Raw genomic sequence first — 72,089 nt, forward strand, 5'->3', positions numbered from 1 at the left:
GGATATCCCGGATGTTCGCGCGGCTCGAAATTGCGAAGTTGTCTCCGCTCACGTCGAGTTCGTGTGTTCATGTTGCGCGTCTCCACCATTACTTGGAAAGACAATGACGAACCCCGAGCAACAAGAGGCAGTACTGCTCGGCCTGTTGGCAAGCACCTTTCTGGCGATGCATGACGCGCGGAAGCATTCGCCGAAGCTCGCGACCGATCTTGTGCCACAAGTCGTCCTTCAGCACGTTGTCTTTGTGCTTCAAGTGGCGCTTATCGTAGAGGACTGGGTGGTAGCGCACCAGTTCGATGAGCATTTCGGATGTGCATGTCGCGGCGGACTTTGATGACTGCGACGACTGCGACATGACGTGAGACTCGGCCGCCATCTTTGGAAGTTCTGTTTCGCGCTCCCCGATTGGTCAGCGCCGCGCGGCGGCGAGGCAATCCGGCGGCAGCTGCCGCAAAAATCGGTACGGGAGCGATCGGCGCGGAAGGGGCTATTCCGGCGGATCTCGCCGCCGCCGAACTGGGTTCCGCCGAACTGGGCGCTGAACGGGGCATAACGGCGACTTCGTAGATGACGTAGACACTCGTCGGGGCGCGTGAGCGCCCAACTGCAGGCACAAAGAAAGTTGGCTCCAATCCAATCCAACTGACGATACTATGAATTGATATTTATTTAGGGCACTTTTCAAAACTGGCCACTCGCTCATAGCTTTAGCGTCTCTGTCCATACCTAACAAAGATACGACGTGGGCTGTAACATTTTCGTGGACTATTCGAAATTTAAGAAAGTAAGTATACCAATATCTCAAGAAATTAATATACCCGCAAAATCTCTCAATAGATGGCGTAATCACAACTCGTGGCGTCATCATCCACAGCGCAAGACGAGACTGAGGTTCCTGAGCTTGCAAATATTAAATCTAAGACAAAACCCCGCGACTGACATCGAACAAAATTTGCAATATTACAATTTGAAAATATTAATATGGTTATAAGCTACCCGATCGCAGAAACCTTTTCCAGATGCATCTGTGCGAAAACGCCACACCACATGACGTGAATTTAAATCACCCGCATATGCAACGTTCTTTTCACAGCAATCCACGTTGACTTCATTCGTACAGACATCTTGTATCCTTGCACGGAAGTAGGTATTTACTACAGACAGTGGTGCCGGGCTTTGAAGTGCTTTGTTGTTGTAATACTATTACTTCGCCTTCCTAGATATATTCTCATATGAAATTTTTGCTCTATGACTTATTTTAGACGAAATGAACGAAGCCAACTTTCCACCTTGGGAAGGCCTATGCAATCGAAAACAACGATAGTTCTTTATTTGAAAATTTTGACATGCTATCAACCAAGTTTCTTGCAATAGTATAGTATCCGTAGTATGTTGGGGTATTAGATACAAAAGTATTGACAGGCAGTTCGACTGGAGTACTCTAGGCACCTTGTATTGCCGAGAGCCTAGGAGCAGCGACTGCTTGGTCCAGAATACTTTATTTCAAATGTGGGTCCTAGTAAATGATTTTTTTGCACACATTTTAGTTTTGGAGTTAGGAGGATAACTAGGCAATTTGTTATTCGGAGATCCGCGGGCGTATTCTCGGATGGTCGCTTTCGGCGATCTCGCTTTTAGGGCTCGCTCATTGGCTAGTTGAGCACTACGTCACGCGAAGGCGATAATATCGCCGAGTGTAATCACCCGAGAATACGTATCTTGATGCGTTTATGAGGCCGGCGGTTCATGTACGCCTCCTGATTGCCTAGTGAATCTTGTTCAGCATGAACTTCTTGATCAAATGGTTGTGATGTTGAAGCTCGCGCTAAATCTGCACTAGCAGATGGGAGAGATTTTGGCAGTTGTAATTTAGAATACTTTGCAAGAGCGAAAGTCTTATTTTGGACACTACACATTGTTATAACCTGAGACATCTGAACGAACTGCGTATAAAGCACATGCGGCAAATAGTATATTGAATTCGTTAGAAGCTTTCTGATTGCTTTAAAAACAACTTTCTCTATCAGGGTTGTGGTGGTCTGGGACAGAGGCGAGTCCATGCTGAGGCATTGGCGGTTTGTCACTGCAGCATATCCCTGCGTTATGCTCTGAATTTCGGCAAGTGCTTCACGACGAGAGCAACGTCTCCTTTCAACTATTTCGACCATTGGAAGTACCTTTGGTTTGGCCGGGCAGTTAGAATCGTCAGTAGTGTGGTTTACATGACACAAATAACATCAATCATTTTATTCAATAATGAAAACATTCTGCATGTTCAAGCAGGGTGAGTGAAAAGATAAACAAAACAAATTTAAACATGGTTAAGTTTAAAAGTATCAAGGTGTTAGGAAAGGCAATAAAGAATCATTCCAATCGGTTACAGTACGAGGAAAAAATGAAAACTTGAGTGAATTTGTTCGTGCAAGCACAGTGTCAGCGAATTAGGATGATGGTGGCGAATACGCCTTCAGGTTGAAGACAGTAGATAGGGTGATGGGTTAATTTCTAGGTCCCGATTCGAATGAAAGAAAATAAATTTATTCATATTGCTAAAGCGATTAAGAGAAAAAGCTGAGCACGAAACCAACAAGCCCAACTAGAAATGATCTTGCACCAGCCGCTAAATATTTGAAGTGTAACCTAAAAAGATGCTAAAGGCAATTGCTTTGCATATCATTCCCAACATTATGAAAGATGCTCCAAATAAATTTTGGAAATATCTGAATACAAAGAAAAATGACGAGCCCACACACTTCTCTGAGGACAGCAATGCCTTTGTTAACCCCTTTAACGAGTAGAGAGAGAGAGAGAGAGAGAGAAAACATTTATTTGGACCATCAAGGTGGTTGCTCTTGAGGTCGAGTGGGTGGCGTCCTCATTCCAGGGCTCCACTGGCCATGGCTGCTCGACGCACTTGCTTGACGAGAGCTCTTTGTCCCGCCAAGGTTTCTGCTGTCAGCTGTACCTACCACCGCTCAAATGACGTGCTAGGCGTCTTTAAGTGTTGAGGTTTGCCCCCGCAACCCCAAGAGATGTGAAAGATTTCCAATCAGTTCTTACCATAGATTATGGAAACCTACCATCCATGGTACCTGCTGACCGCACACAAATAAAACTACTAGCAGTTACTGAGCAGGGAGTGCTTAAACTTTTTTAGAGCATTCATACACACGGGTCCTCGCAACTTGCCAGACAACTTTCTTAAGAAGTATGCGGAGTGGGTCGGTAAATACTTATGCATAATATTTAACAAATCACTAAAATCTTGCATTGTTGCAATACCGATACATAAATCAAGAAGCAATACCGTGGTCTCAAATTACTGACCAATATCACTAACTGGCTTCACATGTAAATTCCTAGAGCACGTAATAATAAAACATATAACTATACATCTGGAAGAACAGCATATCTTGTCTCCTGCACAGCATGGTTTCCGTTAGGGTCACTTATCAATTACTCAAGTGATAATCACAAACAAGTTGATCTTATTTTTTAGAATTTGCTAAAGTATTCGACCGCGTTTCACGTAAAAAAACTAATAAAGGAGTTAGAGATAACAGTTGGATATGAAGTTGAGGCACGTCACACTGTAAGCACCACTGCCGCTGTGCTGTCTCGGTACTCAAGGCATCAGCAGAAGTCCGATATTGAAGTCCAATACATCATAGCGTCCATCTAAGCTTTGCTCTAAAAACACTGCTATGACTTTTCCTCAACGCTACCACAGATGCTACAGTCTCATTATACTATAACAGATCTACGCCGACGGCAAAGTGGTTCAGCCCTGTGCTCGAGGAAAACCATTGTTCGCTAATTTTGAAGAACTATGTAGCCACATGCCGTTTGTAAAATCAGTTAATGTGCCGCGGTTTATTACGGTGCCATGCATGTCCTATTCCTAAGTTGTATCGGCTCCCAATGCGGTGTATGACATGAGGCATCGCAAGCATCCTGCACAGCATTCTTACCAGACATGCATAGCATGATACTATTGCGCGATAATCGCCCGGCGGTGTCGGCGCGACCGAAATGTCTGACCAGAAATCACCGACGGCGCAAATAGTCACAACGTGCTCGCATTGGCGTCAGATTTTACAGCACGGCTCCTACAAAAAAAGTGAATAGTGTCTTTGAAAAGGAAGTTTGGTAACTTTCTGTTTTGGTGAGAATCGGACATGGGGCTCCGGGGTGCGAGCCGAGAACGCTTCCCCAAGCCAGGGCGGCTCCACAGTTCTCCTTTTCTAACGGCGTGCATAGAGCGTGCGTCATTGCACACGTGACAGCAAGTCACTCCCGAGTAGGAGACGCCGCGTCATGAGTGTATAAAATGAGTATAAAATAAAAAAAAATAGTCAATGCCGTTCCACTGTGTGAAAGTGGATGAGAAGCGAAGCTGTGTATGTGGGGCCCCTTAATGGCGAACTGTCCGTTGCCGTGCTATAGGAAAGGACTCATATAGTTATACTTGTGTTCAGCCCAACATTTTCGACATCTAGTAGTTGACGGACAACCATTACAGCTATATGTCCGAAACGCCAACACTTCAAGCAATGTAGTGCTTGCGGGGCCACGAGTTCGACCCTATTCGGCGGTCGTCTCTGACGTCGTTTTTCTTTCCTTACCTGAAGTGGGGCACAGCGGCGGGATTGTCGTAGAATCGTTCGCGTGAACTAAGACGAGTAAGAACTGAAAGTTGAGAACAAAGAAAGAGCAAAAATTCAACAGTAATAAATCATGCATTATTGAACGTGGAGTAAAATAACAAATAAGGAAACAAATATATCTGGGAACTAAGAATAAAGAACACACCCTTTTTTAAGGTTTACTTTGATTTAGGTGCAGATAAAATTGGCATTTTCGTACGTAGAGCGAAGCACGAACTTCAAAAGCGAGACTTAGCTGTGGGCTTGCACTTCTCTGACGGCGTTCTAGCTCAATGCGGGCGACTAACGCGGACATAGGCGGGTGCTATAAAATTTCTTGTACCCTGATAAGCTTTAACACACCATGCAGGGCCTGTAATGACAACGCACAGGCGCCACTACGCTGCCCCTAACGAGCGGCGCCAGTAAAATGACCTCACTTGCAGGTATGATCGCTGATATAGTTTTCCATTTTTTTATTTAAGAAGATGAAAATATTTGAGACAAAAGGCATGCGCTACGAATGTTGAAGCAGCAGAAGCTTGATGTGGGCGAGTTGGTTTAACATAGTTGAAGAAAAGAAAAAAAAAACGCTATGAAGACGCAGACTAAAAGAAAAACATGTACGACGGACTGGCGTACATGTTCTTCTTATAGTCCGCGTCTTTGTAGCGCTCTTTTTTTTCTTTTGGTACTGTGATTTTCCTTATTTTCCCTACTTTCCTTCGCTACTTTTATTTTGCTCATGTTATTTTCCATGGCATTTGCTTATAAGCTGCGATTCGCATCGTTCTGGGGGAATAATTTAGCTAAAAATGTAACACCTGGCATGAGCAACTTCAGTGATTGAATAGTGAAGCAATATACAGCCTGCATATACGGCGCGGATGAGCATATAGCATGCATATACTTTACTATACGTGGATCCCACCGGCGACGACGACGGCGAAAGAAAAATTGAATAAGAAAAGGTTTCAGTGAGACAGAAAATTCTCAAGAACAATGCAGAAAATTGTATGCGCTCGTACAAAAAGTCTCCTAAAGACAAGATGGTAGGTAAGGTCAAATCGTGGTTAAGTCAGCGAGCATGTGCTGCTGAAAGCTTTCTAAAACACTAAGGAGGTTTAGCGACAGTACAACAACTGATCACTAGCATCGGCTTCACCGCAGATTGAGCCAGCAGCAAAGACAATGAAGTGCTACGTGCCCAGACCCCGAACCCTGAAACTGTTCGAATGACCAATGAGGAAAGGTGAAGGTCTGTGTTGTTTCGTGGCCTCCGAGATCGCGGTCTCAGTGGCAACGGTAGTTGGCTCCGCGTCACTGCTGGCGGCCCACACTCCCGACACCCACCGGCACTGTCCCACTTTTCAAAGAACAGATTTAAACCATTTGCTTCTCTTATGGGTCCATCAAAGGAGTCCCACACGTAAATTGAAAACCGTTCTCACCAATTCACGTTGCCGTACGTATTGTACCATTAAATTTTTATTTAGGCAGGTCTGGGTCTGGGGCGCTGTCCCGGCAATGCCATATCTGCAAAGAACCTGGAACAATTTGTCATTTCTTATTAACCCGCCGCCTTTTTACAATGCAGAGTGCAGAGAAAAATGTGCTTCGAAATTCCATTCCGAAAATTAGGCATTGCTGTAAACACCAAAATATACTCGCCTTTGGGGCATCTACCAAATTGTACACATTACAATCTTTATATTGCATACAATATGTTCTATATTAAGTTTTAGCCCCATGAATATATGCATGGCCTTCTGCGAGTTCCTTTGCAACACAAGCAGAACAGCTGGTTAACTTACTGGTTTATTATTAATATTGGACAAAATTCTATTTTCAACCTTAGTAAAATTTATTACATTCATTTATTCTTTCATAAAGCACAAGATTCCCTTGAAGGATAGGAAACGTCTCTAGCATTGGTTTGTCTACTTGGATTTCTTGTGCAATGTCAACTTTACCTTAACAGGTGGACGTTCATCCGCATTTGATAAATTGCACGCGCTAGATCCGACGTTATACCCAAGCTCGTGTCCGTGGTGCGTAGGTAGGCCCACACTCTAACACATTTCGCGGGGGTGTGAGAAAAAAACCCAGAAATCCAGATAACTACCTAGCTAAACCATTTAACCACACTACGGAGCAATGGTAGGTACAACTCGGGCCAGAGGTGCAAATGACACTTCTGAACCGAGTCCGGCGGGCGGCCAAGGCCAGTGGAACTCAGGACCTGGGGCCACACCCGCAGGATCTGAAAGACCATCTTACTACCTCAGTAAACGTTCTCACCATCATCATCATCATAATCAACATGATCAGCATCATCATCTGCGGTTTCCTCTCCCTCCAGAAGCGTAACCACCAGCTTCTTCGCCCATTCCCCGCAGTGGGTACACGCCATAGCATACGAAGCACGCGAGCGAGCGAGCGAGCGAGCAAGGCAATGCGCTGGAGACCACCGGTTCTTTGGCTCGCCGTGGTGTGCTGGCCGGCCGCGGTCGTGTGGACGCTGGAGACACGCCTCGTGCCACACCCGATTCGCGGCAGTCACGCGAGGGCGTCGCGGTTCCAGCCCGATCCGGTGCTGCGACCCGAGTGCGACGGGACGCAGTTCGAGTTCGCCGACACCTGCGACTACGACGGCAGTCGATGGAGCAGCAACGACGACGCCTTCCGAATTGTGCCTGCCGAGAGGTCGGTTAATTTCAGGTCGTAGTTCACTTGCACTGACAGCGGCAGGCTGCACGTTGGCACGTAAGGAGCGTTTGCAAGCCATCAGTGGGTATACCACCAGTGTAATGCGCGCTGAAATGCCATCGAAGTTCGACGTCCGAAAGACGTATTTGCAGGCCATACGGTTACAGGGCCTTTCGCCATGGAACCCACCTAGCTTTCTCGCAACAGTCGAGGAAACCCGCGTAAGCAACGCTGCCACAAAACCTCCACCGAGGTTCCCTCGGTCGGATCAACTTTGTTCTCGAATACCTTCATTATTACCCTACAATACACCAGACAGCTTGGCTTACAAGAGCGAATTTGCTTATTTGTAGATCTACGTCTAAATTACGTTTAAAACTTGAAGAAAGTTGACAGTGTGGTGAACGCTTGAAGTGAACAACAGTGATCGAGCGAATGTCGCTGAGTGTGCGAATTGCGTAGATAAAAAAAGAAAAACTTGTTTTATCTAGGGACCTTAAATCCACAAATGTGCAGAGACACTTTTTTTGTGTATATTTTTCATGTTTCACGTGCTTTCTCCACAACGTCGGGAAAAAGGCAAACGAAAGATAATAGCCATACATTTTCTCACTACATTACCCAGAGGAAAATCTGGCGCCACCGTCTATGGGAATTTTCTAACGAGCGCTTTGCCATCATGGAAATGACGCTATGTGGGTGTGCGCGGATTGTGTTCGCTGGTGTTGTACGAGGCAACGTCTAAACGTGGATATGCCGACAAAGTTTCTCAGCATATTACCTAGAGGGAAATCTGGCGCTGCTGCGCTGTGGTATGCATGGGAATGTCAGCATATTGTGACTTCAGATTGGCATCGTTCTCGGAGAGCCAGGAACGGTGCTAGCCAGGCGCGTCTTGAAAGTGGCCTGGTCCTCTGAGGACGATGCCAATCCAAAGCCAACAATTACTGGCATTCCCATGCATACAACAGCGCCAGCAGCGTCACATTTCCCTCTAGGTAATACAGTGAGAAACTATGATAATGCCACAGACTGGGTGTTCCAGAGTACCCCTGTTAGTTCTACGCTGTATATTACGCTCTAAAACTGCAGTATCTAGTGTCGCCTCCAACGACCATTTAAGCGCGCTAACTAATCACTCTCTAAATAAATGGTCGGTTTTACTCCACATGAGCAATATGTGTTTGTCAAATACACAACTGCAATTGCGTGATAAAATGTCCTTGTGGGTTACGCACAAGGACAGGTTAGCAATATATGTAGTATAGATAAAGTGTTGCTACAAACAATTGCTTAGTTTAATTTAGAACCTTCTAGAATAATTATAATGATAGAAATTAACGCTCACATGGTTCACATTCGAATATTAGAGACATTGTAGCGTAGGACTCCGCATCACAGTGTTATATAACAACGTGGAGTTTTCAACGGCCATAGCACGGAACTCGTGACATCCGTGACATCTCGGAATTTGGTATTGTTGAGCCGTGCTGACAGCTTGGATGCAGAAGGTCAAACTGCGTCGTGAGTGCTGAAGAAGCAGAGTGAGACGAATTACACGGCCCATACCGGCACAGATGGAAAAGTACGATCTGAGAGCATTTCAACGTCGTGAAAGGCGCAAAAGTCACGGAACCTTCAGGAAGGAAAAAATAAAGTGGCTGCGGTTGGACGTGGCTTTAACCTAGATATAGTAGTGAAGGCTCTGTTAAGCATGGTTAGACGCGGTTTTGCTTCTTTGAATGTTTTATTGCGCACCAAAGGCTTCATTAGCGCCTGCTGCCAAGAGTAGTTGACGCGCTCGCACCGGCCCGAACTTCCGACATGGCGAGACTGAGCGACCAAGCGCCGGCGAAGCAGCTGTTATAACCTGGCCTACTCACGTGGTACATAGCAGCGAGGCTCGAGCGAGCGCAGCTGCGACGCCTCTCCGCAGTGTGTCACGTGACGTGACGTCACTCCCTCACATTTGCGTGCCGGCGGCTGAAGGACAAGCGCACTCCGAGATTGACCCTGGGAGTTGTACCTATAGAGTAGAGCCTTCTCTCTAAAAGAGAGGCGAAGATTGGCAGTACGTGATGTGGGCGTTGTCCAGAGCGGACTAGTCTCCAACTGCGTTCAGGAGACGGCGACGAATGGCTTACAAGAGCTGTCCCGGATATGTCCCGGACCCACCGGGGGCACATCGACCTGATGTCCTCCTGGCGCCGGTGGACCGTGGCATTCTGCGCGGTTCTCGCTGCCATTCTTTGTCCACGAAGGCTGGCCAAGGGTCTGACACGTACGCACGCACCTCTCATCGTCATCTGCTACTGAGGCGATCTACTCGTCTAGTGCTACTCGAGTATTCTAAGCAGAATACGCCTGAGAAGGCAGTACTAACGTATGAAGAGTCAATAATTTCGATACGAGTAGGACTGTGTATATCCTTTAGGAGCTTGTATTATTTTAGTCTTTGTAACAGTTGTGCAGTGTTTGTTTTGTAAGGTTGTCTTTGTTACTGAATTATAAATATCTATTGTGTACAGGTGACCCTGTCTTCTTCCCGTCGGCCGGAATTCGTACCAGTTAGCTACGTGTGATTGTTGTAAGAAAGAACAATTTTCTGGTGAGCTACGTTTACATCAAGCCGGCGTCACTGCAGGTTCGAGTACGCGCCTATCAGAGCCCGCATCGACAGGTTCGAGGCCATCATGTTGGCGCAGCCTCAGTACGTCGATATATCGCTCTACGATGCGTACTACACCTGGGGCGACGTCCTCGCTGTTCCTGGACCATCTGCGTACGACGAAGTTCCGGGCAAAGACTTTAACGTAAGCACGCCACTCCAGTCTCTTTGGTGTTAGAAATCAACCTAAGCTATGGCATACTTAAAGCGTAAATTGTGGGATTCCACGCCCTGAAACTGCACAATGGGTAATGAGTGCCTCATAGTGGAGGGATCCGCATTAACATTGAACACATAGAATTCTTTACCATACAAGAAAAGAACGTTGCTCGAGTGTTTCTGCATCCCGACCCTATTGAATGGTCGCCATGTCTCACTTGATGCAGCTGAAGCAGTGGAATCGAGTTGCATCTCGGTAGAACCCCTGTCTAGCTGTAAGCACCGATTGTCAAATATTCCGGTCAAACGCGTTGAGTCCTTCCTCAAAAAAGGTTCCTACCGTACATGTGTCCCCCTCAGATAATAGGGGCGGGTTTGCTGTTCTATCCCGTGGTCTCTTTCGTTCTAAAGACAATTACGCGGTGTCGGCTGTTATCGATTGCCGCGTCAATGCGTGAATGCCGAAAAGCAAGAAGCCAGCATGAGGTGTGTGCGAGAAACTTAATATAGACAGTATCCTGGCAAACATAAGGAAAATAAGATAAGAATTACCTTGAAGTACATTTAGTGCAAAAGCGCATAAACCAGAAACTCTCATAAGGGAAAAGGGGCCAGAAATAGGCACGTGGTAGATGCTCTTGGTATTACTCTTGCACGAAAAGCTAAAAAAAAAAATCAAGGAGTTACATGATCCTTTCTTATTTGAGAAATCTTGCGAAGTTTTGGATGCCGTAGACCTCAATCCGGCAAGAGTCTTTGCGCCATTTCTGCAGGTGTAAAAGACCTTTATTACTCTTTGACCCTTGATCCATTATATATCATATCTCCTAGATCCACCAAGCCGTGTGTTAATTTCATTGTAATCATTCACAGGCATCATTTTAAGTCTTGTGAGAGGCATCAGAGAACGTTTACGAAGGTTTAAGCTAGCAAAACACAAAGTCACTGAATAAATGCTTATTGGTTAAGATAGCCCACGGCCTACTGGTGAATGAAGAAAGGGGATTAAGTTGTGAGGTGAGATTAGTATATTCGACGTTAAGTACCCGACTTGGAACTGACAAAACGAAGTTCAGTTTGGAGACTCCATTTCAACCCTGAGATGCGGTCGAGGTGAGGTCACTCGCAACTGCTGAAATTTGAGGCGAAGACTACTGAAAGCACTTCAACCTCGTGCTACAAGGTAGAGTCCTGTCATCAAATCGGTACGGAGGTCGAGGTGACGTCGTGTCTTGTCAGGTCGTTTGCGCACTTTTGCTCACCGCAGCCCTTCTATCCCGTTGTATCAGAGATGGCAGGAGAGGAGGAGGGCATTCACTGGAGAAATCGGAGTGTGAAGAAAGGGCGGTAGTGGGAAAGGGGCGTTTTGCCATCGCTTGTGCCACCACTCGGTGCTCCAGAAGCTTCGCCGTTGCCTCGCCGTTCGCTTCGCCAGCCCTTTATCGCTCGTGGATGTTAGAAAAACACTTCATGCAAGGGTTTGAAATTTCCTTTAGGAGCTGTAGCATGATCCCCCTTCCATCCCCAAATACGTGCGCGCACAAGAAGATTGAAAAAAAAAAAGAAAGACGACGCATGTTCTGTGCCAGGAGAAAGAACGGCTCCGGCAGACAGCGAAACGCGGCCCTGGACGCAAACATTGGCGTTCGGTGATTCGTTTACATCGACAATAACCTTGATGGTTTGTGCACATTTTCTGAGGGTTTCGTCTTCACGAGATACTGCTCACTTATCCGGGCACAGGCCGACATTTTTATATCGTTGACGTACTCTTGCACATCAGTATGGTTCACCGATAAATGTGACCCAGAAAAATCAATACAGAGGGTCTGCCTCATATTTCTATGTAATCCTACCTGTGAAGCTAGCGAAACTCCACCTCTATAGTAGTTACGGACAAGTCAAGAAGGCAACAGCTCGTCAAAGGCAATGTGTATAGACATTCGCCAGCGATCTCCTTGTCCGATTTTTTTCTTCTCGTCCAAGCACATTTGCATTGCTTAGGTGCCGTTGTGTGTCGGGAACCCCGGGTGATGATGGCACTCCTGAGATCCCAATGACGCAACCCTATATGACAGGATTTGTTACTTCTTTCGTGGGGTGCTTTCCTCTCTTTGCGAGAGAACGCTGATTATATTTTAGGAAATACGCGGCCGCGAACTGTAGACACGGCCACCTACGACATGACGAGTGCCAGTTCCATAATTGACGTTATCACTTTTCGTGCGCAGCGAAGTCACGTGGTCTTAATCAAAGCCACCAACTAGCTTAAAACCAACTGGCTCAAACAAAAATAACGCCTGTTACTTAGCTGAGCGATATGCGTGACGTAAGACAGCCCCTTAATCCCTTTTTCACTATTCCCTGAACAATGTAAGCGCATTCCGATGCAAGCATTATTAATCCCTCTAATATATGGGCTGTTGGTGAAAGACCGTGGGGGGCCCTTATTGTTGCTGGGCCTCGCAGAGCGTGCATCCTCGTGCCCGTGTTGCGACCTGGGGGGGACCTATTTTCCCTGGCCGCGAAGGCACGCACAGAAGGCGCAGCACACTTCTGGGGGCAGTGCTGCAAAGCTCCGAAGCCAGTTCCTCCCTAGATTGGATTAATGAAGGCCCTATATTTCGCTAGCTCTTTTTAGGATGCAGTTATTCAATGTTGCCAATATACTTTCTGTAGAAATAGAATTTGCTTGTTATGCAGATAGGCTGCGAAAGCTTGGTCAGTTTATTGCCAAAATCGGTTTTTAGAAATTGAACTATTGAAGTCACTGCGCTCAAACCTAAATGACGTTGCAGAGCAAGTTTTTTTTAGCAGTGCAACAGTTTTTATTTCCATCACACATTTTCACTAGATATTAAAAAAAGTTTTTCCTAAAGAAGACATAATATCCCTAGATCTAGGGAAATTCTTTCTACATTTGGTTGGTTGGTTGGTTAAATGTGGTTTAGTGGCTCAAAAGCGGCTAAGGATATGCTGCGCCTTTTTCTATACTTACTATTTATTTATTTATTTATTTATTTATTTATTTATTTATTTATTTATTTATTTATTTATTTCTATTACCCTCAAGGCCAGGGGGCGTTGCAGAGGGGAGTGGTGTGAGCAGTTTCAATAGGTTACAAGAATGCAGTATGTTACAAAAAAAAAGAAATAATGATTGCTAATATTATACAATGTTAGGTACAAGTGAAATGACCATAAAGTCAGGTTAGGAAATTTTGACAGTTATAATGCTTCGTGAGTACAAAATGGCGGCTACATATACAATATTAGCTAGTGCTAGTTTAAAGGCATTGTTATCAGTCATAGTAACGATGTCTGGAGGAAGGTGGTCCCATTCCCGAGATTTTCGCGGAAAAGATGACCGAAAAAGCCTTTAGGTGCTGCACGATACAAACCCTACTTTGAGAGAATGATCGATACGATAAGAAACATAATCATACATTGGTGGTGTAATTAAATCATTTCGTAGTACAAGGTGATAGTATAATTTATGAAACAGAGCTAGACGGGATATTTTTCGGCGAGAAGCTAATGGCGGTAAGTTCAGGTTGGCAGCACACTTCCACGGGGCAGGCATCTCCTGCGTTCTTGAGCTGTCACTGGCGGCATCCAGTATCGAGGTGCCGAGAATTAGCTACATCGCATCTGTTGTTGTCGCACAAGGTGATAGGTATGGCGTGGTCTCTTCGAAGCGAGGAGAGGTGTTGCTTGCAATGCTTGAGCTTTTATGTTTGTGCGGAATGTGTGTCAAAATTAAAGTTCTGAAATGACTTTCTTGTCTCTAATAACATGGTGCACTCGTTCGCGTAGATCTTATTAACCCTTGGTCAAGCACATATATTGCTCGTAGAAGTTTCTTATTGTCCTAATTGCTAAATCCCGAAAAAAAAATGGGAGGGTGCTCTTAAGATCGGAGCCTAATATGGAGACTAATATTTAGTTGCCGAGGAATACCCACCTCAGCCGATCGATGGCGCTTAATTACTCTTACGGGGTGCCTAAATTTACATCAACCTTCATTTTTTTCACTATCGATATTTCCACTCAAAGTAGACTTACGTCCTTGTAGCCGGCTTGCGTTCAAGTAGAGGAGATGGCTATGTATCGGTTAACGTATGAGTAGTTCTAATTGAATAAGCCTGCGCGATATAGAAAAGACGCAGGCACATCGAGGCGTCTACTTTCAAGCGCATGCTGGTGCAGGTGCGAGTATCAAAGCTCATCAACGACACGGAAAGGAACTACCGCAGCCCGACACTGAACCACACGTACGCGTTTTCGGGCGACTACTACCTCACAGCGGCCCTGCAGCATCGGGCAAACCGCACCATCGAACGAGTCAGCGTTACCAAGGTCACCGTTCTCGACGAGGCGCACCTGTGCAGGCCGCGGCTTCAAGTGAGCGATTAGGGCCTCTATGACGCAAGGCTGTTCCGATCTGCTCGTATTCCATTTTTGCCTTTGCCTCTCCACATTTGGTCAAGAAGTTGCGTGCGTGCCAAGCCCACTGCGGCTTGTCCGTCACGTGACGTCACGAAAACTGCCAAGACCGCTACTTCTTCGTATTTGTCACCCCTACTTCTTGGGAGAACCGACAGCAGCAGAACCGAACTCCCGCCAGTCCGCTCGCTAGCAGAATTGAACTTTTCGGAAGAGGAAGCTTTAGCTCGGATGCTCCCATATAAATACATGTAAAAGGAGAATTCGTTTTTCTCGGCAACCACTGCACCGAATTTGGCGAGGTTTGTTGCACTTAAAAGAAAAACTTAAAATCTATTGACTTTTTGTTTTGAAATTTTTTGGGTTGTCAGTATTTTATTAAAAATTGGCAAAAATGGAAAATTTTAAGGAAACGGTACTATCAAGTTTACGATTCTCTAACTCAGCAAGCAAAAATGATATCACAGTTCTGTGAATTGCATCTTATAGCACATCTAAACCGGACAAAATTGATGTATTATGCATGAATCTAAAGAAATTGGGTAATATGGAAATACAGATTTTGGGTAACCCTCGTATACAACGTAATAAATTCACGTAACATATAAATTGACAAATCGACTTTGCCCGCTTTGAATGATCTAATAGATGCCGTTTACAGAACCGCAATATCTGGTCTTGATGCAGATCTATTAATTTATAAATTTGTGCGTCTAACTTTTCCGGACTTTCGAATTTTTGAAGATCTTTTGCAGAATATTCAGGCCCTAAATCGAAATTCCGCATCCAACAGCCACTAGAAATGAACGTTATGTCTCAAATGCAACAAATTTCGTGAAAATCGATCCAGGGGTTGTCTCAGAAAATCGTTTTTGCGTTTTACATGTATTTGAATAGGCCGCGTTGGAGTTGGGCCCGAGCTAGAGCTTCCTCTTAATTAAGGCTGCTATCTTAACGCTGCTATCTCGAGGCTGTCATGGGATATTTCACGATCACTTTCTATTGCTGCGCATAAAGTTATTCGGGTGGCATTATGGTATTAAATAGGGTAATACGACCTCAGCCTATCTCAGTACGCATCGCCACGAGGGAACTGGAGAAAGCCAGCACAGTTTCGTGTACATAACTGTTCGGGAATGGAAGGAAACAACCAGTGACTTGAGATTTTCGTATTATATTGACAATCTCCATACTTATGCAAATGTTTCTGCAAGCAACATAACGTATGTACAGTTTCGTTGAACTGGTGTTTTGCCTCGCTAGATGGTAGTCGCCCAGCTATCGTGCGAACAACTTTACGGCCTCGCCTTCGCGACATATGTGAACAGACCTTGCCTTATGCCGGAGGTAACGTGATCAGGCACGCAATGAAGGAGGCGAGCGCGCGTCTGCTTCTCTAGGCCGGCCGTGGCTGCGCATGGCTGTCCACGCAGCGGAGCGCATAGGTTGCCCGCCCACCGCGTCCTGTAGATCATCTGCGGCAGGAGGAATGGCTGCGGGCGAGCCGAGATGGCGGGTGGCTTTATGCGTACTGCGTTCCCGCGCGTCTAATATTCGAGGCTGCATAGTCGCATGCTTCAGAAACACCGCGAATCGAGCGGCAACTCGAAGCCAGCACTTCTCTCTGCAGCCGCTCCCCATCACCCCAGCGACGCGGCAACCACTGCTCGCGCAGTCAACGATTTAGATTTCATTAAGTTTGATTGCACGCGCATGACACAATGCTTGGTAATTTAATTAGTTAGCGAATGCTTACTGCACTTTAGACGACCGATAAAATAAGGAACCTTATTTTGGTGTAGTTAGTTCAAGTTACTTTAGCATAGACTACGCAACAGCTTGTGCTCCTACTGCTCCCTACTGAAGGTGGTGGAGAGTGAGCTACACGTACACAGAGGTGCTGAGGAAATCAAATAGAAAAAAAACAGCGGTAAACACAACAAAAAGACCCATGACAGACTCAAACCATCAACTAGAACCTAATACTGATGTCGTGCTGGACATATTATCGCACTTATAAAAGACTAAGCCGATAAGAACAAATTCCTGACGTTGTAGATACAACAGGATACCCAAACACATGAAGAAACCACTAAAATTATTTCATGAGGCCCTTTGGTCGCAATATCGGATTTTTACAAAGGCGTTCGAGCTAAACACCAATGTTTTCCATTGTACTGGCGCAATACTATATCATAAACAGAAAAGTGGGCATCTGAAAAGAAGACTCAACTGGAGAGTCTATTATTATTAGTACACAATCCCCGAGGCAGAGATCGACCACTCAGCGATTACAAAAAACGACGTAGGCAGCTTTAATGACCCTTCGGTATTTCAAACGAATCTGTGAACTGAGCACATGATTCTTTCCACCGATAACCAAGCTATGACTTTCAATGTTGCTCACAGGCCAAGTTAGAAATACCAGAGGCAGACTCGCGGCCAGAACTGCTATTTAGGAACCAGGGCAGTGACAGGCATGTCGCCCGTCTGTTGTGACACGTCATGGAAGACATACTTTCGAAACAAGTGTGACAGTTTCGACGAGTTAGTACATCTCGACTTTAGATATGTGCCACACACAAAAAAAAAGGGGGGGGGGAGAGCGGTTGATACACACGCATATTTACGTCTGCCTCTTATAGAATGCAGCTCTTGGGCGCCCGTTCCTGAGCCGAGCGTCGGTGTAACCGAGCGAACGAGCACAGCAAAAGTTGAAAAATAGAACGCGGAGCGTACCGGGGCATGAAAGACGCGTGGAGGAAAGCGGAGGAGGAGGGCGCAGCGAAACAGTGCGGAGAGAGGGAAGTGGAGGAGGAGGTTATGGAGAAAGGGTGCAAAAAAAAAACGTAGTGCGTCGAAGAGGGCTACAATATGGCGCGAGAATAGCGCGGCTCGTCTGGGAGGTCTGTCGGCGGCGGCTGCAGTGAATCGCACCCACGCGTCATCTCCGCGCTGCCTCTCACGATCTCTAGATTAGCGAGGCTGTCGCACCACACTTCGCTCCGTTTGCAACGTGCCGCACGGGACAGATTTTTCGCGCCAGTGACTAATACATCGCCAAATGAAAACACTTATAGAGCTGCGCTCAACTTTCGCATTAGGGAGTATCGTAATCGTCGCTGAATTTTTTTCCCTCGTTTTCCACGTGCGATACGTATATGAAGTCAAGGTGCACCGTCTGAAAGATGGATGCAGCAAAATGTTTCAAAGCTGTATCTCAATTTTCCGGAATCCGGTGATTGTGGCGGATTCTGGACGACTTAGATGGAAGATAAAGGAGAAATTTCATTGGACGGCGAAGCAAGACATTTCAGAATACGCGAAAATACGTTGCCAATGCGAAATCTGGACGGGGAAGCTCACACCATGTGGCAGCGCAATGGTCATCGCTGAACAGCCAGAAAGAGCCTGGAGGCCGTACAAGTTGATTTCGCGGAGCTCAGAAAAATTGGGCAAGGGGTGTTACTACGCCACTTTCCAACTGACCAATGACGCGCGCGCACGTATGGCGACATGCAGGCCACATTGAAAAAGAAGATTCCAACAGTGCCGTCACAACGCTTAACCGATAAAACATTCAAAGGATGTCAAACAAATTGTTGCCGACAATAGTTTTTAGAGGCGGTCGTTTGAAGCGTTGGACCAATGAGAGTAGTGTAGAGCTTTGTTTTGCGGCGCCATACCACGAGTTGTCAAGCGGTTCACTGCATGTGCTCAACCAAGAATTCATAGAAGGCTGAATATGGAGCCTCTAAGCCCGCTGTTGAAAACGGCCATCGCTCATGCACAGCTGGCTTGGAGTGCACACCCTAATTTGCTTACTATGGCACATCACAATGGCTTGCCGCCGATCACCCGTAAGGAATTACCGTAGAAAATTACAAGTGTGTTGCAAAATGTGTTAGGAGTGTGTTTTATGACCGAAAGAAGCCCAACAAATAAAAGCTTAAGGTATGCAAGACCTCCACGAAGAGAAATCACGACCACGGCCATTCAGTGAAACTTTCGCCGAATATAAACGTGCCGTATTATGTGCTTCTTTAGAGAAGTAGCGAATGATCAAATGCTTGCTCCTGTTAAAGAACTCTACAGGGTAGTGCATAAATGCCCACTAGCGAGGTATATTGAAGACTCACTGATGTAATGGACACTGATGTAAGATGTTGCTAATGTTACTTCTGGGAACAACGTGGTGCTGTATTAAGCCAGGTGGGTATACGAGAGAGGAAAAAGCCCGTTGACGTACGCGTAAGAAAACTAAGAAAGGCTAACGTCAAACATTATTTGATAGTTAATAAAATTAGGCTCACGTGCGCGCGCGGTGGCAGGTGGACGGCCTGGGCCCATGCGGACGTCCGCTCCCGGTGACCGCACAAAGGTCCGCGCTCGTCTGGGTGCGCTCGCGAGTGTACGGGCACTGCAGCCGACCCCTGGTGGCGCGCACCGACGTGCAGTTCGTGGTGCTCTACGGGGGCGGACCGGGTCAAGCGCCGGTGGTCCAATGCAGCGGCAGCACGGGTCCACCCGAGTCGTGCGCGCAGGGGAATTCGCCGTCCGATTGCACCTACAATGTCGCCGTCAACAAGACGTAAGCTCGATTAAGTTAACTGTGTGAACGATCAGTCTCGAAGGATCAACCCAGCGCTGCCAAGGCGATTCGACCTCTATAGTTTGAAGTCGATGGAAGGCAACTTCTTCCCGGGCGAGCTATTGGGATGAAAATGAGGTGCATAGACGAGAGAACCATGGCCAGGTGGCGCTACTGCGCCTCCCGACAGCGCTCCCAATGTGGAAACGTGATGCAGCGCGGTCGTGCCTTGGCGCGGTCGCCGCTTTGTTTGCATCGTTCCGTCCACGCGTTTCTTCGCTGCTCGTTCTCACGGCGCTCCGTTTTCGACGGCGGCAGATCGCCTGCTTGCGCAACAGCAATGCAAAGATTGCAATGCGGTTTCAAGAAGGTTGCCGACGCCGACAGCTTTTTTTCGTGGCGGCAACCTCACGAAAGGGGAGCGTCTGCTTCCGCACGTGTACGGCGTTGAACAAATCGGGGACGGTGATGTGAGAGTGAAAGCCAAGTGCGTGTCACAGGTGTCCGACAAGATCGTATATGACGTCGAGTTAGAGGTATGCAGCAAGTTCAGAAGTTTAGCCACTTTTAGTTCTATGTGATGCAGGCACAAAGCGGCCATGCATACTTGCAGAGATGTGCAGGGACGGTGACGATTGCCGTTAGTTTCCTCGGCAGCTGAGCGCGCGCATACGGCCCGTTGACGTACGCGTAAGAAAACTAAGAAAGGCTAACGTCAAACATTATTTGACAGTCAATAAAATTGGGCCCACGTCCTCGCGCGGTGGCAGGTGGACGGCCTGGGCCCATGCGGACGTCCGCTCCCGGTGACCGCACAGAAGTTTAGCCCCTTTTATTTCTATGTGATGCAGGCACAAAGCGGCCATGCATACTTGCAGAGATGTGCAGGGACGGTGACGATTGCCGTTAGTTTCCTCGGCAGCTGAGCGCGCGCATACGGCTGCTCTCATTTTGTGCTTCCACCTTTTGCTGCTAAATTTCTTGCCTGGAGCATTAGTAAATTACACGTTTGTGCTCGTTCTGATTCGCGCGGAGCTGTCAGCGAACAACGGCAAGCGTTATCGATGTCCTCGCTTCGCGAAGCCTGCTTGTTTTTGCGTTGAACCAGTGTCACTGCGAGGTTTCCTTTGACATATCATGTGTTGAGAGTTCAATGCTTAAAATGCGATCCGTTGCCTGCATATTCCGACGCTGCTCTCTGATTAAAAGATCATCATCGCCTACCCACTTGCCCAATAAATAATTACAAAAATATTTTCTTTGCAGCTGTGTTACATCAGCTAAACCTTTTAAGCTTATCTGCTGGAGCACAGTTCCGGCACCCCAATATTCGTGAGCGCGTGTTTATATATAACCTATTTAGAGAGTGGGATTAAATGCCCCTATGGCTACGCCTATGCTTGTCTGCTCTACGCACAACAAATCGAAAATTGTGTGCTTACGGGCAACGGCGCATATCTTGCGATTTCATCTTTATTGCACAGGTTATCAGCTCTGCTTGGTCACGAGAGAAAACAGTGCAGTAAAGAGTGCTTTCAGGATTCACATGTCTCAGGAATACTTGTTACCTCCGGGGGTTCTTTAACGTGCACAAAAATCAATGCACACGGTAACAAGGGTGTTCTTGCACTTCGCCCCTATCGAAATGCGGCCGCCGTGGCCGGGAACTGAGCTCGCGTCGTCGAGCTCAGCGGCGCAACACGCATGCATTTACCGCTAACAAGCGGCGGATGTCAACACAATTCAACAACGCGGCACGACTAAACAAACGGTTGCGCGCTAAAAACACGCATATCACTATTCCATTTTCATCGAGCGGCCGCGATATTGCACGCGAATACGAAAGTATGGTACTTGACTCGGCACACTGCAGTTATCCATGCTTGTCGTCTGTTCTTCTCGTACCACTTCCCCGGAAATCTGTAGAATTTCACGGGTGGCCTTCGACCGCTCGTGTTTTCGAGGCTGTTGTGGCAATCAACAACACAGCAGTATTGCGTGCCACCTTTCCTGGCTGATGAGGTCGCACTCGCCATCGCAAAAACAACGCGCCCGAGCCAGCACGAGCGCTCCCGCCGAACAGAACACGGGCGCGCGCTCGCGCAGCGACGACCTTCGAAACTTCCATCGGTCCGCTAGGGGAGCATTCGGCGCTGGTGCCGCGCGGGAAAACTTTAGGCTGCCTCGTCTATAGTCACTGCTCACGGCACTCTATCGCGTCACCCCTCGCGCGAAGGAAGGGAGGAGCGTCGGAGGGTTTAAATTTTTTGACTGCACTCTGTTCGGGATCAGCCAACGCCTTCTGGATAGCAGGCCTGTGCACTCTGCTTTGTGACGTCATGCTTGTTGGACCGCAACTTTCATTGCCATGTCCCGGGCATGACAAAAGCGGTGACGAAAGCGGTGACAGGAAAATCATCGCGGCTGACTTGGGAGCGTGCCAACAAATTTTATGGCAGTCGGGCAAGGTAGCAAGAGCTCATGTATCGAAGTGCACAGGCCTCGTGCTATCTAGGAGGCGTTGGATTAGCCCCCTTTATTAAACTAATATATTGGGAATCGGGCTCACGAAACAGGGTAGAAAAACACACACTTGATGCGGAAAAGTGCGGTTAACTCGGTAAGAAAGACACTGTGTATAGAAAAAGATCACTGCCCAAGGAATCCGTACAGTTGGTTAACCAGTGCAGCTGAAACATGCGGCCCCGGTATTTGTCACTGGGTTAACCCCGACGGCTTATAAAACGACGGCTTGGTAGGCTGCCGGATCCTCGGTACGCAGTTGCTGCTTGCGCTTGGCTGCACGAGCTTGTTCTTGTGCCTGGGCTGCAGCATCGGCACGACGTAGACGAACGCATTCCCGGTTGTGCTCGCAGCGTTGCTGATCGAAAGCTGCCTGCTCCTTAGGAGTACGTATGGCGGATGGCATACCTATTTCGGAGGCCGAGAGAAACTGCGGCGCGCGCGCTCTGCTGTGGCAGAGCAACGATGTCACTACTGGCGCAGCCAATCGCGCGCCTCGCTTTCTCTTTTTCTTGCGCATGCGCATGGGTATGTGACGGAGGAGTTTTCGGCGTACAGGCGACATACGGACGGGCTAATCGCCTAGCCATATACAGCTTCGTCTTAAAAACGTAGCTTACGCTTTCCTGCACATCACCATAATCTGGTTCAGTCCATTGAGACTGCAGCCTGTTTTAGAGGCGCCCGGTGGTGGTTCAAGTCTTCCGACGGGTTCTGCATACGGCGCTTATTGGACAGGGGTCACCGGTGTAGCGCGGAATTCCACAACATCGCTACTTCGATTAGAGAGACGTCAGCCGCTGTATACCGGGCCGCGCGCGTACGTAGCCTGCGTGGTTTTTTTTTCGCCAATTATTGTTGGAGTAAAAAATACAGAGCCCCCGGGAATGGGACGCAACGGGAAACTGACAGGTTGAAAACTTCATACATGCAATTACTCCATAGTCCTATGCCCTGTCGCTAAGAATATAATCACTAAGGTGACGCGGACTCCGATCTGAATGAACGAGCCAAAATTACACCGATGTCGCACGAACTGCAAGCGGTGCAAAACTAAAGTATGCGTATTTTGCTTAGCCTTAAATTGACACGTTTCACTCTGCGAGTACTGTACGTCGACATTAGCGGGGGACACGCGCTGGAATCAGAAAGTGCGCCGCGAAAACAGGAGAGCAAGAACATTTTAGGGCCTCGGAGCGAATGGGTCTCGGACCTATTTCTTTTTTTTTTTCGGGATACTGGTCGCCGCCAATTGGGGAGATCAATGAGGAGCCGTTGATTCAGTCGATTCAATCGCGCTGATCACAGCCGCAGTGATAGCAGCTGAAGGGTGAGTATATCACGTGCTTGCCAAAGACAGCCGGCCATGCAAGTGCTGGCGTGGTTTGCAGCCAGCGTTTTTTTTTTTTCACTGGGTCTTCGGCTAATACAGCCGCGCCTTCAAAGAGAGCTGCGCGCCATTTGGGGAAGCCTGGAGGCGTTTGGGGATAGGTATAGGGAAACGCTTCGCATTTTGTCACATTTTGCGCGTCACACAAATCTGGAGCAACCTAGCGAGCGCGAGCAGGCTCGAACTGTTCAGTGCTGTTGTGCTTATCTTGCCTCCTTCACGCACTGCATGCACACACCTCTGGATACCGCTAGAGGGCCGTGGTGGGTGGACGTGTGTCACGTCGGCTCTGTCTTCCTGCAGCGATTTCTAGCGGCAAGTGTTGTCGGATCGACCAGAGCTGGTTAAAATCGTCAATCGGAAGTTACAATCGGAAGTCAACCGGCCGCGTCAGCCGTGCGACAGCCGACAGGCGGTATGAATATCACCGTGCAAGGCCGCAGCGCCGAAAAGGGCGAGCTCGACGCCACGGATTGGATCACAGTACTCAATAAATAGGACTTCGAGGAGAAATGGACACGGGAAGCCAAGCTCGCCTCAGAAGAGGTGAAAGTGACAGACACCTTACCACCATCACCGAAGCGATACGGCAAACAGCAAGCGGAGATATCGATCGCCTCGAACCAAGTCAAGTCTCCCGAGAATGGCTGGAGAACAATGTTCCGTCCCAAGGGAACCATGGTAGTCAAACAGTACGATGGACCGACCCTGACCGAAGCCATACATGCAACTGCGAAGACTGAATGTAGCAAGGCGTGCCAGCTCGTCAAGAAACACAAGCAAGGAATTTTTGTCTTTTTCCCCTCCAGCAGTGAGGCAAGAGACAAGCTCCTACGCCTGACACACCAGGACACTGAAGGGAAAGCACACGGGACAACCGTTCACCTGGAAGTACCCAACGACTTCTCGCGAGGACTCATCCCCGGAATCGGACTCAACACCTCACTACAAAAGATCAAGCAGGGGATAGCAGAGCATGAGGAGAATACGAAGTACTCAAGATTAGACGACTAGGACAGAGCAAGGGCATCAAGCTCGCATTCACTACCAAGGAGATACCGAGGAAAATCAAATGCCTAAGTGAAATGCTAAACTGTTGCTTGTACAAGAAAAAGTACGACGTATGCTATAAGTGCGGAGACCTGGGACACCGATGCGACGTATGTGAGAGCAAGGAGGGAAAGTGCAGGGGCTGGGGCATCCCCAACCCAACCGAGGGACACGACTGCAACCCCACCTGCAAGCTGTGCGGCCAGCCGCACCCCACCGGTGACAGAAACTGCAAGGAGATCTTCAGAACCCCACACATCGTTAAGAAACGACAATGGGAGAAACTCCAGCAACCGGAGGAGGAGGAGAAGAAACTACCAGGACATCGCAGCAGAAGGGACGACAGCAAGACGCTGGCCACGAGCAAGGAGCGACTCTGGTCCACATCCTGCCAGAGGCCACCACAGCAGGCAACCGCCACTCCGCCCAAGAAGCGAGGGGCGCCACCTACCAAAAAGGCAGGCTGGGAAGCGAGGAATTCCCATGACTCAGACGCACGAAATGATGAAACAACAACAGGAGCAATGTAAGCTTTACCAGGAACAAACACAAGCTCAGATGCAGGAGCTCCGTAATCATGTTATCGAGCTGCAAACGGAAAACAATGAGCTCAAAGCTCAACTCAGACAACCGGAAGCGCATCAAGGGGCCATGGATGATGAGTCGTCCGAAACCGAGCCAGAGGCGGCTGCACCACCAAAGAAAAAGCGAGTTAAAAAGACCGATTCGGGCCTTGAGAAGGCCGAGGGCAGGGTAGACAAACTTGAGGTAGACATGCAGCAACTCAAAGAGGTAATGCAACAGGTGGCCATAGCTACCCAGCGTGACGCAGAGAGGGTCGACCAACTCTCAGTCCAGTTCAGCCAACTAGTCACCCCAATGGGAAATAGAATGGACCAACTGGCAGAACAGCAAAAGCAAATCCTTCTGCGGTTGAATCATGGTCAGGCTCAACACTAGGGCAAGCACAATATGGCATTGGAACTGTAGGGGCTTCACACACACAAGAAACGAAACGTTCTCCAAGCCTACCTTGTCAGACGCAATGGTCCCGACATCATCGCGCTGCAAGAGTAAGGAAAAAATGCTAAGCTGAGCGGATACAAAACGCACTATACAAATATATTAAAAGCTTCCCCACGGGCTGAACGGTGAACATAGAAATCGGGGGCACAATAAGAGGAAACATTAAGCAATGCAACAAGGGGACACCGTTGGGATCGGTGCTATCCCCCTTCCTTTTACCATTGCAATTATCGGGCTGCCAGAAAAACTCAGAAAGCTAGAGGGCTTCTCTGTCACCCTTTGGGTCGACAGAGGCGGGAGCGATGGCCAAATAGAAGACACCCTACAAAGGGCAATCTGGGAATCGGAAACCTACCTGAGACCCATGGGGCTAAAATGCTCGCCGGAAAAATCGGAGATGCTAACCATGAGCAAGCAGCAGGTCAATACCCAGGTCCTGGTCAACAACATCCCGGTCCTAAGGGTGGACAAGATCAGGATACTGGGTATCTGGATACAAGAGAACGGGAAAAACACCGAAACAATAAACAGACTAGAAGCCACTACCAACCAAACTTGCAGGCTTCTCAAGAGGATAGCAAACAAAAACGCGGGGATGAAGGAGGCGAACCTACTTAGGCTTGTCCACTGTTTCATCATTTGCCGAATCACCTACGCTATCCCGTACTAAAACACAACTAAAGCAGAGAGAGACAAGGTAGACATCCTAATCAGGAAAGGTGTCAGAACCACCCTGGGTTTACCACCGTGCGCATCAACCGAGACGATCCTCAACCTAGGAGTGTCAAACATCCTAGAGGAAATGCGCGAGGCGAAACTCACGGCTCAATATGTCACACTAACTGGCAGCAAAACGGGCAGATCTATCTCAAGAAACGGGGCTACCAGCGCCCCGAATCGCGAGAGAGGATACCCGCCATCCCCAAAGAAATTTCCAACAGATTAAGAATACCCCCGATCCTAAGAAACATGCACCCCATGCACAACGAGGAACGCAGGAGAAGCAGAGTCCAAAGACTCCAAAGCTCCCTCCTCCAAAAACGAGGGGGAGTTGTTAGGGTTGGCGTCTGACACCACGTGGTGACAGGTCATTCGCCCTACCCCCTGACCCGAGGCCCACGTGCGCCGGAGAGGTCACTCGCCCTACCCCCTGAGCCGAAGCCCACGGAGGACCTCTTCCACTCCTCTCATGGTCGTGGCATCGTGTGTGCTTACCTCATCCCCCCACCTTCTCTTGGCCGGACCCCACGACGCCGGAGAGGTCATTCACCCGACCTCCCCGGATTCGTCGTTGAGAGGATCGACCTCTCCTTCCCGTGTTTGGTATTGCAGGAGGAGGGGCCTTCTCTCCGTGCCTGTCACGTGTCCTTCGTCGGAACCAAGATCCCGCCCACACTTGTAGAGAGCCTATTTAAGGGGCTCCGAAATGTACTTTTGAGATACTTCTTACTTGAGACTTCATACTTCATGCTTTCCTTATTTTCTTTCAACTACCTTTGAATAAACCGTGCAAGTTTCGCACTAGCAAATCGTCTCGCCCCTGCTTGGTCGCCATGATCTACCGGATGCCTGCAGCCCGCCGACAACGCCACGCTACCCAATAAGTAATGTCGGTCGAGCTTCGTTAGGCAGGCGCCGCTACTTCTCGCCAGCAGTACGGTACGCTACCCTGGAGTACGCAACAGAGTGTACACCGATGCGGCAGAGTACCCAGAAAGGCACTACGCTGCAGTAGTAGTGAGCGACAAAGGGGAGCTAATTTCGAGCTGTAGCGTGAGTCACTCTTCACCAGAGGAGGCAGAGATGGCGGCGCTTGCCCTGGCAATCACAAACCTATCAACCAGAATAATTATCACCGATTCTAAAACTGCGATCAAAGCCTATGACACCAGTAAGGTGTCCAAAGAGGCCGGAAAAATTCTGCAAATAGGCAAGGAGAACGTACCCAACGACCTAATTAGAATAATATGTGCGCCGGCCCATAGTGAACTCACAGGGAACGACATCACCAATGAGGTCGCCCGAGGACTCACACATCGGGCACCGGGACTCGCATACCGAGAAAATCTGGAACACTATAGAATGGGCAGGAGAAACCTCCCCCCCCCCCCATAGATCTCTCACAAAGGAGGAGGAAGTAATCTGGCGAGAACTGCAGACGAGTACTTTCCCAAACCCGCATATCCTACGCAAATGGCATCCTGAGGTGCACTCTTCCAAATGCAAGAACTGTGAAGGCATAGCGACCCTAAATCACACGCTCTGGGCTTGCCTAGCGCTAAACGGTCTACATGGGAACAAAGAGTCGTGGGAATCCTCCCTCCATAGCCAAGAAGAACAAGCCCCAAAACAAGTCATCGGTCAAGCCCAGGCCGCCGACGTCGCCGGAAGCCAACTGATTCCGGCCGACGTATAGGGGGGAGGTAGACGGGGAAAGGGGGAGCTGCGTCTCACCCCGATCACCCATACTCTCTGACGGGTGCAAATAACGTGCTTTCTCTCTCTCTCTCTCTCTCTCTGGGTCATGACGCGGCATTTTTCTTGGTGCGCGCTGCGACTGGTTCTCGGCGCGCGTGAGGGCATTCTTTTTTTCGGCAGGACCAAACCTTGCGCTTCCGCTGTTCAGACAGCACCCGTATACGATACGCAGGCAGGGTCATCTGCTACATTGGCGATTTAGTGCACATGACGCCGCTGTGAATGCAATGGTACTTTATTACCACAAAACGAAATACAGTAATGCTGAGGAAAGATGGGGAACAAGTGCTGCTCGGTGGCAACTTGACCCGCCCCAAACTGCCTTAAAGGAAAAAGAGCAGCTGCTCGGTGGCAACTTGACCCGCCCCAAACTGCCTTAAAGGAAAAAGAGCAGCAGAGCAGAAACAGTTTTCCCAATTGCTTACCATTGAAGCACTATAGCATACCATGCACAAACATCACAGATGAGAAAGAAAAACAAAGCAAAGCGCGTAAACAAGAAAGAGAAAGAAAAAAGGCACATCTTCATGCACTTTCCAATCTTGGATGATAGCACACAACTCACATACGAGAGAAAGAAAAGCAGAAAGGTCTGAAGAGAACAAGACACAATATCAGTTTTATTAACAACAGGACCATTTAGTAACCGAGATATCCTGGAGAGCGCAACATTTGAGATAAGTAATTAGTGCGCGATTGTAGTACGGGCCGATAGTCGTGGATTTCTTGTATTATAGGGAGCATCGTGTTGCTTCAAGTTGAGTGATGTAATTTATACTTCTTTTCTGTTGATTTGCTGTACGCAACTACTAAACGGTACTTCAAAAGGGCCTTTCTTTCGGTGTCTTAAGTTATGAAATAATTTGCAGACGGAACATTCTATGGTTTCTTACAAATGGCGCGAAAAGCTTTGTTTTGCATAATGTGTAATTTGTTGATATTAGTTTGAGAAGGTGTGCCCCAGACAAAACAATAATTTATGACTCCGAAAAAAAGAAAAATATCTATTAAGTATTTAATAGAACGAGGAGGGTAGTTTAAAGAATAAAATATTCCAATGGTCTGTGAAAGCTTACTAACCAGAGAATGTAGCTATGCCAGGTCATGGTGTGATAAAAAATATTCCTAAAGATTTTACCGAATATTTATGGCAATTTTAACGTCGTTCATTAATAAAGCTTTCTCGAAAGTAATTTGCATATTCTTAGTGCGAAACGATACCGCTAAAATATTTTCTGAATTAATAGTCAAACCGTTATCAAGTGACTATGTGTGCAGTTTATTCGAAACTGGATTAGCTCTTAGCCAAACCAATTAGGCAGAGCGGCTAGATGAAAATAATAACGTAGTGTCATCGACATAGACTCTGCATAGCGCGTATCGGCATAAATGTTTACTAGGTCGTTACCAAAAATATCTCAGAGGCCCTAGAATACTGCCATGGGGTACACCTACATTGACCGACCGAACTTGAGACTTAAATTTATTCATCGGTGGCGAACTACTGTCTATGAATATATTGCCATGCCGGATATAACGTAGCAGTTTAGCTTACTAAGCAAAATATCATTTATAGAATCAAACCAATCTATCAATCAGTCAGTTTATTTTCGTCTTTCGTGTACACGCTAAAACGAAAATAGGTGGCAAGAGAAAAAATTGCTTTGTGTCAGCTCGGCTGAGCTCTTGTCACCTGTACATAGAATCAAATGCCTTTGATATGTCGACAAATGCAAAGAGTCTTAGCAAACGTTGATAAGTTCTTTTTCTTCAAACAAAACATGCTGTGTTGTGAACCTGGGTCTGTCAAATGTGTCTGTCAATCCAGGCCAGTCACGGCATGTCGCACCGCCGTAGTGAAAACTGCCACAGTCGCCTAAAAGTTGTGATTACGTAGCTCTGCTTCGCTTGTCTATGTCCCAAACATACGCTGCGGGATGAAACCTTCTCATCGGGACCAACCCACCTTCTATGGACAACCTCAGGTTACCTACGTGCGTTATTTAGAACTGCAGCAGTGTAATTAATGACTTACCGGCGCTTCTCCTCGATCTCGTCGTTTGTCATCGAAGGTAAATTTTCAGCCGCAAGAGACGCAAGCTTGCCAAGCAGCAGCAGCATGTAGTTTTGCGAACACTGGCGTTAGATGACGAGGCGCATGACTGGACGAGGTCTATGACTTTTCACACAAGTACGACATCAACATGTGCATACATGTTATTTATATCAGCGTCCTTATTTATTTAGATTGCAAGCCCACTAGTTTTCACAGACAACTCCACTGCACGAGATCGATACGTGCATTATTGCTGGTCTCGACCATAAGGCAACAGTGAAACGGTCACATGTGAGGAATTTAGCTGCTGAGAACTCGCACTAAGCGTGCTGCCTCATTTCTCGCTTTTCTCTTTTTTCTTCTTGCGCTATTATCGATTAACCGCAAATCCAGTACAACGCGCCATCATTTTTTGTTTGCAAACAACGCCGTTCGACTGCCCTGCGCTTTCGTTGCCTTCGGAAGGAGCTGTCGTGCGTGGCATGCTAAAAACAGTGCGAAATTTGTACTGATAACTGGTACCTCTGGTGTTCCCCCTTGAACTTGTAGGACGCTTGCAACGAAACGTCCGAAGCTCTGTTCACCCCGAAACACGTTGTGCAGCACTAAAACGGCGTGTGAAGGTTGTCTCGATGTCGTATACCGTGGACACTGTGCGCGCGTTCGGCGGCCCCTCGGCACCGCCTCATCGGTTGAAGACGTTCCTCTTCTGCGTCGCAGCTGCCTGCGCCAGGGCGAGACGGCCAAGCTGGTGCTGCGCCAGATGTGGCGCGGCAAGACAGACGTGCTGATCGAGGCTCTGGCCGTCGGCTACCTGACAGCGAGCAACAACGTCCTGCACGCCTCCATCGACGGAGCGCCGGAGGTCGTCCTCTCCGATGTCGAGACGTTAGTCCTCAGTGAGTGACTCGAAACTAGGCGGATGTAGTCAGCGCACGCAATGTACGATACGCGATAGGCAATGCAGCGTCATGCAGAACACGTATCCTTGGGGCTTCTCCTACACGTCACTGCATATACACCAATAAAGGGCAGCGATTGAAAGTCGCGCCGCAAACGAATGGGTCAGAAATCGGTTTGAATGCAGTAACGGCTTCTAATCGGCTGCTTCCGGTGTGCGAGTTGAACGCTATGGTAAACGTAGCGATCACCGTAGTTTTATAAAATCGCAAGCCGCAGTGTTTCAAAATCGGCAGTGTACAAGGTTGCGGCGACTTCAAAGTTTTCAGGAAACTGCGAAAATCTCAGGAGGACACAGACAGTGGTTTCCTTTGCGAATACTGTGGCCACATGCCGGTTGGTGCCAAGAAATTTCTGCTTTCTCTTTCTTCTTTTGAGTCCAGGGGTGCTTGTATTACAGCTAGGCTTCTTTGTCTTCGCAGTTTATTCTTCGAAAAATCCGGAGAGTGTCTTTTAGAACATGTTTTGTTAACTGAATTCGTAGTTTTTTCGATGAATTTGCATTTAACATACGGCTTCATGCCCCCAAATCAGATTTTTTTCAGGTTCTATTTGTTTCTGCCAATATTCAGGCAACTTTAGGAGATTTGTAGGCGCAAATTGGAATCAGCTAGCGCAACGCTTGGGTAACTGGAGATTACCACATACACCCACAGACACACACATGTGCGCACGCGCACACGGACACAGATAGAGAGAGATACCCTACATCCGGCATGATGCAGTACGATTTTTTTTTCACCAGAACCACAGGTGACGCCCATGGAGTGGTGGAGGGCTGTATGATGTCGTCGGTAAGCATCTGTTGGACTTGGTTCCGGATGGCGTCTTGCTCTTTACGAGAAACACGGTTGGCACGTTGGCGCACGGGTCTTTCATTGGGATTTGTAATAATTCCGTCTTTGGCAATAGGCGTTTGGTTGACTTTCGATGTTGAAGCGAAACAGTCCGCAAAAGACTGTAAAAGGCTTGGAATGATAGCTTGTTGTTCACCTGCTAATTTAGAATTCACATCAATTTTGCTGTTGGCTGGCACGTCACAGTTAGAATCTCCATCATTGTGTCCTACAGTTAAACAAGCAGGAGAGTCACTGACTGGCTCCATATAGGCAATGGCAGTTCGTGGGGCGAAGTGCTGGTATTTACGACTGAAATTGGTCACTAAAATCTGAGCAGTCCGTGACGACAGCTGCAAAATGCCGCGGGCTACGCAAACCTGTCGAGCCAGCAAGACTGACAGATTGCCTTCAGTGAGTCCAGAGATGGGGAGGATTATCGTCTGTTTCTACGGTGATCAACGCAGTAATCCGAAGTGGTAAAGTAGCGCAGTCACCCGAAACGCGTAACACCGTAAGCAGTGGGTGATAGTCGTCCGAATGAGTAGCGTGTTCACTAGAAAAAGTGACAAGCAACTCGCGAAGGTTTATGATTTCGCCGTACTCCCGAAGAAAGTCCATGTCCAGTATGACTTTCTTAGAGCACTCTGCCAGTATAATAAATGAACCGACAAATGTGGCCTCACGAATTTGTACCCTCGCAGTGAACTTGCCGATCGTCGTGAGAACATGACCGCCGGCTGTACGGAGCTTGGGTACTGGCAACGATGTCGTCACCTCGGGAAGTGCAATAACTAGTTGTCCGCTCATGACAGAATAATGGGCACCAGTATCGGGTGGTTATCTACAGAAACGAGTATGTCGGCCGAAACAGGTTCACGGTTTTCGAAGGAAGGGGCCGAAGGTACGCAGTCGTCGTTTCCGTCGTCTTTATCATCGTCGTCGTTGATGTCGCCATCGGGGTGGATCTTTCGAAGAGCTTGGGACAGCGGCTCCACCCCCGGAGGTCGCTGTTCTTAGTTCCCCCGACTTTGGCCTGTGGGCCCGTTGCCCACGGAAGCGGAGAACGTAGTGTAGCGGCTAGGTGACGCCAATCGTCGAGGAGGTAGGTAGCGATTGTGACTGGCGCCTCTGCGGAGACGGAGATCGGGTCGTTGGCAGGGACTGTTCAACCGGTGGGAACTGCACGTACGGCGACGAAGGTTGACTGGCCAGATATTGCTGGAATTTTCTCAGGCGCTCTCCCTCAAATGGGCGATCAGCGCCGGGGTGATAGCCCTGGAGTCCTATTCTTCGGTAGTAGCAGGTACGGTACAAGTGGCTCGCTTCGCCACAGTGGAAGCAGAGTGGCTGATAGTCAGGTGCGCGCGTGTTGATTCGGGGGCTCGTGGTCCCGTACATATTTGTATGTGAAGCTTGGCCCTGGAAGCGGCAGAGCAGTTCTTCAGAAGAAGGCTGGTTACGGTGGTTCACGGGTTGCGCAGGTAGCCTCACTGCTTGCGCATAAGTCAGTACGGGGACGGTTTCAGGTCTGGTTTGCACGAATGGCTGTGCCGCCTGGCGGACTTCTTCGCGGACGATATCTGTGAGGGATGTTACGGTCGGTTGAAGTCGCAATCCCTGTAGTCGACCGAGCTCGTCACGCACGACACTACGCACAAGTTCTCGAAGCGCATCGGTGTCACAGGGCAACGAGAGAGAAGATACTGATCCCAGGTGGATTTGGCGATCGCAGACCGAAGAGCATTGCTGAAGGGCTCGCTCCATTGCTGTTGCCTCACTGACGAACTCAGCTACTGTAGCCGGAGGCCTTCGCATCAGTCCAGCAAACAGCTGCTCTTTCTCTGCACGCATCAGCAGGTGGACCTTCTTCGCTTCGGTCATGCCAGGGTCAGCACGCTTGAAAAGCCGCGACATGTCCTCTACGAACATGGCTACGCTTTCGTTCGGCTTTTGAACCCTTCTCTGAAGGACTTGGTCTGCTCGCTCTTTTCTTGCGGGACTGATGTACGTATCCGCGTATCTGCCGTTGAAATTCTGGCCAGGTAGTGATGGATGGCTCATGGTTAGCGAACGATGTTCGGGCAGAGTCATCTAGGGCGAAGTACACGTTCCTTAATTTTTTCTGTTCATCCTATTAATTTACCTCAGCCACATGATCGAAGTCATCGAACCAGTCTTCCACGTCCTGAGTAGGCTCACTATGGAACGGCCGCGGCCAGCGTGGCGTGTGTAGAACCAGCGACGCAGGAGGCTGTCCCGTAGCGTTTGTCTCCTGTGTCTGGCTTGTGGTTGTGGTGGACATCCTCGGCAGATCTTGCAGGTCGTATTCCGGAGGAAGTCTTCGAAGCCGTCCGCTTTTGCGTAGGTTTTCCGCTTCCACTTCCTGAGGGTCAGAGTACATAGACCAGTACCCAGCACCTCCACCAATTGGTCACAGACAAAGCCACAAAAGACTTCGGTCGACACTACTGATCTTTTATAAAGCTCTCCTGGCACTTTCCTCGTTGTGTTCCTCTTGGAGCAAACCAACATGCCTACCATGTTGCACCGAATGGCACCGAGTGGCTGTCAGTTGTGTCAAGGTCGTGGAAAGATGATTCCGTAAGTTCAGGTATCTTGTATCTTGTATCTTGTGTTCAGGTATTAAAAAATGGCTATTAAGAAACCTTCATTTGCAAGTTTTGTAGGAATAGGAAGGAAGCGTACATTAGAATTTAATTTAGTTTGTTTTCTGTTTCATTGAGATGAAGGTGCGTGAGAAAAAAAAGACCTGCCATTGGGCAGCCCGACGTGCTCTCACACGAACGCGCGAGCAAGTGAACACACGTATGTAAAAGCCGTGTTGGAACGAGAGTGCCTTGACTCGTGCCTGAAAACCAGTCGTCAGTGCATGTGCTAATTGCTGCCCACACTGCTGTCTGCATTGCAATCTGCTCCTTTCTTGGAAGCCACAAACTCGTCGGTTCCACTTTGTCCCTTTCAGATGGCAGCGGTTCCCGACACCTCGAGAAGCCCGGTCAAGCCCTGAATTTTAGTTGGAGCTGCGACCAATGCGACAAGAATGAATCCTTGTACCAAGCATTCGTCAAGAAGCACCTGGACCAGCAGGTAGCTGCGGTCCGGAAGTGGGTGCTCACGATCTTGAAAGGGACCACTCTAGGAATATTGCTATGGAACAGTTTTTGCGATGACAAAGACGCGAGTAGGGTGAAGACGACGACGACGATTCGAGGCTAGCGCGGGCTGTTGCTTCTTGGCCAAGTGCGGCGTATTGCCTTGTAAATATACTTGTATATAGGTTTTCGTTGGCGTCTTACTCCGTAACATATCTGGTGGAGGTAGACGTTCCCTGTACCTCGTCACGGAGTCGCAGTGGACGGAACGTCGAGCCTTCCTTCATGGCTCCCGGCGACGACAACCCGACTCCGCCGGCTCGGACACCTGCTGCTACTTCGACGACCTACATCACTCTCCCCGCTCCCTCTGATCCTGGCTTATTCTCGGGCAAAGATGGGGAAGACGTCGAGGACTGGAACCGCCTGTACGAACACGTCAGCCGCAATAACTGGTGGGACCCTACTATCAAGCTCGCAAATGTAGTCTTTTACCTCGGTGGCACATCTCGAGTTTGGATTCGGACTCACGAAGATGAGCTCACCAGTTGGGATTCACTTCAGCAAAAGCTCCGAGACTTGTTCGGCAACCCCTACGGTCACCAACTTGCCGCGCAGAAGGCGCTTTCCGGCCGTGTGCAGACGTCAATAGAGCCCTACGTCACGTACATTCAGGACGTCTTGTCTCTGTGCCGCAAAGTTGACGCACACATGACTGAGTCCGACAAGGTCTCCCACGTCCTCAAAGGCATTGCCGATGACGCCATCAACTTGCTCGTTTTTAACAACGTGGCGACGGTGGATGCAGTTATAAAAGAATGCCGCCGCCTGAAACTCGCTAACAGCCGACGTATAGACGAGCAGTTTGCCCGTCTGCCCAACACCCCAGCGACATCTTCCTGTGCCGACGCTTCTCGTCCCAACAACACTGGCGATGTTACCAGAATCGTCCGGCGTGAGATCGAGGCCGCCTATACGGCTGCCTTCGACTCCAGCCTCTCCAATGCACCTGCAGTCACGGTTTCTCTTATCCAGGCAGTTGTCCTCCAGAAGTTTGCAAACATGGGTCTTCACAACATCTGCTCGACCCATCGCCCTAATACCCACCCGGCGTCTTGGATTCCGCCCCGTTCCGCATCTTCTTACCCACCACGTTTCCGCAACCCGCCTGAATGGCGCACTGCCGACGACAAGCCCATTTGTTTTCACTGCCATCAAATCGGGCACATTTCTCGCCACTGTCGCAGTCGCTGGAGTTCCCCGAACCAGTCTGCTTATACTGCCTACGGTGGTTGCCCCGCTGTCGTTTTGCCAGTACTGCGCCAATTCTGTGACCGCTGGCATCAGTACGGACTTCGATAGGCGCAGAAGGATCGAAATGGGTCAGAACGGAAGGCGTTTTGAGAAGGTCCATTAGGTGCGAGAATGCTGAGGCCTCGTTATCGCCCTACTGGAAAGGGACATCTTTTTCAAAAGTTTGGTTAGTGGTCGTGCTATGACAGCGAAATTTTTCACGAAACGGCGGAAGTACGAACAAAGGCCGATGAAGCTGCGCACATCCTTGACACACTTCGGAACAGTGAAGTACGAACAGCCTGGATCTTGCCTGGGTCCGGTTGCACTCCGTTCGCGTCAACAAGATGCCCAAGGACGGTAATCCGGTGATGGCGGAATTGGCACTTCGATGCGTTGAGTTGTAGACCGGCTCGACGAAAAACGTCCAGGACTACTGGGAGGCGCTCGAGGTGCGTAGCGAACTTTGGGGAGAATACTATATAGTCGTCCGAGTAGCACAGGCACGTGGACCATTTGAAACCGTGAAGAAGGGAGTCCATCATGCGTTCAAAAATGGCAGGAGCGTTACATAGACCGAACGGCATCACTTTGAATTGATAAAGACCATCGAGTGTTACAAAAGCAGTCTTTTCGCGGTCGAGATCCTCCGTGGCAATCTGCCAGTAGCCGGAGCGAAGGTCAATAGAGAAGTAGCGAGCACCGTGGAGGCAGTCAAGGGCGTCATCAATCCGAGGTAGGGGTACACGTCCTTTTTGGTAACCCTGTTAAAGTGCCGATAATCCACGCAAAAGGGCCATGAGCCATCCTTCTTTTTTTTTACCAGTACAACAGGTGACGCCCATTGACTACATGACGGTTCAATAATGTTCTTGGCAAGTTTTTTGAGAACTTCTGCGTGAATAACTTGACGCTCAGCCGGTGACACTCGGTACGGGCGGCGATGAATAGGAGAGGCCTTGCCGGTATTAATGCGATGTTTAACAGCTGTAGTTGGGGCCTAAGGACGATCGTTAAAGTAAAAAATATCGTGGTAGGAAAACAGAACGCGGTAGAACTCACGAGCGTGCTCGGACGGCATATCGGGCACAATCACTTTCTGTAAGTCGGCGATGGTACAAGTTGCCGACTGCGATGGTAGAGGAGGATCGGCTGAATTGTCGTCTACTGCAATAGATGCGACGGAGTGATCCTCTAATGAGCAAAGCTGGGCCAGAGACATCCCGCGTGGCAGCACTTGTGGCCTCAAGCCAAATTGAACACTGGCAGGGAGACGCAATTCACCGTAATAGATAAAAGTGTATGAGGTACTGTGATCCCGTGTATAAGTATGCGCCTTGCATAGGAGCCGCGATGTAGTGACCGTTGGGCACTGCTGGGGATGACACTAAATTAACTTAAGTCAGTGCCGAAGGTGGCAAGCGAACGAAGTCGGCGGAACTGAGGCGACTGGCGTGTGGTTCAGCGAGATCCAGAACAGGCAGGTCAAGGCGGAGAGTACTGGCCGAACAATCGTTGAGAGCAGAATGTACGGAGAGGAAGTCTAAGCCAAGGATGATGTCATGGGGACAGTGAGCGATGACTGTGAATAGCACGATAGTGGAGCGATAGGCGAAGGAGACGCGGGCGGTACACATACCAATTACGGGGGCTTTTCCGCCATCGGCGGCACGGACAACAGGCGTCGTGGCGGGCGTGATTATTTTCTTCAGGCGGTTACGATGGTCAACGCTCATTACCGACAAATGCGCCTCAGCGTCTATAAGAGCAGATACAGAAACACCGTTGACATGCACGTCAAGAAGGTTCAGATGAGTGGGCAACGTCAGTAGAGAATTTGGCGGCGTAGGGAGCAATGCAGCGTCACCTCGAGGCGCTGCATCGTCTAGTTTTCTGGCAGGGAGCGGCGTCCGTAGGAGTCCGCGAAAAGGAGCGACGGGGCTAGGGAGAGCGAGATTGTCGTCGTTGGGGCGAAGGCGAACGAGAATAGGGGCGGTTTGGCGCAGGAGAATCAGTGGCAGCCATATTGGAGCGTGCGGCATAGAGATGAGAAGGGCCACCTGAGGGGCGAGAGTAGGCAGTATAAGTAGTCCGCGTCGGGGAACTCCAGCGACTGCGACAGTGCATAGAAATGCGCCCGATTCGACGGCAGTGAAAAGAAAGGGGCATATCATGAGCAGTGCGCCATTCAGATGGGTCGCCGAAACGTGGTGAGTAATAAGATGCGGGACGGGGCGGATTCGAAGATGCCGGGTGGGTATCAGGGCGATGCACCGAGCAGATGGTGTGAAGACACATGTTTGCGAATTCCCGGCGGACAACTGCCTTGATCAGGGAAACCTTCACTGCAGGTGCGTTGGAGGAGTTGGAGTCGAAGGCAGCCGTGTAGGCGGCCTCGATCTCACGCCGGACGATCCGGGTAACATCGCGAGTGTTGTTGGGACGAGGAGCGTCGGCACAGGAAGATGCCGCTGGGGTGTTGGGCAGACGGGCAAACTGCTGGTCTATACGTCGGCTTTTGGCGAGTTTCAAGCGGCGGCATTCTTTTATAACTGCATCCACCGTCGCCACGTTGTTAAAAACAAGTAAGTTGAAGGCGTCATCGGCAATACCTTTGAGGACGTGGGAGACCTTGTCGGACTCAGTCATGTGTGCGTCAACTTTGCGGCACAGAGCCAAGACGTCCTGAATGTACGTGACGTGGGGCTCTGTTGACGCCTGCACACGGCCGGAAAGCGCCTTCTGCGCGGCAAGTTGGTGACCGTAGGGGTTGCCGAACAAGTCTCGGAGCTTCTGCTTAAGTGAATCCCAACTGGTGAGCTCATCTTCGTGAGTCCGAATCCAAACTCGAGGTGTGCCACCGAGGTAAAAAGACTACGTTGGCGAGCATGATATTAGGATGTCACCGGTTATTGCGGCTGACGTGTTCGTACAGGCTGATCCAGTCCTCGACGTCTTCCCCGTCTTTGCCCGAGAGTACGCTAGGATCACGGGTAACGGGGAGAGTGATGTAGGTCGTCGAAGTGGCAGCAGGTGTCGGAGGCGGCTGATCGAGTTGTCGTCGCCGGGAGCCATGAAGGAAGGCTCGACGTACCGTCCACTGCGAAGCTCCGTGACGAGGTACAGGGAACGTAACGTCCACCTCCACCAGATATGTTACGTAGGAATACGCAGACGAAAAGCTACATACAAGTTTACTTACAAGGGAATGCGTCGCACTTGGCCAAGAGAGCAACAGCCCGCGCTAGCCTCCAATCGTCGCCGTCGTCTTGTCACTGCTCGCCTCTTCCTCATTTCAAATACTGTTCCGTAGCAATATAATAGTCGCAATGTGCTCTGCAGCAAAAAAAAAAGCCAACGAAAATGTGTTTTATAGTGGCAATAATGTTCATGTTATTAACGAAGGCTTAAATGAGGAAGTAGACGCACCTTTTTTGGTCGAGATAGCAAACTCTGTTTTTTGAACGGCTTTTCTTTGTTCGGTGCTTGGACCTGCCCATTATTCTGACTTCAGCAGTAAAGCAGGCATTGTGGAGTGCACTCGCTTTGCGACTCCAGGAGAGTAGAAGTGTCACAAAGCACCCGCTATAAATTCAGAGGCATATGTTACGTCGAATAAAGAATTATAAGCAAATTTTGCACATCTTTGCAGGTTATCGAGATCGCGGACAAGCTGCAGTATGGCTCGACTAAAGTACTCGTCTTCGTGCTTCGCGTGAGCAGCGATAGCGACCGCGACAGCGCCACCATCAGCGTGCACGTTCGCGGAAATCAGGACGACCAGGTGCGGACACATGCTCAGTGTTTTGCGCTGGCGGCCGGTGCTTGACCCTCTCACACCGCCTGGCTGGGGCGACGCTGTTCGGGGGCAGCCAGTTTTTATACGGCACTATAAATAGTTGTGAGCTAACGACTGAGCTATCGCTGTAACATCACGATCGCATAAAATACGAAACAAAAATAAAAGAGGAATGCCGCTATTAGTTGCATTTCAACGCCATGGCAAGAGACACACAGGCTCAACCGCTACTCCGCAGGCGCATTGAATTTTCCGCAAGAAATAACTGCACTATAGCCTCACGCTCCGAATTGTGGAAAATAGTTTAATGCGTCACATGAAAGGCGCGTGTCTTGCGGTGCGAACGCATATTTGGCTAGGGAAAAGCCACGTCGCAGCACCCGCGGTCACGGAAACCCGGCGAGGTGAGCAAAGAGAAGCTTCACATGAAAAAAAAAGTACTGCGACTCGAATTCATTTGCCTGTTTACAACGGGCTCTATAGATGGCGCTGTCCTGCCCTTGCTGCGAGTTCGGCGTTCTGAGTAGCGAGGATCTGGTAGTGGAGGCCCGGCCACAGCGCACAAAGTTGTGGGGCACCCGCTACCCCCTGGTCACGTGGCGAGTGAGCGGACCCGGGGCTCTGGACGCGGGCGCGCACCACGTCCCACCCGGCTGCTTCGCCGAGCAGCGCGGCGCCGTGCTGCTGCTGCCGGCCGGGTACGTCACCAGGTCCGGACTGTACAGGTGAGTCCACTTGACAGGGAATTAATGTTGCCGATGAGAGTTTTTTTTCTGGCCTTCCATTGAGCAAGGGTGGTTGTTTGGGCTAGGTGGTAATTCATGGTAAAAATGAAGTGCAGCTCGAAGGACAAGGACTTAGAGAGACGACAAACACTGCGCTGTTTATTCGTCTCTCTCAGTTTTTGTCCTTCGCGCTGTACGTCGTTTATTCTTTAATTTTTTTTTCTGCTTTGAGCCCTGCGCGAAACGCACATCTGGGCTGCACTTTCTGCGGCTCACGTGCGCGCGTTGTGTCGTCCCCAAAGTGTCGTGACGTTGTCGATAGCGTGGATCTGGGTGCGCAGTTCTGCCGGGCTTTCGCTATACTCACGAACAACTTTCGGCGGCAATGAATAAAGGAAAGCGTGCGTGTGGAGGCAAAGCACGCGCAAGTAAGTCCCACATTCTCATCCGGGTCAGCTTATCGTGGAGAAGAATAAGACAAGACAAACAACTCCTTTATGGCGACAAAATAAGTCGAAAGAGATCACTGAGCGTTAGCTTTGACTTACCCTTGTGCTTTTCTCTTTCGTTTTTCGTGGCAAATTCGAAACCACCACGCGTGGAAGATACGCTAATTGCGCGAAAGATGCGCTGTTCCGATAGACCGAAAGCGCTGTCGAACATTGCCGGAACACTTGTATGATACGCAATTTCGGCAGCTCACCTGCCCTGGTAAACAGATCTGGTACATAGTTAAATAAATAGATCAGATAATGTTGTCCGCGAGTGTAGCACACGTCCAAATACACGTCCAACACTTAACGTTGCTAGCGCTTTCAGTATGCCTTAACAGTTCCGTTCAGTTTTCTCACCTTCGATTCGTTAACGCCTCCGTATTGGTTCTATACCTACAGTGAGAAGGGTCATACAACACAACAAAACCACTCATTACACCATGAACAAGACAGAAAGAGAGTTGTCTGGATCAGAGCGCAAACGGGTATAGATGATATTGTAATAGAGAGTAAGGGAAAAAAATGGCGCTTGGCCGGTCATGTAGTGCGCAGATTAGATAACCGTTGGACCATTAGGTTGACAGAACGGGTACCAAGAGAAGGGAAGCGCAGTAGAGGGCGGCAGCAGACTGGTGCGACGAAATTAGGAAATTTGCGAGTGCTAGTTGGAATCGGTTGGTGCAGAACACGGGTAATTGCAGATCGCAGGGAAAGGCCTTTGTCCTGCAGTGGACATAAGATAGGATGATGATGATGATTATGATGATGATGATGGTGGTGGTGGTGGTAGTAGTGGCGGGGTGGTGTTTTCAAAATAATAAATATATTGAATCGAAGAACTTCAGATTCCAGTGCCTGGTGGCAGAGTAAGGCCGGCATATTGTATTGCGCAAAATATTTTACTCCAACTGCTTCCGCATCTCAAGTCCGCAGCCAAGCTCGCAGATATTTTGCGTATACGGAAATATCGCTTGTATCGAATCATGAAAATACACGTCTTTTTGTCTGCGGTGTAAATGTGCATTGTGGTTGCAGCATAATAGCGCGAGTGATATGGATTGTTACGAATAGATGCTGCGTGTATTGTGAGGAAGCAACATAGGAATTGTGGGATCGGCTGGAATCATCATAACCTCGGTGAGGGATCCGGTACATGACCGTGTTAGAATACGTTGTCACAACTTCAATTGTCTTACAGATTGTCATATGTAGGACAACCCCTACATCACAAAACATGAAGTAGTGTCATCCACAGCGTTCTTTTGAAATAAACCTGCCTTCCAGCCTCACCGACTACCATTTCTATATTTCGATGTGGGCTGTAAGGTAATAAGTTAAAAACATAATTGGAAAGTTTTGTTAATTAGATGATTACACATTTCTACTTATCGCGCAAGTAATGTCCCCCTCTTCGAGTGTACCAGCTCAAGCACTTGAATTGCGCTATCGACCACACGCGATTTTTAAAGATTGCTTAGCACCTTCACAGAAACACCTGGCACAGTAACATGCGAGCGAACAGTCAGTATCAATAAGTAATGCACATGAATGCAAATATACTTGAAAGATTCTCAAAATAAGTACAAAAACAAGCACAGCAGTTGCTCAGGTCATTTCCAAGCAAACAAAATCAACAGGAACGATCTGGCACCTAGTCAACTGAGGGCGCGTGCATATAGGATAACAGTGCGGCGGTAAGGGCCGAAGTTATAGGGTGTGAGCAAGTGAACCAAAATCGAAAGTTTGAGGTTAAGTGGAGAAGTCAGGCGATACTTTGCAAGCTGTGTCGGTCAATATTTGACGTGTCACTGCAGGATCACGGCGAGCGCTCGGAACCAGACGTCCTTCGCCAAGGTCCATTTCTCTTTGACGCACGAGCTTTTCGAGGGCCAGGGTTTGAGAGAGCAGAGTGACTTTCCACCGACGAAAGGCCAATGCCAGGTGACCCCGAAGAAAGGCGTAGCCGTGAAGACCATCTTCCACGTCGGTTGCACAGGCTTCTCAGATCCCGAGGGAGGGTCCCTCAGCTACGGCTTCTACTTCTGCAGTCACGCACCAGACAAGCTCAAGGACTTGGAGGGCGGACGCCCAAAGCCGTGGCATTCGTGCACGCACATAAAGTCTAGCCTCGACGACGGCACCTTTGCGGGTGTCCTGCCGGCTGGGAACTCGACGGCGGCCACCACCGACTGCTCTGTGGTCGTGTTCGTCAACGACAACGTCGGGCAGTACGTCTACGACCTGATAGCAGTGACCATCGAAATGGGCTCTTGCAGCGACTTCTCGCTGGAGACCGTCGACGACTACGCTAGGCAAAGCCAGCAGAACAGCTCCGACGCCATACTGTCGTACATCAAGAGTTCCGCCATGTTGTTCAACTCGGAGTTTTACAAACGATGCAACCGTCCCGGTGGCCCCCCTGGGGCCAAAAATTTGAGCCGCGACGCTGAAGTCTTGGAAGACTACATCGGCTATCTGAAGAACAGCACCGTGACCACTGAGAGCGAACTGCACAATGCGATCAGCGTCGTTCAGGTGCTCGTCCCAGACAACAACTCCGCCACGACAGAAAACTTCACAGATGCGGTGATTGACCTCATGGACGACTATGCCAGCGCCTTCTCCGAGCTGACTTCAGTTGAGAGCAACTGGAGGATCGCGGACCTAACTGCTACTATTGGGGGAGAACTTATTGAGGGACTGACCGCACTGCTGGACCTCAAGGCCCCTACCCCTCAGGAAATACCAGTGGAAGTGCCGAGTGATTTCCACGTAAGTGGTGTGGTTTGCCTTAGACGGCAGCCTTTATATATCAATGGTCAATCCGAAGGCACTCAAACGCTTTTTTAAGAAATTACTTAAGCGCTCTCTTTCAACAAAGCGCATATTAGGAGCCTTTAAAACCCCGCTGCATAGGTGCGTGCCATCTTTCAACATGTGACCACGCAGCCATTCAGCGCCTTCTGGCTTCCTTTTCCCAGTAGGTTAACTATGTTCCGTTAGAACTCAGAACAAAGTCTATAGTGAAACAACACCTTTTCATTTCCTGAACTCGACCCAACATGGGAAAATATGCCTACAGAAAGACGTATTGTCGGTTCATTATCACAATTACAAGCGCAGTCCACTGCAATGACGCGTACATACAAGCCTCGTTCGGTCTATTTCTCCTGTTAATAAAATATTAATTGCTCGACGCGAAATCGCCGTTATAAGAAGCGCGAGTGCGGCGGCATTGAAAGTGTACCACAGGACGCTAAATCATTCCTACGTCACTCGTGCTCGCAATGTCGCATTCATGTCGGAGTGAAGCATATTTTTTTAAAGCTGAGTGACTTAATCTGTAAAAAATGATTATTCTTATGCTGATGGTTATTACTCATTTATGCTTATTACTCATTTATTATGGAAGCGGCACTTTCTGCACAACGCACGAACTCTGATTTCCCCTTACTGGTGATGCAAGGTGCTTTAATGCCGCATAGTGTCGTAAGATAATTTTTCACGTGTATCATGTCACATTTTCCTTCACATGTGAAATATATTTTATTCTATACAGTCAGTAAAGCCGACAAGAGCCCATTACCATTTTGCGGGAACTAAGCAATTCAACTGCGGTCAGAGTGCACTCATTTGCACTCAGAAGGCCTCGTATGGCGTCAGAGCCGGCAGCGCCATCTCTTAGCGTTCCGAAACGTAACCGCCGTAAACGGTCCGCTGCCGCACGTGAGAGAACTCGCGACCTTGTGCGCAGTGTCGTATAGGCAATAAGCTACTACGGCCGCGCTGTAAGGACAGTGTTTTCTAAATTACGCTAGTAAACGTCGTCCATTACGTGTCACAGTGACCTCGCGCATATGCGAGTTTCTGCCTCTCCAGTACAACTGTAATGAAAAAAAGACAAGTGTAAATAATCTTAGTAACTAGCGTCTCAGTTTTAGCATAGAAGCTTAGCTTGCAGTGAACATTAAAATGGAAAAGAATGCTTCTTAAGGGCATACGAGGAATTACGTGATGAGTGTCAGTCGTTGCGGCTCGGAGCGCCGACCCAGTATGCTGCCACGTAATTCACTGCTCATCTACAGGATCATTTCACGGTCATTCCAACTAGTGCTACGATTGCTGAGTCTAGCTAGCATCACCAAGCATGAATACACTATAGGTCGCCCCCCCCCCCCCTCCCTTGCTGCCCTGAAGTGGCTGTCGGCCCTCCTGTAGACGAGGTCTTCTTTGGAAATATCAGAGCGATTTGCCGTTCGTGGGATTTGGTTATCTCGCCAATTCTGTGTATCTGGCGTCTCGTCAAGTCAGACCATTTGAGGCTTTCTAGTGCACGCAGGGCCACACACGCACAAAAAGGGCGTCAAATTGAAGCTTACAACAAAAAAAAAAAAACAAGAAGAAACGTAGTAAGTTGGTGTAGAGTTTTGTAGGGAGCAGTATTTTTGCGTAATTGGCAGAAGAATTTAGGAATGACGCACGAATGCGCTCGTTAATTCAAACTGAGCGCCTAATACCTTAACTGGAAGTGTGGTTTTTCTCAACTAAAAATATGGAACGACTCTAAAGATGGTGCAGTATCAAAGTCTGGGCCCGTCCGGAAAGTATAGGGGAGTTTAAACACCAAAACACATGGTACACTAGTGGGCCGAAAAAGACCTTGTCTTTCTTGGATGTCAACCGCTGTTGACCCGCCTTTCTCGTCGCCACTTTAAGGGCGCCGTGCTTTTCGACACGGTCATAGGCCTCGCAATATGCAAGGTCGCGGATGCGCTGACAAGCCCTTGGGAACTGCATAATAGGGGCGCAGCACCCACACAATTCTACCACCGCTACGCTTGTCACGCGCCTTCAGACCAAACAGACTTTAAAGGGCGCGTTCATATATGAGATATAACATGCTACCATCATGTAGGAATGTACCATTCTCGTGAATGCGCGGTGAAAGTCAATTAACACTGATTCCAATCGATTTCTTGCCCATTGGTGATGGATTAAGCGGGCCGCTTTTGCTACTCCGTTCGAAATGGCTGTGATAAACTTGAGACTTGCTGTTGATTCAAAGGTCACCGTGATAACTTTTGTAAGGAGCGATAACATGCATAGTCTTGAAGAACGGTTAGTGCGGTGTTGTGTATCACACAACATGCAGGTTTAGGCTTGTGTGTGGGTTTTAAGTAAAATTCGAAAATCGCTGTAAAGGAAAAACCCAACAAGTACAACATGGAGAAACTCAGCACGCGCATCGGTACGCGACGTGTACACAATTTTTTCTACCTACTGCCCATTAAATTCCATTAGATATTCTGGTGATGTAAAAGGTAACCATTAGCTAGAAATGCTTTTGACAAGAACGGAAACAGTCTTGTGCGCAACTCGTAGTGTATGTTTGTTTTTTCTTTTTTTTAGCCAGATTCCGAGTGCAGAACTGTGGAGAAACTGGTTCACAACGTGGCACGAGTTGCCGCGGGTGTGTCACGCGTGGTGGACACCGAACAGAACGACGCGAACATTAACGCCAGGGACTACGAAGTGTGGATTCGAGAGTCGCAAAGGCGAGGCTTCCTCGGCACATCCGGTGGCAGCAGGGTTCGTATCGAAGGCAGCGTCGACACACAGACGGCCATAGTGTTTCCGTCTAATCCATTTCGATGCCACGAGACGGCAAAGCTGACAAACACCCAGGCTGTGGGCGTGGAGGCGGAACGAGGGCCCGCAGAAGTTCCCTTCAGCGTCAGTATGCCTACGGAGAGCTACCTGAAAAGGCCAACACCCCTCGACTGGGACAGACACGCGGGAACCTACGAAACGTCGTTCTCAAACGTTTCCATGCACGTGATTAACGTAACCGAAACAGGAGTGTTCTTGATGATCGATGTGTTCACCTTCGACACGCAAAAAAGATTTATAACCGCCGTCGTCTCTGGTCGACCTCCGTCCAGGTTGGACTTCCTCGAGCAAAACAGGTTTCACCTCACAAGCAACGTGCCGCACGAGAACAGAATCGAATTTGTCCAGAAGCCTGAAGTGGTCACCGTGGCTGTTCTACCGCTTACCAACAGTTCGAAAGCCAGGCTACTTGACCCGTATCGCAGGAGAGGCGACGAGAACGGCAGCGCGACTTACACGATGAGGTCGCGCTTCTACAGCTGCCTTTTCTGGAACAACACGGAACAAGCGTACTCGAGTTCAGGATGTCGCGTTCTCGCGGATTCTGACGAACAGTTTGTTGACTGCGCTTGCGAGCACAACTCCATTTTTGCGGGTGGACTGTTCATCGCCCCACACCCGATCGATTTCACCGACTTGGGCTTCCTTCTGTTAACCATGTCGAGCAACCTCGTGATGACCATAATTATTTCATCGGTGTGGCTCGTCTATCTCCTAGTCATGGTGTGGGCCGCCAAGCACGATGCAAGAGACGAAGGCGCCGCGGGCATAGAGTACCTCGCAGAGAACGAGCAGGACGATGCGTTTGGCTATCTCGTATCTGTCTACACGTGGTTCCTCAAGGGCTCTGGGACCACGAGCCGAGTGCTTCTCGTTGTCCACGGGTCTGACGACGAATCCCGAGAAGTGGTGCTTCGCGACGGCGCGCGAAACCCACTGGCGCTTCAGGCCGGTGGCCGAGACTGGTACTTTCTAAGCCATCCGTCAAGTCTCGGAGACGTTGAGGCGATTTCTTTGACCCTGGAGCTGAAGGGCAACGAGAGCTCCTGGCACTTGCGCACAGTTGTCGTGAGGGACCTTCAAACGGCCTCACGGGCGGTTTTCGTCGTCGACAACGTGCTGACCCCGGACGCGCACAAAGGAGCGTCGACATTTACCTTCCACGTTGCCGACGAGTCGCTTCTTCGCAACCCGTGGCGAATATTCAGCGCCAGAATCATCCGCTACTTTCGCGAGGAGCACCTCATCTTCAGCATTTTCAGCCGCTTGCCGACCAGCGACTTCACTCGCAAGCAGCGTGCCTCGGTGGCCCTGTTGCTCGTCACCACGGGCATGATGGTGAGCCTCATGTTCTACGGCCTGGACGCCGACGAAGAGGAATCGTTCAACTGGCTTTTCTTCGACACGCTGCTCGAGCTGCCAAAGCGGCGCGAACTCGTCGTTGCCCTGCAGTCAACGCTCCTCGTCACGCCATTTGCATTCCTGGTCGTCTTTCTCTTCGAGAAGTCCCGGCCACCGGCATTTCGGCGAAAGCCTACAGTGCCCAAGGTGTACGTCGAAGACGTGGTCGAAGACTGGGTTCGCGACACGGACACGTCTACCGATTCAGCCAAAACGGGAAAAGTGCCCAGGGAGCGTCTGACGAGCAACGTGCAGCTGCCGCTGTTCCCAACCTGGGTGTCCGTGTTCGCCTGGCTCCTCTGTTTGTCCGCTTCCCTGGTCGCCTCGGTGCTCGTCATACTCTACGGCTTGACGTACGGTTACCGTAGAAGTCTGTCATGGGTGCGCTGCAACTTCATCAACGTCCTCCTGGGCGAATTTGTGCTAAGCCCACTCAAGATTCTGTGCCTTTCGGCAGTCATGGCTTGCGTGCTGAAGGCGCCTGTAGAGATGGAGAATATACCGGTGCGCTTTATCGAGTAGCCGCGACAATAGATTTTCAGGAGCGACTCGGACACGCGATTTCACAATATCGGCCTGTTGCGAATCACGTGACGCTGCTGGAACCGCGGATCGTTATTCCCACAGATTGGTCTTTCCGTGTGTCCATAGAGCGGCGTGCCGTGTGTGCGCTTGAACATGCACCCTACGAAAGTTTGAATATTTGGATCTGCTGCAGCATTGCCGAAGTGTAGGTGTGGCCAAGCTGAATTTGTGGACAGGCAGAATATCCGCTTAGACTCTGGACAGTCGTACCACTCGACCGCTGCGCCGCATTAGAGACAGCTATCTTCGTGATAAACATTATATTTTTCTTGCCCTAGGCCGGCAATATTAAAGTATATTGATTTAAGTGTTCCTAGGGGCTGCGTTAGAAGGAAGACTCCGAGACCTCTGTGTTAACTAAATGACCAGTTGTTGTGAGAGTGACATCGCGTTAGGGCAAATTACATTGCGTGTGTGCATCAAACGCACGCTTTACGATTTCTCACGAGACTAGATAATGTTTCAAATAAACTATGGCTTTAATTATGATTAGCTGTATATGCTTCGGGGGCAGTACATAGCGACCGAAAAATATGTGGAAAGCTATATCTACAGAAAAAAAAGTAAAGCACTCACAATTCTTAAGAACTCGTGCTGGATTCCTAAGGACATGAAATGGTCCATCGCCGTCGTTGCATATATATATATATATATATATATATATATATATATATATATATATATATATATATATATATATATATATTGACACGTGTACTTATCTTTATCGGGCAACCACGTTTCGCCGCCTAACAAATGCAATCGCACAGCATGGGACGCGCCTGCATGTATCCGAAGGTTCTGGAAAGTTATCGATGCTTCTATCCGCTGTCTGTTGTCGCCGAGACTTATGTTATCTGATTTCATCACCTGACGCGAATGGTGTAGAACTTTGTGGAAGGCACGCGGGTCCGAACGATTAGTCTGGAACATTCGACGACTGCTCTATAAAAGCCGACGCGCTTGACCCGCAGATCAGATTTTCGACGATCGCAGACTGTGTTCGCCGCTTTCGTTGTGCTATAAGTGTAGCTTGTTTTGCGGGCACAGGTTCGCCCAATAAAAATCTAGTTTTGCCTTTCACAGTATTGTTACTGTGTTCTTAACGTCACCACCACGTGACATCTGGTGGAGGTGCTTGTGCGTTCATGTACCGAACGCCCCCGCAAAGCCGCGATCCAAGCCCGAAGCCCGAGGACAGAACCAACATCGCCCAAGACCAGCGTGCTAGCCGCAGACTGCAAGGACTGCCCCCAGAGCACGGACTTCTACCTGAGACGACAAAGAAGATCGTGGTCAAGACAACCCCAATGGCTGCCCCAGCGTCCCCCGTTATCCTACAACAACCTCGGGACCCACCAACCTTCCATGGAGCAGCGACTGAAGACCCGGAATCATGGCTGGAGACCTACGAACGAATCGCAACATTCAACAACTGGGACTCCGACGAGAAGCTGCGGCATGTCTACTTCGCCTTAGCAGACACCGCCAGAACTTGGTTTGAGAACAGGGAATCGACCTTGACAATGTGGGACCTGTTCCGTACCGGCTTCCTACGCACCTTTACAAGCGTCGTGCGCAAGGAAAGGGCTGAAGCTATGCTGGACGCCTGAGTGCAGCTGCCAAACGAGAACGTCGCCATCTTTACGGAAGAAATGAGCCGTTTGTTCCGCCACGCCGACCCGGATATGGCCGAGGAGAAGAAAGTCCGCTTACTGATGCGTGGTGTAAAGGAGGAACTTTTCGCCGGTATGGTACGAAGCCCACCGAAGACTGTCGACGAGTTTCTTCGCGAGGCCACCAGCATCGAGAAAACACTGGAAATGCGGAACCGGCAATTCAACCGCCGCACGAATTCAACAAGCTACGCCGGAGTTCAATCACTGGCCACCGACGACCTGCGCGAGAGTATCCGAGCGGTCGTGCGGGAGGAGCTACAGAAGCTGTTCCCGTCATCACAGCCTCAAGTGGCTTCGATTGCCGACGTCGTACGTGAAGAGCTCCAACAACAACTCGGAGTAGCCCCTGAATCGCCGCAGCCTCAGCCGCAAGCGATGACATACGCCGCCGTCGCCCGCCGTCAAGGTCCCCCTCCGCGACAACGCCAGGGCCCTGTAACGCCGCAATTCCGTCTTCCGCCGCCGCCAGCACGCCCACCCGTCGCCCAGCGCACCTACGCGAGGAAGACTGACGTTTGGCGCACCCCCGACCACCGCCCGCTTTGCTATCACTGCGGAGAAGCCGGGCACATCTACCGCCGATGCCCATACCGGGAGATCGGACTCCGAGGGTTCGCCGTTAACGCACCGCGACCACAGATTGGCGAACGACCTCGCGATATCGCCGACTATCTCGCCGCCACACAGTGGAACCCTCGACGACCGTCCCGTTCGCCGTCACCAGGCCGCTACCTGTCGCCGCAGCGCCGACCATACACCGGCCCAGCCCGGGGCCGCTGTGCGAGCCCATATCCGGAAAACTAAAAGCAGCAACCGATGGAGGTGCGGTTGCTGTTCGTCGAACTGACGAAGATCCTCCGCCGCCGACGAAGACGACGAAGAGACCATCTCGACGACATAACGACACGCCGCCGTCCCGACGAAGTCAGGAAGCCAAGACTACACCGACGAACGACGACTTGACGACGCGACGTTCCAACTTCAGTTCAACACGACGCAGCCGTGATCCGACGCCACGACCTAACCGCAACGCCAGACAAAGAACCACCGACCTCGACGTGCTTCTCGACGGCCACGCAGTCACTGCCTTAGTCGACACAGGGGCCGATTACTCCGTAATGAGTGGACACATCGCCGCCCAGTTGAAGAAGGTTAAGACTGCATGGGAGGGCCCCCAAATTCGGACCGCTGGAGGACACCTCATTACGCCGACTGGAATATGCACGGCAAGAATTACCATTCATGACCGGACTTACCCTGCCACCTTCGTTATCCTCCAACAGTGTTCACGAGACGTCATTCTCGGCATGGACTTCCTGAATCAACATGGCGCAGTCATCGACCTGAAGTCGAAATCGATAACGCTGTCACAAGATCAAGCGATACCGCCCGAGAGCTGTCGTAGTCACCACGCCTTGAGTGTGCTCGAAGATCAAGTGAGCATCCCGCCGCGTTCCAGCATTATTATTTCCGTCGGCACTGAAACACTCGCCGACGTAGAAGGCGTCATCGAGGGCGACCAACATCTACTGCTCGACCGTGAAATTTGCGTCGCAAGAGGGATCGCTCGACTCCACGGAGGGCAAGTGGAAGTTATGCTAACCAACTTCAGCTAAGAGTTCAAGCACATCAACAAGGGCACGACAATCGCATACATCGAGGAAATTGTGGAAACCAGCAATGCCTTTGTCCTCTCGGATTCAGCCGCATCTACCCCGATGAGCATTATCCCCGAATCAGACTTCGACGTGAATCCAAGTCTTCCTATGAGTAAGCAGCAACAGATCAGAAGTCTTCTCAGACGATACAAAGACTGCTTTTCGACGTCATCGAGGATTCGACAAACACCAGTTGCAAAGCATCGCATAATAACCGAAGAGAGCGCTCGACCACTCCGCCAGAGCCCTTACCGAGTTTCGACGCGAGAACGTGAAGCTATTAGGCAACAAGTCGACGAAATGCTGCGCGACGACATCATCCAGCCGTCGAAAAGCCCGTGGGCCTCTCCTGTAGTCCTGGTAAAGAAAAAGGACGGAACCCGACGCTTCTGCGTCGATTATCGTCGACTGAACAAGATCACGAAGAAGGATGTGTACCCCCTTCCACGGATAGACGACGCATTGGATCGGCTCTGCAACGCTAAATACTTCTCGTCCATGGACCTCAAGTCTGGCTGTTGGCAAATAGAAGTCGACGAAAGAGATCGCGAAAAGACCGCCTTCATCACCCCAGACGGCGTCTACGAGTTCAAGGTTATGCCGTTCGGACTGTGCTCGGCGCCTGCAACGTTCCAGCGCGTGATGGACACGGTTTTAGCAGGATTGAAGTGGCAGACCTGTCTCGTATACTTGGATGACGTCGTCGTCTTCGCCGGAAATTTCGACGTTCACCTTAGGCGGCTTGCAACAGTACTAGAAGCCATCAGGTCATCAGGACTTACTCTGAAGCCGGAAAAGTGCCGCTTCGCTTACGAGGAGCTTCTATTTTTAGGCCACGTCATCAGCGAATCTGGAGTCCGCCCCGACCCGCAGAAGACAGCTGCCATAGCAAAGTTCCCACAGCCCATCGACAAGAAGGCAGTGCGTAGATTTCTTGGCGTGTGTGCCTACTACAGGCGATTTGTCAAGAACTTTTCACGCATCGCTGAGCCGCTGACGCAGCTAACTAAATGTGACGTCGAGTTCAAGTGGAAAACGCCGCAGGCCGACGCATTTCAAGAACTCAAACGACGCATGCAGTCGCCGCCCGTACTTGCGCACTTCGACGAGCACGCCGATACCGAAATCCACACTGACGCCAGTAGCCTAGGCCTCGGTGCCGTCCTAGTCCAGAGAAAAGATGGACATGAACACGTGATTGCTTACGCTAGCCGGTCGTTGTCAAAAGCGGAAGGCAATTATTCTACAACGGAAAAGGAATGCCTCGCCATCGTTTGGGATACAGCGAAATTACGCCCTTACCTATATGGCAGGCCATTCAAAGTCGTCAGCGACCATCACGCCTTGTGTTGGCTAGCGAATTTAAAGGATCCCTCAGGACGGCTGGCACGGTGGAGCCTCAGACTACAAAAATACGACATCACTGTAACATACAAGTCCGGACGAAAACACTCAGACGCCGATTGCCTATCACGCGCCCCCATTGACTCGCCGCCGCAAGATGACGAGGATGACGACGCCTTCCTTGGAATAATAAGCGCGGAAGACTTCGCCGAACAACAACGAGCGGACCCGGAGCTTAAAGGCCTCGTCGATTATTTGGAAGGGCACACCGACGTTGTCCCCAGGGCATTTAAGCGCGGATTATCTTCCTTCACGCTTCAAGACAGTCTACTCGTGAAGAAGAACTTCTCACCAGTCCGCGCCAATTACCTTCTTGTTGTCCCGTCAGGACTTCGTCCAGAAGTATTGCACGCCCTACATGACGATCCGACCGCGGGACACCTCGGATTTTCCCGGACACTATCGACGATACAAGAAAAGTATTATTGGCCGCGCCTGACCGCCGACGTCGCCCGTTATGTCAGAACATGCCGAGACTGTCAGCGACGCAAGACACCGCCCACAAGGCCAGCCGGATTACTACAGCCAATCGAGCCTCCTTGCCGACCATTCCAGCAGATCGGGGTGGACTTGCTGGGACCCTTTCCGACGTCAGTAACCGGAAATAAGTGGATCGTCGTGGCGACGGACTACCTCACCCGCTTCGCTGAAACAAAAGCACTGCCGAAAGGTAGCGCAGCCGAAGTGGCGAAATTCTTTGTCGAAAACATCCTGCTGCGACATGGCGCCCCAGAAGTCCTCATCACCGACCGAGGAACGGCCTTTACAGCGGAGCTCACCCAAGCCATTCTGAACTACAGTCAGACAAGGCACAAGAGGACAACGGCATACCACCCGCAGACGAATGGTCTTACGGAGCGGCTGAATAAGACTATCGCCGACATGCTAGCGATGTACGTCGACGTCGAACACAAGACCTGGGATGCCGTCCTGCCGTACGTAACATTCGCTTATAACACGGCGGTACAAGAAACAACACAAATCACGCCGTTCAAGCTGGTCTACGGCAGGAACCCGACGACGACGCTCGACGCCATGCTGCCGCACGTCACTGACGAGGAGAACCTTGACGTCCGTACCTACCTCCAGCGCGCCGAAGAAGCCCGACAGCTCGCCCGCCTGCGGATCAAGAACCAGCAGAGGACCGACAGCCGACACTACAACCTCCGACGACGCTTCGTGGAGTACCAGCCCGGTGACCGTGTTTGGGTTTGGACCCCTATACGCCGACGAGGACTGAGCGAGAAGCTTTTGCGTCGCTATTTCGGACCGTACAAGATCATCCGACGTATTGGGGCACTGGACTATGAGGTCGTGCCAGACGGTATTTCGCTATCACAGCGGCGCCGCTCACGACCTGAAATAGTCCACGTTGTGCGACTAAAGCCCTACTACCAGCGTTAATGAACTTTCGGGCTTCGCGTAACTGACCTTTGGGACTTTGTTTCTTTTTGTTGTTACTTATGTTTAATAAGTGTCCTTTTGTGTTTCGCTCTCTTATATTTGTAGCATCGGGACGATGCTTTTTAAGAGGGGGGTATTGACACGTGTACTTATCTTTATCGGGCAACCACGTTTCGGCGCCTAACAAATGCAATCGCACAGCATGGGACGCGCCTGCATGTATCCGAAGGTTCTGGAAAGTTATCGATGCTTCTATCCGCTGTCTGTTGTCGCCGAGACTTATGTTATCTGATTTCATCACCTGACGCGAATGGTGTAGAACTTTGTGGAAGGCACGCGGGTCCGAACGATTAGTCTGGAACATTCGACGACTGCTCTATAAAAGCCGACGCGCTTGACCCGCAGATCAGATTTTCGACGATCGCAGACTGTGTTCGCCGCTTTCGTTGTGCTATAAGTGTAGCTTGTTTTGCGGGCACAGGTTCGCCCAATAAAAATCTAGTTTTGCCTTTCACAGTATTGTTGCTGTGTTCTTAACGTCACCACCACGTGACAATATATATATATATATATATATATATATATATATATATATATAGAGAGAGAGAGAGAGAGAGAGAGAGAGAAAGAATTTGGGCGGTGCTACAAGGTAAACAGACCATGTATTTAATTTCAACAGTTTCGATCGGTGGACCGATCTTCTTCACGGTTCACAAAAAAATGGCAGTTCAGCCCTGGTAGTGAAGACACCAGACCGGGTGCCCGCTCATTCTCAGATACATCAAACCGAGAGGGACAGTTGTGCCAGTGATTGACTTTCTCTCGGCTCTTTGGCAGATTTACAGCTGCCTTGGCAACTATGCAGGGCAAGAGGAAGGCGGAGTCCCATGTACGTAGAGCAAGGAGGTCAGTGAGAGCAAAAAGAAAGAAAAAAAAAAGCACACTCGAGGAGGGAGACATAAGCCGAAGAGTGAAGGGGGCGGGAAGCAGCAGCAGCTAGGTTACCGTTGACACGTGGCAAGGAGGGAGAAAACGGTCGCTGCGCAGCACCAGTGCGCGTGCTGCCGTTGTAGCGGGAGAGAGGGCAAGTTGAATCGGGCGGCGGGGGCACAATAGAGAAGGGGCCCAGGAGGAAGACAGAAGAGCGGCAATTTGTGGAAAGAAACACAGTGTCACAGTACACATTTACAAGACACTGCCCGTTCCGGCAACTCTGTGGTCACGCTACGGTGCGAAAAAATATATGGTTCCGAAAAGAATATATGCGTGGGATTCGCAAAGCAAGTGCGCCCCTGGGCTTAGGTTTAGGGAGCCTCTCACTTACCTCCTTGCTCTACATACATGGGACTCCGCTTTCCTCTTGCCCTGCTTAGTTGCCAAAGGCAGCTGTAAATCTGCCAAAGCGCCGAGAGAAAGTCAATCATTGTCACAACTGTCCCTCTCGGTTTGATGTAACTGAGAATTACCGGGCACCCGGCCTGGTGTCTTCACTACCAGGGCCGATCTGACATTTTTTGTAAACCCTGATGAAGATCGGTCCACCGATCGCAACATACCCGCGGCGACCATATAGGCAGTGGCGTAGCCAGAAATTTCGTTCGGGGGGGGGGGGGGGCTGAAGTTGCAGCTCGGCCTCCTCCTTAAAAGGAAGCTTTAGCTCGCGTACTCCAATCTAAATGCATGTAGAAGGAGAATTCGTTTTTCTCGGCAACCACTGCACTAAATTTGCAAAGGTTTGCTGCATTAAAAAAAAAAAAACTAAATTCTAGTGACTGTTTATTTCGAATTTTTCATTTAGGTTGTCCATTCTTTATGGAAAATTGGCAAAAATCGCAATTTCAGAAAACGAGACTATCAAGCTTAAAACTGTAACTCAACAATGAAAAACGATATTATAATTCGGTGAATTGCATCTAACAGTACATCTACAGCGGACAAAATTTATATGTTACACATGAATTTCAAAAAATTTAGTATAGAAATACGGCTTTTGCAGAACCCTCGTACGCAACGTAACCCATTCAGGTAAGATACAAATTGACGCACAAATTTGTCCCCTTTGACTGTTATAGCAGGTCCCGTTTACAGAACCGCGATATCTTTTCTTGATGCAGAGTTATTAGTTTGTAAACGTCTTCTTCTATCTTTTCCGAACTTTCGATTTTTTAAAAATATTTTAAACAAAATTCAGGCCCTAAATCGAAATTCCGCTTTCAACAGATACTAGAATTCAACTTTCTCTCTCAAATACAACAAATTTCATTAAAAGCGAACCGGGGGTAATCACGGAAAAACGTTTCCGCGTTTTACATGTACTTCAATAGGCCGCGTCGGAGTTGGGCCCGAGCTAAAGCTTCCTCTTAAACAATTTGTCGAGCGATCAAATACATCAATAATAACTGCATTGCCATTGCCAAAGATGCTGAAAACGAATTCTTCAATGCTACGCACCGTCAAAAGAAGTCAATTAATTAATAAAATAATATACTCGTATGTGCCAGAAGTTGGGCCCAAAATAACTTATATCAATGCTTACATGTATTTTGTCTATTTAATAAGTACAAAAAATATCACACGAACTTTCGAACTATATCACTTCGAAACAAACGAAGCATTGCATGCCGCTGATATGAAAAATGTAAAGGCCGTAAAATGAACAAGTTGAGGACAAACTTTGTCGTTCAAGAACCTTCTTTACGTTCTTGTACACATGCAACGGCCAGTGAAAAATCTCAATGACGCTGTCATTTGTTCCAATGCATTACGCAGGAGCAGCTCTCATAGGTCGTGCATCGTAAGTAATTGCCTCGAAATTATAGTGGCAACAGAGAGCACGTATAAAACGGTGGAGGTCTGAAAAATATACGAGGGCGAGTCAAATGAAAGTAAGCCATTGCGAATGTATGACAAACGGGGTACTTTAAGAGTAGTCTCCATGAGCATTTAGACATTTGTCCCATTGACTAACGAGTCGCGTGATTCCTGTCTTGGGACTCCTTGGGCTGCTGCTTCAAAAAGTCGGCAACTGACTCTTTCGCGTCATAGTCTCACACAAATCTGGTTCCCTTCAGCTGCTTCTTCAGTTGTTCCAAAATGTGGAGGTCGTAAGGCGACAGGTCTTAGCTGTATGGCGGATGTTGCAGCGTTCCGCACTTGAATTTTGCCATTTTTGTATTAACCACATCAGCGACGTGGGGACGAGCATTGTCGTGGAACAAGATGACCTCATTCGTCAGTTTTCCGCGTCGTTTCTTGTTGATTGCGACACGCAGACAATCCGGCGGTTCACGATATCGGAAACAATTGATAGTGTCTCAAGCTTTAGCAAATTCTATCAGTAATGGTCGCTGACAATAAAAAAAAGTCAATACTTTTCCGGCGGAAACGGCGGCCTTTGCTTTCTGGGGGGTGGTGAATACGAATGTTTCCACTGTAAGCTTTGCCGTCGTATTTCAGGCTTGTTGTAGTGGCACCATGGGTCGTCCCCGATCACAATTACAGACAAAAAGTCGTCACCCTGACTATGATACCGGATCGGATGAGTCAAGGCAGCGCCCAACTTCTCCGCCTTCTCGTGGTGGTTCAAAATATTGGGCATCCATTGCGCACACGAGAGCCGATAACCGAGATGTTCATGAATTATGGCATGAACCGAACCGTAACTGATGCTCGCACCGTGTGCCAGTTCGTCGATGCTTATCCTCCGTTCTTGTCTTATCAGCTCATCAACCTTTGCATTTTTGTTGGGGGTGATTGCACGGTGGCTTTGGCCCGGTCTTGGATCGCCTTTGCCACTTTCACGTCCTTCTTTGAACCGTTTGTTTCAACGCTTCACAGTGGCCAATGAAGTGCAATGTTGAACGTACACGGCAGCCACACGGCGACTAATTTCTTTTTCGGAAACACCTTCAGCTGTCAAAAACCTCATGGCACCACGCTGCTCAACTTCTGGAGCGTTCATTATGTCACGCGACCATGTTCAAATCACTGTTTGAGAGCATTAATGAACATTTATCCTGACACCTGCGTGTCATTTTGTACATGAGAGATGCCTGTGTGCTGCGCGCACGCCTCGCAGATATTTTACAGAACCATTATTGCGCGTGCTGGGTAGGCTCACTTTCATTTGACTCGCCCTCGTACATAAGAAATGCGACGATACAATGGAATATACATATGCGAACATACAGCTTGATAAAGGGAAGAAAGTTTCACCGGAAACAAAGCTCGCTGCACGTATACACGAAACCTCGCCACAACATATTTAAATATACGTATAAGTCTCCAATAAATCTACATATCTAAGAAAAAATCACTGTAAGTAATGCGTCAAACAATGCAAATAAACATGTTGCGCAATCACAGATTCACAGAATCTTAAATCCCGCCCCCATTCCATCCACTCCACCCAATGTATCGCGCTCAACGGAAGGCGGCATGCTTCGTCTCCGCTTTTCTACTTTGCGCACACAAGACTGAGCCGCCATCGTCGGCTCACCCATACCTCCCCCTCCCGAAGCTTTCACTCGCACATACAGCATGCGGCGCGTGGTCACGATGTTATTGCCCTTGGACATTATACGGAACATGAGGACGACGGCGACGGCAGGAATGCGCCTGGAGTTTCATATAATTGCTATCGCAATAATATATATAGTAACAGTATCCGGTAACTGAAGCGTCCCGTGGCCCATTACTTTCCGTAAAAGAAGTAACAAAGTCAAACTTTCACCATGCAACAATTTGCTGCGCTGCGACAATGTCTTTTTGTCTTTTGTGGGGCGGGAACAAGGTATTTAAAGTAAAACGCAAAGTAAAGCATGTTGGCCACAATCGAATACCTACTTTGGAATACCGAAGGAATATCGAAGAAAACGTGAGACTCTTGGTCCACCGAGAACCATACGCATACTGCTCTTTATCCTACATTGGCGAGACAAGACTTTCCAGAGAGGTTGCGATCAAGCGAACGCGGTGCAATCCGTCGAGTCCCCACAGTGATGGCGGTGAGCGACCATTCTTTATTTTTATCGTCTGCTGGCCAGAAAACGTCCAAAACTCTGCGAGGCGAAAATCCACTCGGCCAAAGAAAACCGAACGCGCACCGAAGTGCGCCGCGCTGTGGTCGGGGCAACACCAGAAAAACGCATGCGCTCTGGTTGGCTCTGGCAGCACGCGGGTGGGGTAGCGAGAACAAAAAAAATTGATGAGACTCAATGTGTCCTCGCAAATAAAAGTCCAAATGGGAACAATATATAAGAACGCAGTTACCTTTGCTGGCTTTACTGCGTTGACATGGATGCTTTGGCGTACGTCAAAAAAAATGTTGATATTTTTTGTGACATGATGGCACAGATGAACCAGCACAACGCTTCGTCTCATCGGACCTCGCTGCGTGCTTTGTCAACTTGTCTGATAGTGTGTTGATTGGGCTTGTCTCGTTGTATGCTTCGATGTACGACGTTAGAAAAGTCAATGCACCTTTGGCATCAAATGTTTACAACAACATTAAACCCACAAAATTCCGCAATTGAAGATGTAAAGCACAACTTTGGAAATGCCAATGCACCTTTCACATCAAAATTTTATAAGAACTTTATGCCCATAATGTTTCGGAATTGACATCCATGCGCTCCCTAGATTCCGCGGCCTCCGTGAGATGCTGCGGCGAGTCCATTCGCCATCAACACATCCTTAAAACTTTGTGCTCGGATGGGGCTGCTTGCGTTATGTGACTCCCGGTGCATGGGCGTTGCCGCAAAATTCAGCCCGGGTTAGCAATGTTCGCGGTGAAATGTCTTTACGAGCGTGAAAAAGACATTCTAAACAAAATCCAGGGTGATTTCCGGTGCAGGGGGTTGCTTTGGTCTGCAGTGTGTGGACAGCACGAAAAAATTTCGGGGGGGGACTGAAGCCCCATAAGTACCCCCCCCCCGTCTACGCCCCTGCATATAGGATGTGGCATTTGCCCCCCCCCCCTTTTGAAAAAAAAAGGCATCGTCCCGATGCACCAACAACCGAAGGCTGTGCACAGACGGTGCAGCAAAGTTGAGGTCATGAGTAATAATAATAATATTTGGGGTTTTACGTGCCAAAACCACTTTCTGATTATGAGGCACGCCGTAGTGGAGGACTCCGGAAATTTTGACCACCTGGGGTTCTTTAACGTGCACCTAAATCTAAGCACACGGGTGTTTTCGCATTTCGCCCCCATCGAAATGCGGCCGCCGTGGCCGGGATTCGATCCCGCGACCTCGTGCTCAGCAGCCGAACACCATAGCCACTGAGCAACCACGGCGGGTAAGAGGTCATGAGGAAATGTATGGCTTCATACGAAGCACGTGCACAACCTCGGGCAGGTGTCGCCGGCGTTTGGAGCAGTTATGACTGTCGGGGACAACTTCATATTTGACATCGCTGATGCGGCGCAGAACTGTGTACGGGCCGAAGTATCTTCGCAGGAGCTTCTCAGACAGCCCTCGCCGACGAATCGGAGTCCATACTCACACCTGGTCACCGACGTTGTATGTGACGGGTCTGTGCCGAAGATTGTAGTGTCGGGCATCGTATACCTGTTGTTCTTTGATTCGCAAACGCGCAAGCTGCCTGGCTTCCTCTGCGCGTTGTGTAAACTCCTCGGCACCACTCCTCGGCACCGCACTCGTGCGGCAGCATTGCGTACAACATTGTTGTCACTTCGCGTCCGTAAACGAGGTTGAAAGGCGTCACGCGTGTTGTCTCTTGGCGAGCCGTGTTATACGCAAATGTAACATATGGTAAAATCTCGTCTCAGTTCTTGTGGTCGACGTCGATGTACATACTCATCATGTCTGCCAGAGTCTTATTCATATGTTCTGTCAGCACATTGGTTTGGGGATGATAAGCCGTGGTCTTTCGGTGAGTGGTACCACTTAGTCGCAGCACGGTATCCAGAAGCGCAGCCATGAACGCAGATCCTCTGTCTGTTATGACCACTGCGGGGCGGGAGCGCCATGCCTTCGGACGATGGCTTCGACGAAAACTCGCGCTGCTTCGGCTGCTGTTCCACGTTGGATAGCACCTGTTTCGGCGTATCGAGTAAGATAATCCGTGACGACGATTATCGATCTATTTCCGGCAGTAGACAGTGGAAACGGACCTAAAAGGTCCATGCCAATTTGTTCGAACGGCGCTTGCGGTATCTGAACAGGATGCAGCAGTCCAGCTGGCTTGCCGGGTAGGGCTTTGCGGCGCTGGCAATCCAGGCATGTCTGTTTGTAACGTTTCACGATCGACGCAAGTCTCGGGCAATAGTACTTTAGCCTAATTCTTGCCAATGTCCGAGTGTAGCCTAAGTGACCAGCAGTCGGCTCATTGTGACAGGCATGTAGGACTTCGTCGCGAAGAGATGCGGGAATGACGAGTAGGTAGCTGCTCCCACTAGGTGAAAAGTTCTTTTTATAGAGAACGTCGTGGCGTAAGCAGAATGAAGGAAGCCCTCTAGCGAATAACCTCGGCACGCTGCTTGTTCTTCCCTCTAAGTAATCGAAAAGAGGAACAAGTTCTGCGTCCTCGCGTTGCTGGCGTGAAACAGCCATAGTATCTAGCACACCTAGAAAAGCCGCGTCATCATCGTCGTGCATGCCAGTCTCAACAGGAGACCGAGAAAAGCAGTCGGCGTCGGTGTGTCGTTTCCCCGATTTGTACACAACCGTGAAGTCGAACTCTTGGAGCCGAAGGCTCCAGCGCGCAAGCCGACCAGCTGGATCTTTTAAATTAGTCAGCCAGCAAAGTGCATGATGATCACTGACAACGGTGAAACTCTGACCATACAAATATGACCGAAATTTCAGGATGGCCCACACCAGTGCGACACATTCTTTTTCTGTAGTAGAGTAGTTTGCCTCCGTCCTTGATAGCTAGCGTCGTGCTGGCATAAGCAATCATTCTTTCGGCGCCGTCCTGCCGCTGTACAAGCACTGCGCCAAGGCCGACATTACTAGCGTCGGTATGAAGAATCGTAGGGGCGTCTTCATCAAAGTGTGCGAGCACGGGAGGCGTCTGCAGCCATTGCCGTAGGCCATCAAAAGCCCGTTGCTGGTCTTCACCCCACACAAAGGGGACATCTTCTCTGGTAAGATGTGTCAATGGCCATGCGATACGCGAAAATTCCGCGATAAACCGTCAGTAGTAGGCGCAAAGGCCCAGAAAACGTCGCGCTGCCTTTTCATCTGACGGCGTTGGGAAATTAGCGACGGCAGAGATTTTATCAGGGTCAGGTCGGACACCTTCACGACTAACGACGTGACCGAGAAATTGAAGTTCTTCAAAACCAAAATGGCACTTTTCAGGTTTCAAAGTTAGACCGGCTGAGCGTATTGCTTCAAAGACCGTCATTAGTCTCTGTAAGTGTTCCTCGAACGTGACGGAGAAAACAATTACGTCGTCGAGGTACACCAGCCAGGTTTGCCATTTGAGACCTGAAAGTACCGTGTCCATTAGTCGTTGAAACGTTGCCGGCGCAGAACACGAACTGAAGGGGAGCACCTGAAATTCATGAAGTCCGTCAGGCGTCACAAAAGCGGTCTTCTCGCGGTCTCTCTCATCAACTTCTATTTGCCAGTAGCCGCTTTTCAAGTCCATCGACGAAAAGTAATGTGCGTTTCGTAGCCTGTCCAGTGAATCGTCGATACGCGGTAGCGGATAAACGTCTTTCTTTGTAATCTGGTTGAGTTTTCAATAGTCGACGCATAAGCGCAGGCTGCCGTCCTTTTTCACCAATACGACAGGCGATGCCCAATGACTCTTAGAGGGCCGAATAACTCCGTCCTCAAGCATGGTCTTCACTTGTGTTTGTATTGCCTCGCGCTCTTTAGGTGCTACACGATAAGGATTCTGCCGGATTGGTCTGGCGTCGGCTTCGGTGACAATACGGTGCTTAGTGAGCGGCGTCTGGCTAACTCGTGACGGGGATGAGAAGCAGCTCTTCAACTCATCGATGAGCTCAAGAAGGCTGTTGCGTTCCACGGGCGATAAGGTGGGACTGATGCCAACCACAGGGGCAGGCATAACCACGGTGGACGTCGCGTGCTCCTCTGAGAGGCAGCGCCGTACTAAAGTAAATTCGTCGAAGCAAGCCGCAACCATGCCTTTAACAATGTGCCGACGTTCGCTGGTAAAATTCGTCAGCAGGAGTTCAGCATGTACGTCGTGTACGTTAATTACGGCCCTGGCGATGGAAACCGCTTGACTCAGTACCAGTGCGTCGATGTGTTGAGCGACGCCAGTCCCGGTGTTCAAGTTGTCGCAGATTACAAGTACGAGGGAACAGCTTCGCGGTGGAAGCGTGACGTCGTCGTCGGCGATACGTAAGCGGGGTCGCTGGTGTTCCGCGGGGTCGACGTCGTCCGAGCTCGTAGAAAATGTGACGGCGAAGTCACGGACATTAATCACTGCACCGTACTCTCTCAAGAAATCCATCCCCAATATAAGTTCCTTACAACACTCAAAGAGAATGACGAGGGTGGCGACAAAGGTTGCACCGGCGATTACTATCCTGGCTGTGCATTTTCCAATCGGCGTCACCAACTGGCCGCCGGCAGTTCTGATGTTGGGCCCGGTCCACGGCGTCTTCACTTTTCTCAGCCTATCGGCCAGCTTTTTACTTATTATCGAAAAATGCGAACCAGTGTCGACGAGAGCGGCCACTTGGTGGCCGTCAATGCAAACGACAAGATCGGCGCTGACAGCGTCGGTTACAGGGGGTGTGGTTGGAGTCGAAGAAGTTGTAGAGTCGTCGTTCGTCGGAGATGGGGGCTCTTGGATATCTAGCCGGTTCGCAACCTCACCCCCGGAGGTCGCTGCGTCTAGTTTCCCCGGCCCGGGCTAGGGGACCTGCCCCTAGAGGCGTCAGAAAAATCGCGACGGGTCGGTGGGGTGTAACGAGCAGGAGAAGGGGAACGCGATCAAGGCGTCGTTGAACCTTCTGGCCGAAAGTTTGTAAAATTTTTGTCGCAGCTACATGCAGCATCAGACACAGGGTAATTGCAGTTGGGATATCTTGCATACCCAGCCGCGCGGTAGTGGCACGCGCGGTAAACTTGTCCTGCTTCACCGCAATGAAAGCATAACGGCCGGCGGTCAGCGGTGCGCCACAAATCGGTCTTTCGAAGCGGGTAGCCGGCAGGGGATTCACCGTAGAAACGAGGCGCAGCGATCGACTGGTGGCGATACGGCATAGTTGGCGGCGGCTGTGGCTGTCGAAAATAGGGCGTCGGGGGTAGTGGTGATGGCTGCGTCGTAATGGTCGACGGTGTCAGCAGCATCGAAATGGCGGGGGGTGGACGACAGACAGCTTCCGCGTAGGTTAATCGTTGCGGCACCGCCTGCCAGTCGGGCGACGAAAAGGCCTCTCGAACTTCCTCCCGAACGATATCAGTGACAGAAGCCACCGCTTGTGCTATGGGAGAGATCCCGAGCTGCCGGATCTCCTCTCGCACAATCTCTCGGATTACTTCACGCAGAGACGTGCTGCAGGTTTCTGGTAGAATTGAAGCATTCACCGGCGAGCTCTTGTGGTCATATTGGCGGTACCGTTGCTGTAGTGCCCGTTCTATAGTGGTAGCCTCCTTGGTAAATTCGGCCACTGTAGTCGGTGGGTGCCTCACGAGCCCGGCGAACAGTTCCTCCTTCACTCCGCGCAAGAGATAGCGCAACTTCTTTTCTTCGGCCATCTCAGGGTCTGCTCTGCGGAAAAGGCGCGCCATGTCTTCTGCAAACATGGCAACGCTCTCGTTTGGTTTTTGAATACGGGATACGAGTAGGCGCTGCGCATTGTCTCTTTTGTCGGTACTAGTGAACGTGTCTAGCAGCTGGGTGCGGAAGGTATCTCATGTGGTCAAACTTCTCTCCCGGTTCACAAACCACGTCCGCGCACTGTCTTGAAGCGCGAAATAGACATTAGACAGCTTTTGCTGGGAGCCCCAGTCATTATAACTGGCGACAGGCTCAAATTGGTCCAGCCAATCTTGGACATCTTCGAAAGCGTCGCCATGGAAACTTTCTGGGATCTTAGGATTCTGCAGCGTCACCTGCGATGGAGTTGCAGTAGCCATGGCGGAAGTAGGTAGACGCGTTCCAGCAGGGCCCTGCAAAGGGTTGAACTTGGGCGTCAGGCCTAGCAGGCGGCGACTGTACCGGTGAACAGGAGTTTCGACGAACGAAGGTGATTCCGCTTTCGAGGTATGGCCCCGCGAAGGAGTGCCGAGCATGAGGCAATCCTACCCAGCACCTCCACCAGTGTCGCAGCCTAGTAGGAGACGGGAAGGCCGGCGTAGAGGACGTATGAAAGCACTTCATCACAGCAGTCAACGCGACGTCTTCGTCGTCTCTGTTTTTCCACTCGCGCGCTACTTCAGCGTCGTTCTCATCGCTTGGCACATACCCGCGGCGACCATATAGGATGTGGCAATATATATATATATATGTATATATATATATATATATATATATATATATATATATATATATATATATATATATATATATATATGTATATATATATTATCGTGCCGTGACTTATGGTTGGCTTTTTTGGTTCTAAATACCGTGTATATATAAACGAGAAGAAAGGGGGTTAACCGAGCGGCCCGATACTTATTCATCCTAGCATAAGACGCCAACACCAACACCAACACTGACGCCAAGGACGACATAGGAGAAATTACTTGTGCCTAATAAATGAAACAGAGAAACGATAAATGAATGGAAATGAAAGTGGATGAAAAAACAACTTCCCGGAGGTGGGGAACGATCCCCACGGTGCGAAGTTTGTGGGATCGTTCCCCACCTGCGGCAAGTTGCTTTTTCATCCACTTTCATTTCCATTCATTTATCGTTTCTTTGTTTCATTCATTAAGCACAAGTGTTTTCCCCTATGTTGTCCTTGGTTTCAGTGTTTGTTGGCTTCTGATGGCGCGTATATATAAAGCAATTTTGCAGGAGGTAGAATAGTCGATAGCGTTAGCTATGCGTTTAATGTTATTGATTCTCCGGTCTGCGGTGTGGATGCGAAGTGGGCGGGACACTTAAGTTTCGGCTTACTTGTCATATTTAATTAAAGGAGCGGGAGCAAAAGCTAAAGGGTAGACAGGCTGACAAAGGCATTTGATCTTAACGCAGTTCGACATGCAGGTCGACGAGCGGGAGAAGCATGCGATACTGCATGACAGTGAAAGTCGGCTAGTAAATACACGTGCTGACCTCACACGAAGAAGCCGCCTAAAGGCCTAACTTGTAGAAAACAAAACATGCTGTATAGTAGGCACGGCGGGATATACTATTATGTTTTGTCATTCCCTTTCACCGTTGTTTTCCATGTGACCTACCAAAAATGTTGGCACCTCACTGAACGGCTTGAGTGCAGAGGAAAGGCCGCTGTTTCTTCAATGCCATTCTGAAATGGTTACGTGCCATCGCTTCCTCCCCAAAGCGATCGGGCGTGAGCTTCAATGAATAAACGGCTGGTGATAGGGTTGGCGTCTGACACGACGTGGCGACAGGAATTTCCCCCTGCATTCTACCAGGCCGGAGCCCACGGGCGACAGGTCGTTCCCCCTACCTTCTACTTGGCCGGACCCCACGGCGCCGAAGAGGTCATTCACCCGACCTTCTCCCCGGATTCGTCGAAAAGAGGATCGACTTCTCCTCCTCGTGCTCGGTAATGCAGGAGGAGGGGCCCTCTGTCTGTGCCTGTCACGTGTCCTCGACGCAAGCAAGATCCCGCCCACACTTGTAGAGAGCCTATTTAAGGGGCTCCGAAATGTACTTGTGAGATACTTCATACTTCATCATGCTTTTCTTATTTTCTTTCAACTACCTTTGAATAAACCGTGCAAGTTTCGCACTAGCAAATGATCTACCGGATGCCTGCAGCCCGCCGACAACGCCACGCTGCCCAATAAGTAATGTCGGTCGAGCTTCGATAGGTAGGCTTCTCGGTACATAGGTACTTCTCAGCAGCAGTACGGTACGCTACCCTGGAGTACGCAGCACTGGTTTACCTTAGTTGCCTGCGTGCATATAGAAGCGGCAATTATAGTACGGACGTTGGACTGCTGTAAATAACAGAGTTAGTAGGCCTCCTTCACGCGTTTTGTCCACCAGAGAGAGAGAAATGAAAGGCAGGGAGGTTAACCAGGACTGAGCCCCGTTGGTTACCCTGCCCTAGGGGAAGGAAAAAGAGGAGGGAAAGATTAGGAGAAAAAGAAAAAGTCCACTGTGGATGTCGCCGACGCGTGAACAGTCTTCCGCTACATATCATTGACGGTCACTCTGCCCGGTAGCTTTCAAAAATCGCAGCAGGACTTTTGTGGCCTTTTGTGGCTGCGATATGCGAGGCCGTGGCCCCAAGACCTTGTTCAAGATGAACGGTTTCCCATCTAACTGATTTGGAGCTGTGCAGGAGTCATACATCTTTCATTTTGAAAAGATGGGCAGTAGCACAGCAGGTGTTCTACAGTCTCCTGGACACCGCAGGCGTTGCACTCGGCGTTATCGGCCATGCCCATCAAAGACGCATACGCACTGGTGAATGCAACGCACAAGCGTAAGCGGTACAGCATTGTTTCCTCACTTCGCAGGAGTCAGCCAATGTGCTATAGTGCAGAAGAAAGACAACGCCTATTAGTCACGTTCGACACAATTAACAGACGACAGCGAACGATAACAGTCTGGGGAGTTACAAATGCTGCACTTTTGTCGACATGCTTATGGCGAAGAAACTGTGCAATTGTACAACTATGTAAAACGCGTGGCAAATGAATGTATCTTTCTAGGTTTCCAATCGAGCGCCCAGGAACGCAAAACTCGTTAACGTTGTATTTGCGAATGCGGCCGTCTGCAGTACATAACCAAAGCTACAGTACTGTGCTACTTCGATATGGCCGCCAGCGAGGTACAGTATGGCGAACAAAATGATATGGTATTTTGCGTTCTGGGTCCGCTGATCTAATCTGCTCAGAGAAATTGGCGCTGCGCTATGTCTGACTGCTAACCTGTAGGACAGTAGCCTCTCTAACAATCACTGACATGTTATGCTATTTGCACCGCATAGCCCAGCCATCGTGGACACCCCTCGCGTATTCCAAGAGTGTCAAAAGGAAACCGTACACACAACCAGTATGGGAAAATAGGTGCGGGCTGGTGAGAGAAATCTGATAACGATAACTGGAGAGGTTAGCCGTGCTAAAGGCTTTAGCATGCTACAGCGGGTTTAATAAATCATCGGGGATCAATGACGGAGAGAAAATAAAAAAATAAAGTGCATATACACGCACTCGCACGCAAACTCCGAAAAATGTATGCAGCAGTGAGGAGGATGAAATGAACAAAATAGAGAGGGGAGTTTTACGGCACCGACAACGAACAAAATCATATTAATTTTTTTTTTCCAGTTGGCTGCAGAAGCAAATAATAGCTTGAAACTTCGGTAACAAATATGTCTAGGGAAACTACGGCATGATTACCTTGAGGGATAATCGTGTCTTCCCGACTTCCAAATTTAAGTTTTTATCATTCGAACACCGCCTTTCAGCAAGACCCTTCAACAACGAGCTCGCCAGTAGACCAACCTAGCCGTATTTTGTACGCATTTTGCTTTCAGGTTGCTTTGATGTATCTTGTGCCGCTATATGTTCGTGCTCACAAAAGCGGAGTTGCATCATACACGTGAACACTCGGTGTTTCGTACACGCAATACGGAACGTTTCCAAAGGCTTTTGATGGCAGTTCGCAACTGCTCGTTTTCCCCACCGCGCAGCAAATATTTTCTGCTTGACAGAAAAGAGAAGGGAGGCAGAACCAAAGATTGGAAGCCAGTCTCCGAACGCAGCATCAGTCTTTGAACTTTTGACGGGGGGTGATACCCAGGGTCGGCGTTATTCGGGTCATGGGCATGTTTGCCGAATTCAACGGTGGGAACGGAACGGCTCTCCGCAAGATCATCGCAAAGACGGACAACGCTTTCCGCGTCGTTCGCAGAATTGCAAACAAACACCGAGGCATGAAGGAAAACAATCTCCTCAGGCTGATCAATGCTTTCGTACTATGCCACTTCCCATACACGATTTCTATGCACAACTGGCTCAGAGCGGAGCGAGACAAGCTCAACGCTTTCATCCGCAACGTAGTCAAGAGGGCTCTCGGGCTACCCATCAGGACCCATACTAAGGATCTCCTCAAGCTGGGGGTGCATAACACGGCCGAGGAGATTGCCTAAGCACAAGAAATCGCACAACTCACTCGCCTGACCACCACAGCCGCAGGCAAACGCATTCCTGAAGATCTGGGTTACCACCCTGCGGGATTCCCGATGGTCAGTACCCCGATCCCTAGGTGCATTCGAGACAAGGTCGAAGTGGCCCCTGTGCCCCGAAACGTCCATCTCGTCCACAACGATGGCAGACGCAAGGCCAGAGCAGCAGCCATCCTCAAACAGAACAAGCAACGAGACATTACTGTAAACTTCGTCGACGCCGCGGAGTACAGCGATGGGAAGACCTTTGCCGTCGTTGTGGTTGACTCCAGCGGCAAGATTTCCAATAGCGCCTCCATTCGCACTTCAGACCCCGGAGTCGCCGAGCAAGCCGCGATCGCCCTCGCCCTGCTAGGCGGTCGTGGGTCCGAGATCTATGGCGATTCGAAAACGGCAGTTAGGGCTGCTCAAAAGGGTTGGATCGCCAAGCAAGCTGCTCGTCTTCTTAGCAGCTCGAGTCTCTATGCTTCCACGCATCATTCAATCCACTGCTTTCCCGCTCACGTAGGGTCGGTCGAGGGTGCTACTCCGAACCTCAATGAGTCTGCTCACGAGGCTGCGCGTGACCTCACCGACAGCGCTTCCTCTGTAAGGAGCGCCGACTCTCCTCCTCCCTACAGCCACAGAGACGCTCCCGCTACTCACAACGAGGTTATTAAATTCTTCTACATGTCTAGAAGGGTCTTTCCACCCCTCACCCCAAGTTGAATAGGGCGCAAGCCGTTTCGCTTAGACTTCCGTTCTCCACGGGGCTTACCCCGACGTGTATAGCGACGACGCCTGCCCGTCCTGCAGGCAGACCTCCACTCCAGCGCACACGCTCTGGGAGTGCGGGTCGACATACCCCAAGTTCACCAAGGAGGAGTGGGACTCGCTTCTGCGTAGCCCCGCTTTAGAAAAGCAAATCCTGGCCGTCCAGCGTGCCCGCGACCGGGCTGGTGGGCTAGACCTGCCGGTCCCGACGTGGGACTAGCCGGGTGCGCGACGAGTTCGCGTCCTCGCCACACCTGCAATAGAGTTTCTTCCCTCATTCACTCACTCACTCAAATATCATGTGGGCGATCACTTGCGATGCTCGGCTAAACACTCGGTAAGTAGGATGAACAACACGATGTGTTCCACTGCGGTAACAAGTGCATAAGAAGGGCCGCTTTTGATTACCCCCTTTCCTTCTATACGAACGTATCACTTCGAATCTTCATATAAAGGCACTGACATCCTTTTCATTACGTGTAGGGCTTCTTTTCGGCATTACTGCTTCCGTGTGCATTCTTACCGTGGAAATACAATATGAAGAATGACAACTACTGAATGTCTAGTGTGTACTTAGCACTTCTTAGTGCTTTGGAATATTGCGATATCGGAACACGGGAGCCGACAGTCCAAGTTTCCGAGGGACGCAATGCTTCGCCTAATTCCCGCCTTCGTAGATCAGCCGCAATGTCCGGAACCATAACCGTAATGGCCTTAGCCATAGCTTCCTTGGCCGTAGTGACCATGACCATAGTATCAATGCGCTATACGGTGCATGGTCGTAAAGTGTAGCCAGGTGCGAATGGTGACCTATGCTGTGGCCATGGTGGTGAACGCTGCACGATCGCAGCACGAAGTAATTAGAATAATTCGCGAAGAGTCAATGACGCCCAAATCGCTAGCACCCGCGTCGTTCCCCGATAAAATTGCAATTGTGAGCAAGTACCCACCTCTCCGGCTATTCTGCTATTCAGGAATTTTTGCGAATAAAGGCAAAGCGGAGCCCTTATTTGTAGAAACAATGAAATGCTGAAGCGCGTTAGGCAAGACGTCTTTCACGTGGAGATACACTTTACGCTAGGCTCGTCAGACTTGCAATAAAGCCTATCGGAAACAGTCATTTCACAACAGCACCTAAAAGAATAGCGTGCCAAATGTATCACATTAGGGCGGAAGCACTTAGAGTTATTAATACAACAAGGGCGACAGAGAAAAACTTGTTGAGAAAATGACACAGACCTGCCTTTTCCTAAGAGTGCCAAGTGAAATGACACACCT

The 72,089-nt window shown here is 49.6% G+C and overlaps 1 protein-coding gene across 3 annotated transcripts; it reads left to right on the forward strand.

The window, feature by feature from the left end:
• The first annotated feature begins 9,344 nt into the window (after positions 1 to 9,344).
• LOC142560737 (uncharacterized) lies at positions 9,345 to 49,168 on the forward strand. Of its 3 annotated transcripts, XM_075673034.1 has the most exons (8): positions 9,345 to 9,636; positions 10,000 to 10,168; positions 30,463 to 30,641; positions 34,525 to 34,649; positions 39,600 to 39,731; positions 40,230 to 40,471; positions 42,780 to 43,737; positions 46,375 to 49,168. In XM_075673034.1, exons 1-8 carry the CDS (start codon positions 9,516 to 9,518, stop codon positions 48,556 to 48,558), a joined length of 4,110 nt encoding a protein of 1,369 aa, XP_075529149.1. In that variant the 5' UTR covers positions 9,345 to 9,515; the 3' UTR covers positions 48,559 to 49,168. The 3 variants fall into 3 exon arrangements, with proteins under 3 accessions (XP_075529149.1, XP_075529150.1, XP_075529151.1); XM_075673035.1 differs by lacking the exons at positions 30,463 to 30,641; positions 34,525 to 34,649 and adding an exon at positions 14,392 to 14,586; XM_075673036.1 differs by lacking the exons at positions 30,463 to 30,641; positions 34,525 to 34,649.
• Positions 49,169 to 72,089: the final 22,921 nt, after the last annotated feature.

Source organism: Dermacentor variabilis, chromosome 10 (genome assembly GCF_050947875.1).
Source record: "Dermacentor variabilis isolate Ectoservices chromosome 10, ASM5094787v1, whole genome shotgun sequence".
Taxonomy (NCBI): domain Eukaryota; kingdom Metazoa; phylum Arthropoda; class Arachnida; order Ixodida; family Ixodidae; genus Dermacentor; species Dermacentor variabilis.

What these genes read in the sequence shown, in the direction of transcription:
- LOC142560737 (XM_075673034.1), top strand. Translation starts at nt 9,516, where the DNA reads ATGTCCCGGACCCACCGGGGGCACATCGACCTGATGTCCTCCTGGCGC. An exon ending in AGAAGCACCTGGACCAGCAG is followed by an intron (nt 34,650 to 39,599) that starts GTAGCTGCGGTC and finishes ACATCTTTGCAG; the next exon opens with GTTATCGAGATCGCGGACAA. An exon ending in GCGGAAATCAGGACGACCAG is followed by an intron (nt 39,732 to 40,229) that starts GTGCGGACACAT and finishes CGGGCTCTATAG; the next exon opens with ATGGCGCTGTCCTGCCCTTG.